This window comes from Hyalella azteca, unplaced genomic scaffold (genome assembly GCF_000764305.2).
Source record: "Hyalella azteca isolate HAZT.00-mixed unplaced genomic scaffold, Hazt_2.0.2 contig7221, whole genome shotgun sequence".
NCBI classification, from domain to species: Eukaryota; Metazoa; Arthropoda; class Malacostraca; order Amphipoda; family Hyalellidae; genus Hyalella; species Hyalella azteca.
Genome location: NW_025937349.1, coordinates 1 through 70,986, shown reverse-complemented (window position 1 = coordinate 70,986; position 70,986 = coordinate 1). Strand labels below are relative to the sequence as shown.

Sequence of the window (70,986 nt, the reverse complement as noted above, 5' to 3'; positions counted from 1 at the left end):
GGGTGAAATATTGAGTGCCAGAGACCGAAGGTAAAATAATGAGTGCCAGAGACCGAGGGTGAAATATTGAGTGCCACAGACTGAGGGTGAAATATTGAGTGCCAGAGACCGTGGGTGAAATATTGAGTGCCAGAGACTGAGGGTGAAATATTGAGTGCCAGAGACCGAGGGTGAAATATTGAGTGCCAGAGACCGAGGGTGAAATATTGAGTGCCAGAGATCGAGGGTAAAATAACGAGTGCCAGAGACCGAGGGTGAAATATTGAGCGCCAAAGATCGAGGGTAAAATAAAGAGTGCCAGAGACCGAGGGTGAAATATTGAGTGTCAGAGACCGAGGGTGAAATATTAAGTGCTAGAGACCGAGGGTGAAATATTGAGTGCCAGAGACAGGGTGAAATACTGAGTGCCAAAGTCGGAGGGTGAAATATTGAGTGTCAGAGACCGAGGGCGAAATATTGAGTGCCAGAGAACGAGGGTGAAATATTGAGTGCAAGAAACCGAAGGTGAAATATTGAGTGACAGAAACCGAGGGTGAAATATTGAGTGTTAGAGACCGAGGGTGAAATATTGAGTGTCAGAGACCGAGGGTGAGATATTGAGTGCCAGAGACCGAGGGTGAAATATTGAGTGCAAGAGACCGAGGATGAAATATTAAGTGCTAGAGACCGAGGGTGAAATATTGAGTGCCAGAGACAGGGTGAAATACTGAGTGTTAGAGACCGAGGGTGAAATATTGAGTGTCAGAGACCGAGGGTGAGATATTGAGTGCCAGAGACCGTGGGTGAAAAATTGAGTGTTAGAGACCGAGGTTGAAATATAGAGTGCCAGAGACCGTGGGTGAAATATTGAGTGTTAGAGACCGAGGGTGAAATATTGAATGCCAGAGACCGAGGGTGAAATATTGAGGGCCAGAGACCGATGGCGAAATATTGAGTGCCAGAGACCGAGCCAGCGTAGGCAGAGGTCGCCAACTCTTAGAGCGGCCACAGTGCAGGCACGGCTGGCGTCTTCATGATTGTCTTCCCAGGAGTATTTAGAGTTGGTCTTATGTGCGGCATCTCCATTATCGATGCGGCACTAAACTTAACTACTGACCAGGGGATGCCATAAAGCTTGCCCAGCTCAGTGGCGCTCGCATCACCCCAGACCCCATAAAGCCTGCATCGGCGACCTGTGCCATGCATGTGGAGCATCCAAGCCTATCCACCAAGATTCTAATAAATCCTTCAAATAATCCAGAGGAATAAAAACACTAAGTTTCTATTTCTCTTTTGTGATTCCAATGCGTCAATTCAATATATTTTATAGGATCCAGCACATGTATACAGAAAACAGCGACACTTCCTGTGTCATTTAAATGGAGGGAAAATGTAGGAAGAGAAATATCTTCTTATATTAAGAGGAAGATCTTCAAACAAGTACAGGATGTAAAATTCTTTAGCCATTATCAAGCGTAAAATTACCAGTTATCAGATTTTATTCGAAGCATTTAATATTATTCACGTGAAGAACCGCACATGTCGCATTCTACAGATCTAAAAATACAGGCAGGTAAATCGCATGTATAAATTCACTGGAGTCTAATTCCAACGATCCACTGGTCTGTAGAATTTATAGCAGGCTCGGAGGAACACAAAATATGTAGGCCATAAAAGGGCCGTGTTGCATGCAATAGTTTATCGGTAAGACAATGAGTGAGGAAGCGCAGCAATCGACGAGACGGCGTGCGCTATCGTTGCACCGCCCCTTAATTACGTTGTCCCTCTCGATCCACTCATGTAAAAAAAATTCCCAACCATGCATTTTTTAGATTTTATTTTAAAGTTTTTGATCTCCCAATTAAAGGATGAAAACTGTTTTCATAATCCAATCCTTGATCCAAATCTTCAATTAAAATCAACAACATACGCGCATCTTCCTGTAAATAATGGCACCTATTTTACAAGCAATAATAATAAGCTATGCATAACGAAGTTCGTCGTTATAACTGAAGTACCTAGGAGATAATTAATTTCTAGCGCTATGAAAAAATTAAAGAATGAGAAAGTCTAAACAACATTTTTGCGGCTTTTTGGTTATAGCTACATATAAGATCATTAGATTAATATATGGTCTAAGAATATTTTAATTTTTTTCGCCCACGTATATCGTGATTGCGGAATCGTAATGTCGCTGCAAACGCGTTCCTAATTTCACTGCATTTTTATTGCCTCAGTAATTGAGCTCTGATTTTATTTTTCATATCCAACTCATAAATAAACATCGTATAAATAAAAAATGAATTAATTTAAACAACTCAATAATAGTGAATCGAACTTGATATATTGCACACGTATATTAGTACAAACTAATTTTATATGATTATAATTTAAAAAATTTCAAGTTCAAACAATAATCACTACATCTATCAATATCAACTTGAACAAAAAACAAAGCATATTAATCTGATAAAGGCTTTAAAAATTGCGTAACAGGTGGCAAGCATAACTTTAGACTTGCATTTGACTTATTCTGGAATGGATTTCATTATATTTCATGCGGCATGTTTTGGGACGTTCTGTTCCCCTCCATGAAAAACACTTTACTGCCTAAAAAGCCATTTACCAACTTGGTTGTAACAATCACATAATAATAAGAAATTTAAAAGTAAAATATTAACTTTATTCAAACTGATAATGCACGAAAAAAGATAATTCTGTGTTCCAATTCAAGCTGCACATTATAAATTTAAGACTTATTATCTAGAAACTTTCTGGAAAGACCACTATCCTTATAGTACATCTAGCTAAAGAATGTTCATTTAAACCTAATAATTATGATTATATTACAATGGAGCAAACACACGAAAATCACTACATGACCTTAAAAATTGCCGATAATATCGCAGATCTCCCTTAATGCACCCTTCAACAGCGAGATCACCGAACACTAAAACGAATAAAGCACGCGACTAGTCGAACTCAAATCAGGAGGATTGAAAAAGAATCAAACTTCCTAAACAGAATACGAACGATTTCTTATGTGTATTGATTTAATTTACACCCATTTCGTCTATAAAACTAACTACAACGCAAGGCTTCAAGTGGCCTGCTCTCGATGTCGCCTCGATCTACAATAAACGTAAAAATTTAACTCAGTACTCACTGCAGTGAGTGACAGAGAGCGCATTTTCTCGTCGAAGAAAACTTGAGGTCACGGACGGACAGACGGACAGACAGACAGACAGACAGACAGACAGACNCCACAGTTGTAGCACAACACTCGTTGCAATGCAGTTCACAGTTGTAGCACAACGCTAGTTGCACTGCAGTCCACAGTCGTAGCACACGCTAGTTACACTGCAGTCCACAGTTGTAGCACAACACTAGTTGCACTGCAGTCCACAGTTGTAACACACGCTAGTTGCACTGCAGTCCACAGTTGTAGCACAACACTCGTTGCAATGCAGTTCACAGTTGTAGCACAACGCTAGTTGCACTGCAGTCCACAGTCGTAGCACACGCTAGTTACACTGCAGTCCACAGTTGTAGCACAACACTAGTTGCACTGCAGTCCACAGTTGTAACACACGCTAGTTGCACTGCAGTCCACAGTTGTAGCACAACACTCGTTGCAATGCAGTTCACAGTTGTAGCACAACGCTAGTTGCACTGCAGTCCACAGTCGTAGCACACGCTAGTTACACTGCAGTCCACAGTTGTAGCACAACACTAGTTGCACTGCAGTCCACAGTTGTAACACACGCTAGTTGCACTGCAGTCCACAGTTGTAGCACAACACTCGTTGCAATGCAGTTCACAGTTGTAGCACAACGCTAGTTGCACTGCAGTCCACAGTCGTAGCACACGCTAGTTACACTGCAGTCCACAGTTGTAGCACAACACTAGTTGCACTGCAGTCCACAGTTGTAACACACGCTAGTTGCACTGCAGTCCACAGTTGTAGCACAACACTCGTTGCAATGCAGTTCACAGTTGTAGCACAACGCTAGTTGCACTGCAGTCCACAGTCGTAGCACACGCTAGTTGCACTGCAGTCCACAGTTGTAGCACAACACTAGTTGCACTGCAGTCCACAGTCGTAGCACACGCTAGTTGCACTGCAGTCCACAGTTGTAGCACACGCTAGTTGCACTGCAGTCCACAGTTGTAGCACATCGCAAGTTGCACTGCAGTCCACAGTTGTAGCACAACGCTAGTTGCAATGCAGTCCACAATTGTAACACACGCTAGTTGCAATGCAGTCCACAGTTGTAGCACAGCGCTAGTTGCACTGCAGCCTAAAGTTGTATAACGACGCTGATTGCATGCAACCTACAGTCTACTGTAGCAGTGCAATAGTTTCACTGCAGCCCACAGTTGTAGCACAACGTGGTAGAGCGTCCAGTGGTATGCACCACTGTAGCGTTAGAGTTCTAGTTGTACTGCATTCCACAGTTTAGTATTATATTAAATGAAGCCATATCGTTAGCAACGTTATCAATTCAAAATTAATATTCGTTTATTGATTTTCATAAATTTTTTGTGGTCAACGGTAAAGTTTGAAAAATATACGTTGAATTATCTATTTAACACGGCACCTGGAACTCTTGAGCTTTCCTAGTCTTGAAGCCGAAGTATTCAAGTAGCAATTGCCAAGCATCGCGTATCTGAAGTGTTATCAGACTACAACGTTCATTTTATTTTCAAAAAGATGTCATCCCAATGGCAATTGCAGCCTTAACATGAATGTTATTATATGTATTATAAGTATTCAAAGACTACCTTGATCGTTAGACATGAGTGTCTGAACGTGATCTCGCCAGGCTGGTCTACGTGCAACATCTCCTACGGTCAACAAACCCCCGATGTAGAAGCAAGTGCAGAACAAAGAAATAAAGAAGTAGTGCGGTGTAGAGAACAGTAAGGTACTGTAGATAATTAATGCAGAGTAGATAAACCCGCACATTAGTCACAGCTCAATGGAGAGAACAGTGCCGAGTTCGAGAATAACACATCGCGGTGTAGAATACATGGTGCCTTTGCTGGAGAAACACACTGCGTTTCAAAGCACCGTACATTCTGGAGCAAAATAAGGGCTTTCGCACAGTGTTATGTGCACCACTGGAACTGGTAGAGCGTCCAGTGGTATGCACCACTGGAGCGTTGGAGTTCCCCAAACGTTACCTCGCTCCTCGAATTACTGTGCGATGTGCATTGTAATGTAAGAAGCAACGTAACCCGCGACAGGGCGTTGCAGTGCAATGAAAAGCACAACTCTCGCTCTGCTGTTTATTGCCAACAGTAAAGCCACATTTTCCTTGTTTTCTCTCGGGCCGAAGGTGGCGACGTCCATAATTCAGTTGTGGTTGTGCCGGCATCACCACCGGCACGCGGCGCTGCCGTCATCACTAATGCAGTAAACCGCTCCTCTTTTAAGGACTTCCTTGATTGCCTTCACCACAACCTGCAGCTCGGGAACAACACTGCGCTTCTTGTCTGCAATTTAATTATTAATTTCCTCAGAATTGATATTGTTGCAAATCGCTGGAAAGAATGTCCAGATTTCACAAAACTTTTTCACGACAATGCACATAAAATAGGTGCATAAGTTATGTTCAGATTTTGTTGACTCGATCACTCAGTGAAAACCCCTCAAATGCAACTTTGATAGTGCAATTTTTTGCTCTGTTTCTCATGTGAGACTTCACTTATAAAATTTACTGCAGAGAAACATTTCATTTACTGATCACTTGCATCGTGAATTTTAATTTGGAAGAATACTACAAACATGAAAAGGCGTGGCACACAACATCATACATACGTACATGCTGTTTCACTTCGCATACACATTCAAGTACCACATTCATATTCAAATAATCCTAGTAAACTTTGTGTAATGATAGATGTAAAGTGACGTTCAATTTACTAGCAGATATTAAGAATAAGCTCTCTATAACTTCAAATTGAACGTTTCCTACTTTTTCATGTATTAATAATTTCAGACAATATTGATATTAGAATAACAAAATTTTCAGTACACGAGAATATATGGCTTCAATCAATAAAACATGTCAGTTCCAGTTATTCATCAGAAGTATCGAGCGTTACTTTCTGGCACATCTAGCGAAATGAATCACAAAGAGTCACTGCATGATATTCATCGCCTTTTAAAAAAGCTGATCTCACCCATATTAAGTGAGTAATTATGACCAATTAGGCATGGCAACTGCCGCGGAAAGGGTCCAATTTATTAATAAATAAGTACACCAATTTTAATGTTAATAAATTTAGTCTTCGTTCATAGATGTTTAGGAATAATAATATAAAAATAATAATTTAGGAATAGTCCTAAATTGGAAATGCAAAAAACTAGCCGAATCGGATTACATGTATGTATGTTCATGTAAGAGAAACTATAGTTTATATTTAGTTTGCATTAGCTATAGTCATATAGTTTATAGTTATATAACTTTTATAACGAAACCTGCATATGCCGAAGCTTTTATCTAGCCGAGCCTCAGTTTGTTTGTCAATCAGACGACCAGGCCGTAAATGCTCAGTGGATCACTACGCTAAGCACGTCAATCCACACTGTGACACTCGCTACTTCTGATGCATTTTTAGTTATTTAAATCTTCGACAAAATGTCATCTTAGGATTTTAAGTGTAAATAATATTGATTGCTTTTCATATAGAAATCGGATTTGTAAGTTAGGCTGCTGTTGGAAAACTAGATGATGAAATAACTTTTTATTCACCAGTAAAAGATAACATTGACTCTTGGGCTCAACGAGTACTTTAGAGTGATACAAGATATGAATTTTCGATGAGCACTTGTAAACATACGCTGGCTTCCAGCAACCAGTCAAATCGAATTCTATTGATCCGAAATAGTTTACACTTATTATCAGAGGTGGGCAGTAGCGCGCTACATGTAGCGGTCGCTACATCTTCAGCGGTGAAGATGTAGCGGTCGCTACATCTTCAGTAGCGGTAGAGGTAGCGGCGCTACATTTAAGCAATTGTAGCGGTAGCGCCCGCTACATATTTAAGTAGCGATACGATGTTTTGCCGCTACAGCGCTCCCGCTACATTTATAGATAAAGCCTTTAGATTTTACTTATAATAGTATTAAAAATCATTTATAAACCAGCATGATACATACATAATATAAATTACAGAATAAAACTGTACGGAAGATTTCGGTGTAATGTTGTCAACCTCAGCCTGTTACTAGTGACAACATGTTAGTTGTTACCAGAGGTGGGCAGTAGCGCGCTACATGTAGCGGCCGCTACATTTTCAGTAACGGTAGCGGCAGCGGCGTTACATTTAAGCAATTGTAGCGGTAGTGGTAGCACCCGCTACACTTAGAGCATGCAGCGGTAGCGGTAGCGGCCGCTACATTTCAAAGTAGCGCTACCCAGCTCTGCTTATTATTTAGATTTTTATGAACGTTTTACTCAAATTCAAGATTGTATATCTTGAAAGAGTGAGTAATCTAGTTGCTTTAGTTAAAAAAAGACACACGGGAACTTCATAAGGCAAAATTATTTTTTCAGCTCAAACGAAAGACATTTTCAGCTTTTTAGGTGAGACTTTACTTGTTTCAACCTAAAATGTTATGTCTCTTTTCTATTAAATTTTACAAATCGCGTTTTATGTTCATCTGATAACGGAAGACATTCCCCTCATTTCCAGTTACGACTTTTTAGATAAAACTTTTCTTGTTTCAACATAAAATTATATGTCTCTTCTCTATCAAATTTCACAAATCGCGTTTTATGTTCATCTGATAGCGGAAGACATTCCCCTCATTTCCAGTCATGACTTTTTAGATAAAACTTTTATTGTTTCAACTGCCAGAGACCGAAGGTAAAATAATGAGTGCCAGAGACCGAGGGTGAAATATTGAGTGCCACAGACTGAGGGTGAAATATTGAGTGCCAGAGACCGTGGGTGAAATATTGAGTGCCAGAGACTGAGGGTGAAATATTGAGTGCCAGAGACCGAGGGTGAAATATTGAGTGCCAGAGACCGAGGGTGAAATATTGAGTGCCAGAGATCGAGGGTAAAATAACGAGTGCCAGAGACCGAGGGTGAAATATTGAGCGCCAAAGATCGAGGGTAAAATAAAGAGTGCCAGAGACCGAGGGTGAAATATTGAGTGTCAGAGACCGAGGGTGAAATATTAAGTGCTAGAGACCGAGGGTGAAATATTGAGTGCCAGAGACAGGGTGAAATACTGAGTGCCAAAGTCGGAGGGTGAAATATTGAGTGTCAGAGACCGAGGGCGAAATATTGAGTGCCAGAGAACGAGGGTGAAATATTGAGTGCAAGAAACCGAAGGTGAAATATTGAGTGACAGAAACCGAGGGTGAAATATTGAGTGTTAGAGACCGAGGGTGAAATATTGAGTGTCAGAGACCGAGGGTGAGATATTGAGTGCCAGAGACCGAGGGTGAAATATTGAGTGCAAGAGACCGAGGATGAAATATTAAGTGCTAGAGACCGAGGGTGAAATATTGAGTGCCAGAGACAGGGTGAAATACTGAGTGTTAGAGACCGAGGGTGAAATATTGAGTGTCAGAGACCGAGGGTGAGATATTGAGTGCCAGAGACCGTGGGTGAAAAATTGAGTGTTAGAGACCGAGGTTGAAATATAGAGTGCCAGAGACCGTGGGTGAAATATTGAGTGTTAGAGACCGAGGGTGAAATATTGAATGCCAGAGACCGAGGGTGAAATATTGAGGGCCAGAGACCGATGGCGAAATATTGAGTGCCAGAGACCGAGCCAGCGTAGGCAGAGGTCGCCAACTCTTAGAGCGGCCACAGTGCAGGCACGGCTGGCGTCTTCATGATTGTCTTCCCAGGAGTATTTAGAGTTGGTCTTATGTGCGGCATCTCCATTATCGATGCGGCACTAAACTTAACTACTGACCAGGGGATGCCATAAAGCTTGCCCAGCTCAGTGGCGCTCGCATCACCCCAGACCCCATAAAGCCTGCATCGGCGACCTGTGCCATGCATGTGGAGCATCCAAGCCTATCCACCAAGATTCTAATAAATCCTTCAAATAATCCAGAGGAATAAAAACACTAAGTTTCTATTTCTCTTTTGTGATTCCAATGCGTCAATTCAATATATTTTATAGGATCCAGCACATGTATACAGAAAACAGCGACACTTCCTGTGTCATTTAAATGGAGGGAAAATGTAGGAAGAGAAATATCTTCTTATATTAAGAGGAAGATCTTCAAACAAGTACAGGATGTAATATTCTTTAGCCATTATCAAGCGTGAAATTAGCAGTTGTCAGATTTTATTCGAAGCATTTAATATTATTCTTTTGAAGAGCCGCACCTGTTGCATTCTACAGATTTAAAAATACAGGCAGGTAAATCGCAAGTATAAATTCACTGCAGTCTAATTCCAACGATCCACTGGCCTGTAGAATTTATTGCAGGCTCGGAGGAACACAAAATATGCAGGCCATAAAAGGGCCGTGTTGCATGCAATAGTTTATCGGTAAGACAATGAGTGAGGAAGCGCAGCAAATAAACCAATAAATGCGCTACGGAGCGATCAACTTTACTGCCTGCCATGTGTCTGTGTACGTCAGAGACTCCAAGGCTGTTTGTGGCTATACACTCAGAATAATGTGTCCGAATTGTGATACGCTTTTTGCAAGCATCACTGATACGATATTATGCTGGGAAAAACTGTGTCAGGATTACCCAGGTGAGGGCATCCAGTGCTTTGCAATTTGGACAATGTATCCTTCATTATTCTGAGTGTACGGGCGCGTCTGCCGCAAAGAAATGTAGGTAGAAAAATCGGCTGTAATTATGTATTATCATAGGCTTTTATTCGTTAAGTTATTTGTTATAATTATATTACTGTATTTTAACAATTATTCTGAGCTGAAATGCCCTAGCAATGGCGTTTCAAAGAATGAGTGTCCAAAAAATTACTGTGAGAGTTATATTATCTCAATTTTTCGTAATATAATATTGAGAAGCATATATTGTAATAAAGAAGCATATATCATAGAAGCATAGAAGCATATATCGTAATATTGCATATATAATATGCAGTTTATTTATGTCAATAACTAGTGTATCTAAATTATTTTAGACGTCAACCTCAACATTAAACCTGACTAAAACTATACTAGTAGTTTTAAACCAAGAAGCAACAAATTATTTTAAGTTTTTGCAGAGGAAAACTAAGGGTCGTACGTAAAAAAAATCACCGGGATTCATGCATGCGCGGCCGACGAGACGGCGTGCGCTATCGTTGCACCGCCCCTTAATTACGTTGTCCCTCTCGATCCACTCATGTAAAAAAAATTCCCAACCATGCATTTTTTTAGATTTTATTTTAAAGTTTTTGATCTCCCAATTAAAGGATGAAAACTGTTTTCATAATCCAATCCTTGATCCAAATCTTCAATTAAAATCAACTTTAAAGTAAAATATAAACTTTATTCATACCAATAATGCATGTAAAGAAATATAATTCTGTGTTCCAATTTAAGCTGCACATTAAGAATTTGAGATTTATTGTCTGAAGCCTTTCTGGAAAGACGACTAACCTTATAGAACACCTAGCTAAAGAAAGAGCATTCAATCTTTATAATTACGATAATATTACAACGGAGAAAACACATGAAAGTCACTGACATTAAAAATTGCCGATAATATCGCAAATCTCCCTTAATGCACCCTTCAACAGCGAGATCACCGAACACTAAAACGAATAAAGCACGCGACTAGTCGAACTCAAATCAGGAGGATTGAAAAAGAATCAAACTTCCTAAACAGAATACGAACGATTTCTTATGTGTATTGATTTAATTTACACCCATTTCGTCTATAAAACTAACTACAACGCAAGGCTTCAAGTGGCCTGCTCTCGATGTCGCCTCGATCTACAATAAACGTAAAAATTTAACTCAGTACTCACTGCAGTGAGTGACAGAGAACGCATTTTCTCGTCGACGAAAACGTGAGGTCACGGACGGACAAACGGACAGACAGTCAGACAGACAGACAGACGGACATGGCGAGCACAATAGTGCATTTTTTCCATGAATGAGAAAATGCGCTAAAAACAAATGCTTTGCATCACACGAATGCTTTATTACCTCCGAATGTGTTATTATTCGGAACATTTCCTTACCTGCTACCTCGCGGTGAGGGCTCAAGCTGTCCTCGTATATCACATGCGCTTCGATGAGATGTCACCGCGACCTGCGCACAACAACACGCGTGTCCTGGGGCATGCAGGTGCGTAGCAGGCGTTCAGGAGCGCATGCAGGTGCGCAGCAGGTGTTCAGGAGTGCAGGCAGGTATCAAGTTTACTAACGTCTTGGTTTTTAGTATTAAAGCTTTTTTAATTAACAAAAAGATAAACAATCCATCTTCGATTAAAAAATCAATTTCACAAAGACGGAAAATAAAAAATTAAGGAAAAAAGTCAAGTATTCAAGAAAATTAAATCTATTACCAACCTAAACTTGCATATCTTCATAAAAAATACAAAGATTGTCACAAATCTCTTCCAGACCCCAACCAGAACTTCAGCTCGAGACTGGCGGAAGTCTACGTAACTTTCCGCCAGTGATGAGCGACCTGCGCTGAGATTCGCATCGGAGTCCAAAAGACTACAAATGAGATAGCATCGCAGTTTTGTACACTCCCGCGATGGGCTCTGAGATGGTAGCAAGAATTTTCACTGTTCCCTTTACCACGTTTTACTGATTTTTACTTTCTGAGCTGTTAAACAGTTAGGTACCAATTAAACACAGTTTAGGCAAGGGGCTTAATGGATTAGTTTCCAGTGCTCCTATAAGAATAAATAAAAAAGAAAGAAAAGATATGGTAGCAGCATTATATTTCTGTCTGGTCAGTTTATTTGACCACTGTAATGCTGATTGAACGACAAAATAAACTGTTACAATACGCTTGAATTGTGGTCACCTATTTGCCAGATTCTTCACCCTCATAACACTCTTCGTCGTAGCGACTGATTTCTTGTGAAAAAATATACTTCAATCAGTATTTACAGAACGTTATAAAAACGTTATGGCAGGATTCGTTTTGCCAAATGAACCTAAAAAACTGGAAACATCATTTCAAATCGTTCCCATCAGTTGGATAAATGCATTTAATACCTCCAGGTGACTTAAAATAAGAACAGAAAACTAAGGTTTGCGGGAACTAACGACCGCCACCGGACAAGAGGCCGCAAGATTAGCTCCATTAGATTCTGGCCGCGGCCCCGGCCGTGCCACACGTCACTTGTGGCCGTTTGTGGCGTGCAACATTCACGCCCCTGCGGCCACGATTCCAAATATAATGCACATTATGCCCTGGAGTGAGTCATCGTGACCCAGTTTGACCAGGTAAAAGAGAGTATCAGTGATACGTCCACTTTCTATTCGCGTTATGAGTAAGAAAGTGTGTCACTATTTAGACAATATGACTCATCATTTTTCTGCAGCCACGTTCCATAGTCCGATCTAAGATTTTCTTTTAAATTTCACTGGATAAACAATTAAGGTCAGGTATCACGTTAAAGTTGACTAATATTAAAAATGAAAAGGGTTAAACAACTCCTAATAAAAGTAATTGCGAGTCCTCGACAGAGAAACCAATTATTCTTGAAACCAATTATGAGAAAAGATTTTACAAGCATCTGTTATTGTAGAGTCGATTTTAATATTACTTGGAGCCAATTTGAATCTGTACAATATAATCAATACAATAAACAACATATTTTTTTGCGTTCTCAGATCTAGGAAATTCACAGTGCTTATCAAAAGGACAATCATAATGGAATGAGATTCTAATTTTATTAACCAATGTTCTAGAATCACTTATGCATATTCATCATCTTTGCAGCCATATTCGATCGAAGTCATCTTCTCTTGCTTATCTATTCCCGAGATTCAAGGGAAGATAAATGCGCCAAGTTCCATCGATAGCTCAAAAGACTTGGTCGTCGATAGATGTTTGTGAGGCTGAAAAGACCAATAAAAGTTTTCTCTCGTCAGATTCTCAGGCAAGTATTGGCACGCTCGGTGCTTGGAAAACTGATGGGATGCCCCATTAATATATGTGTTTTTCCCCTATGAACGCGTAAATTTCAGAGACATATATTAATATAAGAGAGCATTAGTTAATCACAGTAATGCTCATGGCAAAGCTCTCTGAGATCGCAGTAATCGATGAAACGTTTAAATTAACTAATTGGCTAACTACATTCTAATACTAGTGTACTAATTAACCAACTACGAAAACAGCTAGAGTCTAGTTGGTGATTAATCGCATGCTCTAGTGGTTTATACTTTAAAACTTTAATATCAAATAATGGTTTCAATACTTATGCGTGATGAGGTCATTATGCGCCTGTGCGCCGCAGCTGCAGTGCGCGGACACAGCGGCGTGCGCAGCACAGCGTGCGTGATGAGGTCATTATGACCCGCAGATTCACGCAGCAAATATCAGACATTTTGAAGATTATTTTGATTTAAAAATAAATTTTCACTACTTACATTAACTTTAACCATTTTTGGTTACATTTTAAATTAAATGTTTTACCGTGTCTTTTCATATTATAAGTTTAAATTTACAATGGCAAGCATGGAATTTGAAGGAACTATCAACTGTATATCGATATATATTTAAATGTAACTTCAAATAATAACAGCAATACCGTCACGCACAGCAATAACGTCGCGTACAGCAATAATCACAAAATTAAGATCACCGCAACGATCACACTGCACGGGCAGCAATCAATAAATAACAGTGCCGCAAGGCAAGCATTACAATAACAGCACAGCATGTATAAACACTACCACAAAAACATCATCACATCAACAGCAGTGCAGGTAAATACACTACCACAAATGCAGCAGCACAATAACAGCACTGCAATGAAAGGATCACAATAAAAGCACTGCAGGATATAAGCGCAGAAATAAGAGCAGCTGGTTAGCAGGGCAGAAGCGCGGGAGAGGCCACGACAAGTGAGGACATTTGCGTGAGGCGCAGTGGCCGCGATGAGGCTCTCTTTCTCGGCCTGGTTTTAGGCAAATCAACTTGCGTCCTCAGGGACGTGGCAGCTTGCCTCATCTTCTGGTATTCTCTGCACCTCTGCAGGTAAAACAGCGGCACCAGACTCGACCTCTCAGCCAACACTCACATGAATGAATGGCTCATATTGTCTAAATAGTGGCACACTTTCTGCATTGGCATGTCCTTTTTGACGGGCGCAACTAGGTCCGGATGACTCATACAAGAGTAGAGAAGTGCATCGCATTTCGTAGAGCCAAATAATCGAGTGCTTAGTCATTTTTATCCGTTCTTATCCATTCTCGTGTTTATTTATTTTTCACTTACTCTAAAACTTGAGTGTAACGTGCCCTCATAGTTATTTGGACCAGACGCCACGATAACTGCTTCTTATAATAATAATAATTGATATAATTACTAATTGGACAACGCCTCTCAATTCCTCTGAATGTTAAGCTTTTTGGCTTCATTGCCTTGCCGCTGAAGCTTGCACCGGAATCTCGGCGGCGCGCTCTCTACCATAAAAAAGTACAAAAAAGACGATGTACAAAATAGACGATGCTTTGCAATCCTAAAATTACATGGAATTACGTGAATGCTCCATGGAAACTCATTATTGCGGATGTGTGTCGCCGTTTCTGAATTTCAAATGGATAATACTGAGTCTTTAAATTATCGTTCCATGTTCCGAAAATTCAACGTTCAACGGTTAGTCTGAATTGGAAGCACGGCTACTGAGTTGCATGCCTGATACATGAAAATAAGTACGACGAGCTTCTTCATCAACGTAATCGTTTTTTAAGGAAGGTTAAAGATTTTTCAAATAGATTAATAATTTTTGCATGAAAATCAACGCAGACGCTCTGCAGTGGCCGTCGAAAGTCAGTCAGCAAAAGCCTTTTTTGGTTCATTAAAGACTCACGATTTCCCCCTCAGCAGGCCAGTCTCCCTGCTTCTTCAATCCTTCGTGGCCAAGACAATTGTCGGTTCCCAATACCTCTTCTCGACGTCTCGTAGGAATAGCATTGCGAGACTACCTAAGTTGAGGCACCCCAGGACTGACGTCAAGGGCGATCACTTAATTAGATTTGGTTCTCAGGAATCTGCAGACCCGGATGTCCATTATGAGACCTGAAAGAAATGGAGACCAAGAAATCAAGTTAGCGATTACACTCTTATGTCAAATTTATTCTATTCTGAGTTCATATGCAAGGCTTAGTTGTTCATGAGTGCCAGGGCGAAAAATTGGAATTCGACAAAAAATGAGAAAATTTTCCCAACATGGATTTAGTGCGAAAAAAATCCGGCATAATTTTATTGATGCATGAACTAACCTCATATTATACTTCTTTTATGAACAAAAAATAAAACTTTTGTGAACTTGAGTCAGAAGCAGGTAGAACGTTGAAGATTTATTTTCTGTGAGATTTTATTAAATAACTAAACGCATTTGAGTGTCGTGTGAACCGTTTAGTTCGATAATACCAGTTAGACATGTAAAGCATCGTTGTTTAGCCGCGCCACGTCCAGGTGTAATTTGACTGAGCTTGATCTCTTAAATACAGAGTTACCTAGAACTATCGGAGAGCTTGATCTAGACACAGAGTTACCTAGAAGTCTCGAAGAGCTTGATAATCTAGACACAGTTACCTAGATGTCTTGTAGAGCTTGATCTTCAAGAACAGAGTTACCTGGAAGTCACGTGGAGCTTAATCTTCTAGACACATAGTTACCTATAGGAGTCTCATAGAGCTTAATCTTCTAGAGTCTAGACATTTAGTTACCTAGGAGTCTTGTAGAGCTTAATCTTCTAGACACATAGTTACCTAGGAGTCTCGTAGAGCTTAATCTTCTAGACACTTAGTTACCTAGGAGTCTCGTAGAGCTGATTTAGATACATAGTTACTTAGAAGCCTTACAGAGATTGGTCTTCTATACACGGAGTTGCCTAAACGTCACGTGGAGCTTGGTCTTCTAGACCCAAAGTTACCTAGACGTCACATGAAGCTTGGTCTCCTAGATACAAAGCTACCTAGAAGTATTGTGGTGTTATATCGCCTAGACACAGGATTTCCTAGAAAGCTTAGAATACTCTATTTCCTATGTACAGAATTACCCAGGTGTCTAGTTGAACTTGACCTCCTAAACACAAGACGCTGCTGCGTGCTTTATATACTCGATGCAGATTTTAGGCTGCCCGAAGTTCCGGGGAATAAGTTGCCGCGTATGTTTTGGGCTCAAGTTTATGCAGTTTCTAAATTCAGGTCAACTTTGGGCTAGGAGCGATGACTTGCAGCTTTGAAACTGCTGCGACTTCCATCTTCTGCGAACACAGCAACAGGAAATAAACTACTGTGATGCTCGGCCATTCAGAATATTTATAGTCGTCGAATATTTGTTGCTATTCGTAATTCAGAGTACGGCCATGACATTGAGCTGGTTGAATTTATCCGTGATGCCAAAAATTTAGAAGACATTTTCATTTAAATAATCAGTTCTTTGTTTTCTCTTATCGTCAAGTGTTTTACTTGCTTGGTTTAGTTATTGAATAATATTTAAACTGATAAGTTTAGAATATAACGCGCGATCAAGAAATCTATTCTATTTTCCCTGAGGAGATATCGTATAGGCAGCGTCAGCAGCAATGCGTTAAATTTTTTCAACAAACAATTAATCGAAAAAAATAAGAACATTAACAACTATAGTCATAATGTTTGCCTGGTGAGAATTTTCATAGGTTTTCCGATTGTATTTTCCACACATACCCTCCGTTGTTTGTTTAAAAAGTCCAAGATAAGCGCCATATTTAGCATATATCCAGTTAAGGCTCCAAGGCACAAATCCTCTCGGGTGACACGACAATTTCCAGGGAGTGGTGGGAAGCTCACCAGCAGTTGTGACAGCCGTCGAGGTTAGGCGCACCAAAACAATTAGAGATCCCCGACTGAGTGGGAAGAGTCGGTGCTGCTTTGGTGCACAGGATGTAAAAGATTCAAGTTGGAATGAGGGGATACTAAGCAAATGAGTGGTTTGTGGTATCCAGCCCTTATGTTGCCATGAAACCCATTGCACACATCACATTTTTGAGGCATTTGTGTTAATCATTTATTTGTGACAATTCTCGTTCGACATTGCATTGCTCATGATATAACGCTGGTGTATAATTCCATTTAAATTGTATAGATTGAGTTCATGTATTCTCACTCTTACTCCTAGCGTTTGAATACCAAAAGCATGTTCACACAAAATTAATATAACAACTGTCCACAGTGCAGCACCGACTAGTGAGTGGTGACCATGAGTCCATGACCATGAATGACGTCGCGATGCCACTCATGCACGAGTTAACACCTACCTACCTAGTTCACTTCAAGCCCGACTCGTATCAAGTATTAGCACGCTTAGGGAGGGGAAGCATTTAGTGATTTACACTTGACAAGAAATTGAGAGCTACGATTTCACATTCACTGAAGTGCACTATGTATTGTTATATCAATATATGTATACTGCCATAATGGCAACGGCCGCCAACGGCTTTACAGTATATCTGGTTTATATTAGATATTACCATATGTAGTATTATAAAGGAATTCGATGGCTGATAAAATTTCAAGTTTAACGAGAATATTTAATGTTATTGACAAGAGATGAACTAATTTGATGGCTTGAGAATTTAAGTTCGATCGTTTCATCTCCATAGTGTCTTCATATCTATCTGTATATAAACAATTACAATGCTAATTGACCATCAAAATCAATAATTAGGGTTTATTTTAGTTAAGGAGTACAAATTTCTTACTGCTCAATAATATCAACTCTCACAGAGAATTCCTCGCCTGTAATCAACTAATCGCAAAACCTAATAAATCTTGTGGCTTCTAACCATAAGACGTTTACATTACGAGAAACGCGTGCCCACTGAGTCTGCCGTAAAGTAAAGTGATCATTACAATAATTCGTTGGTATTTTTAATATAATTGAAAGCGTTGAAGGACGTACTAGAAACCTATGGATTGCAATACACAAATTAGTGTAATGATTAGGGCCCGGTGGCTGCCGTCGAGGAGGCGAGTGTGCAGCATCCCATTACGCTCGTAGTTTTTTTTCGTTATAATTGTGATTAATTTTTATGATTTCGATATAATTGGATGATGCAGGCCTTTAGCTCACTAGATTTCGACAAATGTAAACAAAGAAAGAGGAGGAAAAACAGTGCCATCATTAGGGGGAGAATTTTTCTTTTGTTTCATAAATAAAAAGACATAAATCAAATGAATACCAAATATTTCAAGAATTCGCGTCACTTTTCAATCCTAAGTATCCTCAAATTTGAAAACTAGATTGAATAGCAGATTTTTTAAGAATGCACATTATTCTTCGAATTTCAAAATTGTATAGATGAGCGCGATTGATCCAAGACCCGCGCCACATTAGCCGGATATTTGAAACAAGAACCAACACCAGGGACGGCTATCAACTAAAAAAAACTGTGGTGCAACTCATCCATGCGACAGCATTTCTTCCCGCTTCGAATCACCGACAGGTGGAACAGCCTCCCCGATTACATCGTTGGCGCTCCGAGTATGAACGCGTTCAGGAACAGACTAGATAAAGGTTTGGAGAAATATATCTTCATACGTGAAACGCATAGCACCATATCGAACCCGGTGGAAGTTTAGTAGCTATTTCAAACTATTGTCAGTTTGGAAAATATCAGGTCAAAGGATATGTTTTTAGATCTTCTGTTAACAACTGGCCTGTTCTTCAGCGTCGCCATAACTGTGATATGATATGATACTAGAGTGCAAGCTGCACTATGCATGCATATTGCATAAACGGGTAAGACCAAATTTCACTTTCAGGGGAAGTAAATACATCTTCATTTTTATTATAAACTGTTATTTCCTGCGTCTGCGTATAACCACAACTTTGAACTTAATAGTAAAAGAAATTTATAATACAATGACAATGCCAATTCCCCAACACTAATCGCCTCGGGTAAACACGCAGTATCTGTATATACCCTTTTGTAATCTTGAATTTATACTGGTTGGAGTTTCTTCCTACCAACATTTATAACCGATTTTTTTCATAAGGTAAGTTTAATCACATTATTATTTCTAAAACTTTCATTTTCCCTCGTTTTTCCGATAGCACAAATTCCAAATGAGTACCCTACATATAATATGGAAAAGTTTCCCGATGGCTCAAATTAAAAATGAATACCGTACTTATAATATGAAAAAGAATGCGAGCTAAAAGTGAAAAAGCAATATTTCGAAGACACGTGCATACAACGCTATTATTTATTAGTTAGCGAACAGTCTACACAAATAGGTTCGAAGTGTTGCTTACAAACAGCTTTGTGGCACATCTTGCACGCAGTCGTAACTCGGCTCATCGCTGCTTGCTTCTTCTTTCTTTCCTCAGCTACCATGATGCGACATTTCTCCTCGACGCATTTGAAACATCGCTTCCTTGTAACCGGTGTAGTCACGTTCGTAGCGGGAGAGTCGGAGAAGGTTGCGTCGGTAGCAGCGATGGAGTTTCCAGGCTCTACTCCTCTGCTGAGCGATGCTGCTGTTAATGCTTCTGTCTCTGACAGTTCTGAAGTATGGCTTTCGCTGTGAACACTCAAGTATGCTGCAATTTTTTGTGTTATTGAGGTGAGGTAATTTTTGTTTTGTTTGCTGATATGATCATGGACGAGATCAGTTGCCAATTGGAATAAAAATTTGAATGAGTTGGTGCTATTAGGGCTTTTGTGTTCATTCCGTTCCCACAAAACCTGGGCATTAGCTCGAGCTGTGTCGAGCATGTATGAAAGCACTGATAAGGTCCATCGTTTGGGTTTAGTGTTTGTTGAGTAGGATCTAATTCTTGTACCTACAATTTCTACATCTTTTTTCCTATCCTGATCATCGGCTGTAGCTGATTCCAGGCGGCAAGGCGTAGATGGAAGCTGCTCACCTTGATCGTTCCATGCTTTTACGCTAGCAACCTGCGAGTGGAATGAGGGTTTCTTGTTGGTTTTCAAAGTGATCAAGTTGTAGGAAAACCCTTCCCTCTTCTGAAGAAATGTCGTTTTATTATTTTTGTGGTTGGGCAACGTGGTTTTAAGAACATTGATTTTCTTATTTAGAAGCCATTCACAAAGTTCCACATTAGGGTTCAGCCCGTAAATAATAATATTTACACTTTCTAAATTAGAATATTTTCCCAAGTCATCAATTAATCTTTTTGCAATCGCCACAGAACCCTGGGTGTGATAGGGCGCCGGAGTTTTTTCAGGTTTACCACAAGGCACAAAAGTTTGATAAGTATATGGAAATTTCGCCGAGTTTATAGACTGAAAATGGAGGCAAGGTTGAGCAGGCTTGCTTGGAGTTTCTTGCCCGAGAACCGTACGGCATGGGTAGACGGTTTCATTTAAAGAAAGATAATCGCAGAGATCAAGCGCAGATCCGCAATTCCTGTTGAACATTTCGAAGACATCTCTCATCGCAGCAAATTTGTCAAAGGGCAGTCGATCGGCCCTGGTGTTAATGTCGTCAAAGCAGATATTATCTAGAAGAAATCCAAATCGGTTAGCAGACATGGTAGTAACAAATATTGGCGGGCCAACAACTTCGCTGAATAATAATTGGGCGTTTAGATGAGTTATACCAAGTGCTCCCCTCATGTAGCAGAGCCCAATGAAGGCTTTGATTTCTTCTGAGTCAGTATATCTTATGTAATAAAGTTCCTTCTTGTTTACAGTTTCAATTATCTTAGGTTTGATCTTTATATTTGTTGCATCGACAATAGCGGTAACCATATCATCGCTAATGAATGCATTCCAAGCCGATACGTGACTTGAAGTTGATGGAGCTTCTAGCTTCATATTTGATTCAACAGTTTTGTGAGGCAATGAGATGGGTTTCTCTGGTTGGTGTTTGGTTCTTTCGTTGATTCGTCTGCAGCATTTCTTTTTAACAGGTAATGGACCAACATTAGAAGTATTGGAATTAAATGCAGCTTTTCGTTTCCGTGTAGATATTCTGGATGATTTTGGGGGAGAAGCTTTTACTGAATGCCTTTTGCCTTCGGTAGATGGTGCATCAATGAGCAAATTTTGATGCATTATTGATGCAGCTTTTCTTTTCCGTGTAGATATTCTGGATGATTTTGGGGGAGAAGCTTTTACTGAATGCCAGCTATCTTTGGTAGAGAGTCCATCAATGAGCGAATTTTCATGCATTATTGATTCTAGTCCAGTTCCAACACACTCAGATCTATTTTTTATTAATTTGTCAGCATCAAGAGTTAGCTTTGTTAATGAGGAATCATTGTATTGCTCTGAGCATTGATGGGCGTCCTGAGTTGGAAGTTGAGGTTCCGTCTTGCAAGGCACACTAGGTAATGGAAAGGGTGCTGTCTGGCCACTGCTATCATGACTGGTAGATTCACTTAATGGAAGCTATGGGAATGAAAAAAACAACAGAATGAGGAGTCTGGATAAATTTTTCATCAAGAAAATTTTATATGTGGTCAAGTACGTATTGGTCAACATATGCTTGACTAGGTAAATACACGTTCATTGACGTTGTTACAGATATGATCTTTACATAGTAATTTTATTCAACTTCTAAGCCTGAGCAACATTTCAGGACAATGAAGTGACATGCATATAGGCATACGTATATGGGCAAAAAATCAAACCAAATTATCACAATGGAAAAGGAAAGTCTGTTGCCTGAACATTTTGAAACCAAATGCCTACAATTTCAGTGTTGAGTGAAAATTCATTCTCAAAGGAGGAATTGACAAATTTTTTTTAATTGAGGTTCCTCAAGATAGAACATGAATTTATTAATATTATATAATATTTGTGTATCGCATTGTATTAATATTATATAACATTTGTGTACCTCATAACCATACAAGAAGGGTTCTTCCTTCACAGATATGACTTCCATCTCATCGCTAGGCTCCTCCTTGACGTAAACAGCCGGAATTTCAAAGACTGGAGATGAAGCATCAGTCACCAATGCTGAAAAATAAAAACATAAGTAAGGAAAGGAACAACTCAGGTTATTTGAAATTACGAGTTAAATCCTGTAAGTTATTTTCAGAAAATACAATTCTGAAAGGAATGAAATGACTCCTGAAAAAATGTTTATAGCCATTGTTCAGTTGTAGTGAATGAAAGTATGAAATATTGGTTTACTGATACCAAAGAGGAGGAATTCTAGTTACATATCTCTCTCATTCTTCCACATAGCTCGTTAGAGTAAGATAAAGAGTTCTTCCAATACAGGGCTTTTGGCACAAATATTCTGCTCAAGGATGATTTCACATCCATCAGCCACAGTGCATGAGAATTTCTATATTATGAGAATAATGATAGTAAATTTGTTAATATGGAGGTAATAAACTACCGTATACATTCATTCTAGTTTCCCATGAATGTAAATTCTAATCATTTGAACATTATCCTGACAAAAGCCCAACAGCAGGTAGTGGGTGCAGATTATAGACACACCTCACCTCTGTACTTCTTACCTGAACTTGCAGATACTCCAGTGCAGTGGCCTGACTTATCACACAAGAGTGTGCAGACTCTCAGGTCAGAGAGTTTGCACATTTTAACACTGTCCTCTTGGGGGTAGCTAGCCATCACAACATTAGGAGCCTGTTGATGCCTGAAACTGAGGATAGTCTAACATTATTGACAAGATGAAATGACAATAGGAGATACACAACATTGTCCCAGTGTCCACCTAGATGAAACTTAAAAATATAAATTTGTGAAAGTGATGCTGTTGCTGGAAAGCATTATTGCCGTTTTTACAAACATACTACGTGGTATATATTTCTCCCAGTTATAGTTAAGGGTTGGTGGGTCTGTTTGCAGGAGATGGATGATCAGGGCAATCAGCATGAAATTTCCAGCTCTACACAATTCAACACCCATGTCTACTCCCAATTCAACATAACATTCAGCTTTGTACAGATTGTGAGAAAATGGCCTAACCACACTCCAAACACAAATGCTGATGGCAGGAACAATGACAAGTAGACATGATCACAGCAGTAATAAAAGAAGAAGAGATAGAAAAAGATTACAAAGAAATTGCTTGTTTGTCATGAACCCCTATTGCAAAAATGAAGCCTAAGAAAAAACAAATTATACCAAGCAATTAAGGAGATAGGTTACCATAGCTCTGATTGTGATGATTGTATGAGAGTTTCTTTACTGAAGAGGATCTTTCTGAGGAGTCAGATGGAAATGATGACATAATGGATATTGCTGGGGTGTAAGTAACAGAAGCCTATAAGAATCGCTGGAACATTCAACAAAATTAATGAATTTGGACAATTGAAAAGAACAAATAAATGACAAATTCTTCATTGTTCAAATTGATAAACCAAAAAATTTATTTTGGTAATTTTGATGTGTCTGTGCAGAATGAAAATGGATTGGTGAAATTTGGGTCCTTTTGGTTCTTAGGACGTTGTAGGGAAGCTAAATTGATGTTTAGAAATGGCAAAAACATCAAAACCATGACATTGCACAACATTTTCTATGACCTAATGGCTGCAGAAGTTGACTCTGGGAAAATGTTGGTGATTTATGAAAAGGAAATAGCTAACATCCAATGCTACTGGAGGACATTTGGTGCAAATTTTGAGCAAGTAGCAGCAATTATTGCTGCAATCAAATTTGAGCAAATGGCAGCAATCAAATTTAAGCAAATATATACACCAGTAGGAGTCATGTGGTTTGTTACAAACTTCACAGTGCCAAGTGCAATTCTTCAAAAGATATGGGAAAGAATTAAAAAATTTCTTTTGGAGTCATGCATCACATTCATCAATTCATCAGCATTTTCCAATATTTATAATTTACAAGTACAGCGGTACTTTGGTACTTGACCATAATCCGTTCTGAGGTGGTGGTCAACGTCAACCATGGTTGAACTATATAAGGTTGACCCATGAGAAGTTCTGTCTTTCAGTTCAGCTTTCTTGTTACATCACTTATGTCGAGAAACATAAACAAACCCGTCATTCTCTTGACGGATTGGTCGACTGGTTTGAACGCATTTTGGTGATTGGTTAATGCCCATGATGTCACTGAGATAAGTGACGTCACAAGCGAACAACAAACTACATCCGCAAAATGGGCTTGTGATGGGTCAACCTTATACTAGTTCAACCATGGTGGTCAACAACCAATTTATTCAAAAACCGAAACCAATTTTCCCATAGCTAATAATGGGAAGTTTTATAATCCTTTCTTACCATTAAGAAAAATACCTAAAATATCACAAGAACGTGTATCTTAACAACAATGAAGGCATAAATGTGCACAAGTAGTACATGATAAAGATGAATAAAGCAGCATAAACCATTTCATATCATTTACCAACATTTTGGAGAGTGGTTGATGGCATACAGGAATTGTTGTGGAGAGGATTGGAGGGGGTTACTGCTTGGAAGGGGAATCCCCATTCATGATGATGGTAGGTGACGCACCTTCAGGTGTTTTTTCCCTTCGCTCTCTCTTTGGTGGAGGTGAATTCCTGTTCTATGTCTAAATTTGTCAAACCATCCCTTTCTTGCCTTGAAAGTAAATGAACTAGCACTTTCACCTCCAAAAGTTCTCAATAGATCTCCATAAATTTGAAAAGCCTTTTTTCAGATGAGAGCTTCACTAATGCTGTCTCCTGCCAACATTTTTTTCCTTGATGAAGATAAGTAACTTATCCAATTTTCCATTATCTGAGGCCTTTGCTTAATAATTGCTGTCACTCCCATTGCAACATCAGCTTTCCTCAACACTTTCTCATGCTTCAAGATAGTGGAAATGGTTGACTTTGCCAGTTTGTACTGCAATGCAAGGTCAGACACTCATACACTACTTTCATATTTTACTATAATTTCCTTCTTCAGTTAAGTAATGATCTGTACTGTTTTCCTCTCTGTCTTCCTCTTATCACTGTCAATCTTTGGACCCATTATTGAGGGCTAGAGCAACACAAAAAAGTTTAAACCTGAAAAGAAATGCTCAAACAAACTACATACATCTTACTCCCCTGGTGCCTGATGGTCTGAGTCAAACTGACACTTATGAACTGGCCAAGAAGGGCCAAGGATCACATTCGGGTCTACTCGGCTGGTGCGAGTACCAAAAATCTGTTTGAGGTCCAAAAATCTGTCAATGTATTTTCTACTCAATATTTTTGTTTCAGCAACGATTTGGGCAAGTCTAGAGGCAGACAGGCAGTCAAGTACCTATCAAGGTACCACTGTACAGGCAAACAATACCTACACTGTAGTTAGAGAATTCAACAAATCAGTTGACTATGCCAAGTATATTTGAATTTGATACTATTCAAACTGAATTTAAATATGCAATTAGAAAGAGAAGGTAACTCAACGTTTTTGTGACTTGTGAACAAGGAATTGATTACATCAAATCAGACAAATATGCACCCTAAAAAAAGATTCATTGCAGCTCCATTCCCCATTTTGTTTTTCTGTGGTAAATTCATCATATACAACTTCATCCAAGTTAAATTAACTTGACGCTGGATAGTTTATAGTTACCCTGCAGCCTGCCTTAAAGTTAACCCTTTAAGTTTAGCAACTACACTTTCTGGTTGCTTGAATATTTCACATTTGAATAAAACTTGTACATTTTTAATGTAGTGACTAGTGACCATATCAAACAAATTTTTAAGCTCAAGTCTTCTCGAGTTCTTATAGAAATTCTGATAGTTAACATATTCAAATAATTTATATGAAATCATCGTAAAAAACATAGGAATTACCGAATTAAAATGGATAATTTCCAAAAATCTTAGAATTGTTTGTCAACTCCTCACTCCTGTAGGTAATTCTAATTTTATACCTAGGTACTAGTCTAGTACTACTTGCAGTAAATTCTTGCACATGAGTTGCACTGATGTTAAAAAATTAAAATGCTGTAAATTTCTTTGCTTGCCAAGTTGCCAGTCCACAAAAGTGAAAAGGCTAAACCGCTAAAGGGTTTAGGTAGGTACTTCAAACTTCAAAGTTCAAATTTCAGTGACATTCAATTATCATCCTAGCTATTTTCTACTGTCCTACATTGTGTATTTGAGGAATCAAGTTAGGTACAATTTTAACTTACCAGTACCACTACCGCACTAATACTCAAATATGTAGTACCACTCACACTCAGTACTAGTACTATCATATCAATTGCAGATGAAATATTCTACCCGACCAAAGTACAACAGATGCCATGTAGATAAGATAAACAAGAGATGAAGTCTGAAAAGAGCGTTTACTTGTCAGATCCATTCTAAAACACAAAAATGCTCAGCAAAAAAGGGAAAAACAGTACCTCGGAGCCTCAGTCCTTGAACGCAGCGGCTGCACACAAAAATTAGAACTGGTTCTAGACTCTAGTGTATGAGCTATATAATAATAATTAGGTGCCATGATAGCACACTATTTATTTAGCATGATACTCACCACAAACTCTATTTACGAAAAAGGACAATACTTGCACATTTGCATGGTTATTCCGGATCCGGAGGATCGGAGGTAATGTAATGCTTCCTTCCAAGTTCCAACATAAACATAAACTACCTAGAATGAAAGGAACTTAATAATTGCTTTAACTACTTACAAAGTACTAGTAGCAGCACATATTACACAATCACACAGTGAAATAGTATACACTGTAATGCGTAGTTTCACTGTAGAACATAGTGAAACGTACAACTGAGTTCTTTGACATTCTCAAGATGAAAACACACGAAAGTTTCAAAAAAAAAATAATTTCTAAATTGACTGAATTAAATTTCTTTCAAACCTTTGAAAATAATGCTGGACAATCTAAAAGTTATATATAATTCGATACAAAGAACTCAGTTGTAGTTTAAATATTCATAAAAATTATAAAATGTACACATTCCTTGCTGAAGAATACTAATTAGATTATTGCCATATTGCCATCCTAATGATTGATACGACGTAAAATTGTTCAATCAAATTATCAATTTAGGAATAATAAAAATCCTTCTACTCTAGTACACCTTTCGTCCGATAACACAATGTTTGTTAAATTGTAAACTGTAAATTTAACTTCAATTGTGACATATATTGCGTTTTTAAGGACAGGAGTAAGTGATGTGTACATATTACAGTCCTACAATGGTGCATTGTTTGTCTACCGGTACAACATTACAATGCCAAGATGTTACGTAAACTGCCGAGGCGTTTGCTCCCTAACGTTATTAAACTTTGCCGCTTCAAAGTCAAAACGTAACGCTAAAACGTTGGGACATAACGCTATAACGTCAGGTGTTGGGCTTCTACGTCAGGACGTAACACAGCAGGTTACTCACACAAGTAGGTCAACTACCTACCTACCTCGTCGCAAAAAAACTGTGGGACTAGTAACTAGAACTGTGAGACTAGTAACTAGAACCGCGGGACTAGTAAATAGAACTGCGGGACTAGTAAGTAGAACTGCTGGACTAGTAACTAGAACTGCGGAACTAGTAACTAGAACTTGGTGCTGTGCAGCTCCATGTCTCCGGGGGGTTGGGGTTCTTGGGGCGAAGGCGCCTGGGTGGTGGAGGAGTGAATGTCGGAGGGTGGGGGGCTTGAGGGGGGCGGGTCTTCTGCTGAGGAAAGATAAATATATTGAGACTAAATTGCGGTTTAAGATTTATGATGTCCCAATTTAGAATTGTGCCAATTGAAATAAAAATTAATTATCAGCTCTACTAATAATAACATTCAATAACGAATACAATGTACTCGCACATTGTTACTATGCAATGTAGCGTGATTTATTGGTAGATGAAACGAAATACATTGTTCAGGATTCAAAAATACAAATTTGACGAATAACGGGTCTATCCAGAATGGTTAGATTTGCAATTTTAATTTGCTAAAGCAATATGCATTGAAATAATTTCCTCATCATTTAATATTCATATACGATTAAGTGTCGTCAAGCCTAGTACTATGTACATTTAGGGTTAGGATGTTCTGAAATAATTTTCTTTTAGAATTTAACTAATGTTAATTTCTAATTGATAATAACTTCCAATAAACTTATAATTGATTCTTTTATTTTTTACCGTGATCGAGCGGTGCTACTGAGTTATCGGGCGTGAGCTGAGACGAGCGTTGCTTCAGTAACCGGACGGGCGAGCCTGGAGATAAAAATGTAATATTTAACATGTATTGAAAAATAATTTCGCTTCATTGAAGTAAATTAAATGAGTCACTACCGTACAAGAAAAAATAAGAGCATCTTTCAAATGTAACTAATGTTCAGGAAAATTCACTAATATTTTTTAATTTTAATAAAGACAAATACAATGTATTAATCATAAAGCCAAATTGGAAATTAAAAATCGCGTTCCAGTTAGCTTAATCGCAAGTTTTTTTTTTTTTTTTGTCAAAGAAAAAAATTTGTAGTCAAAGAAAAGTCCGCAAAATTATCATGAAGAAAAAGAGTCTTAGAAAATCCTTCGGCCAGCAAACATTTCCTTCCATTATTCCTCCAAATAATTTGGATCGGGTCCATCATTTCATTCATTTGTCATGCTGATGCACCGTTTTGTTGTTGTAATTTTCCATCCTAAAAGTGGCAGCTAGAGAGGGGGGCGATAGGTCAGTTTTTCAGTGCCACGACCATCGCTGGCTCGCTGACTCACCATAATCATTTAGTTTGCAAACCTTGACAAACCATGCACTCATTTAACAACAAGAGTTGAATGAGTGGCTGAGTTGGCCATGAGCTCAGCGTCCAGAATAAAAAAAAACTTGTCCTCCGTGCTGATTTTAGGGAGGCAGAGGCAAACGATCAGGAATTGCGCCTAGGAACTAGTTGCATCTTCTGGTGAGGTCTCGATGATGATTTCAAGTCCACAGCTCTGTTATTCAAAGTTGTATTCCGCACACCGCACAGTCTTTCCATCATCCTCTCTCAGCCACCCACCTCATTCTATTACAACACACCTAACTCAATTACAACCCACTTAATTCTGATACAACCCACCCAACTCTACCACAACCCACCTCACTCTATTACAACCTACCCAACTCTATTACAACCCACCTAACTTAACTACACCCCACCTAACTTAACTACGTACAACCCCATCTCACCTCCTCACTCGACCTAGATAACTCACTGAACAGTGACACAAATTACTCACTCGTTAGGATAGCGTTGACGTTGTCATAAAAACTTTGACGTTTGGCGGTGTCGCCAGGGCTGGAAAGTTTGCCAATAGTAACGTCAGCCTTTCGGCTGCCATTAGTAACGTCAGCCTTTCGGCTGCCATTAGTCACGCCTGACTTTCGGCTGCCATTTTTGAGGCCAAGCTGACGTCGGCTGACGCTATTGCGGTCCTTTAAAGGGAACGGAGAAGCTGCGGTGTTTGCTGACGAGACGAAGCCATCGTTCTGCTGCGCCGTCAGTTGTCGGAACACCTGGAGGCTTGAGACGCTATAAAACCCTTCATTTACGTGAGAAATGCAATGATTTCAACAATAGAATTTTCGTCTCTATTAAACTTGCATCGTCTGGCAGCAAATAAAAAGTGTGTTCACGAAGCAATGAAAAATACACGAACAACGGAAACATTACTTCATTTTAATTCCTCTATTTAACGTGTGCTGAACGGTTCTATTGTAAGGGGTGCTATTGTTTGATTCCATTGCACGAGGTGCTATTGTCACTATTATTAGACAGATAGAGAAACTAAATTCAAAATAAGTTTCAAATAAAAATGTAGCCAATTCTCTAACAAGACACTACGGTTACGAGGTTAACTGAATACTACCACCTAAAATACTTCATTACAAGAGATTCACGGATCTGTTATTCCTTACAATATCCCGAACACCAGCAGTGCAAGTAGCGGCCTAAGTGCAAATAGCGGCCTAAGTAGCGACCAAAGTACAAGTAGCGGCCTATAAGTGCAAGAAGCGGCCTATAAGTGCAAGTAGCGGCCGAAGTACAAGTAAAGGCCTAAATACACGTAGCGGCTGATATCTTGTTTGTAATTGGTTGATTTAGCTTGTAGGCCGTCAATTATAGGCTGAATGAGTAACGAACTGGTAAATATTCTCGCTAGTACGGCGCCTAGGACCACCGCGCCTGACCTCCTCGAATGAGGCGTTGGTGAAGGAGTAGTCGACCACCAGGCGCCGCTCCCGCGCCTCCTCCAGCGCCCTCACCACCACCGAGAGCACCACGGGCCCACCGCCCCCCAACACCAGCGTGCTACCGCAGCCCCCCTACAGGAGAATATATAGTTATACTGTGGCATATATTTAATATAGTTATACTGCAGCATCTATACATGCAATATACAGGGAAGTACTCAAGTAGTGTGAGAAAAAATCACAAGCGTTACCGGTACTTAATGTTAGTGCACAGCACCACAGCACAGCACACAAGACAGTACTAGTGCACAGCACCACAGTACACAACCCCATAGCAACACAGGACAGTAGTACACAGCACCACAAGACAGCACTAGTGCACAGCACCACAGCACACAACCCCACAGCAACACAGGACAATAGTGCACAGCACCACAGCACAACACACAAGACAGCACTAGTGCACAGCACCACAGCACACAACCCCACAGCAACACAGGACAATAGTGCACAGCACAACACACAAGACAGCACTAGTGCACAGCACCACATCACACAACCCCACAGCAACACAGGACAATAGTGCACAGCACCACAGCACCTGCAAGTGCAGGCAGGGCACAGCATCGTGCAGCAGCTGCAGCACAGCAGCCCTGACGTCGGCGTCAGCGCTGCAGCAGCGCAGCGTCAGCGTCAGCAAGCGGCCGTGCCTACGGGGGGAGGGAGAAGGAGGGTGGGGGGTTGCTATCTTTGTTTTCTTTAGTACGAATTACTATCTTTCAACTATTAAGCTCGCTATACTATCTTTATCACATTGTCCTCGATATGCTACCTTTATACCATTGTACTCGATGCACTATCTCTATATCATTGTACTCCATGTACTATCTTTATCACATTGCACCCCATGTACAATCTTTAGCACACTGCACTACATATGATTCCCATCAAATTGCGATACAAAATATAAGCAAATTCATAATAAAATTAGTCAATTATAATAGATTTGTCCGCTCATTGCGATACAAAAATATGCAAATTTATACCTAATACAAATTAATCAATCATAATAGATTTGTCCTCAAATAAGTTGGCACCTGGAGGCGACGTCGCACGTGGTGCCCGTGGCGACGGGCCGCCCGTTGCGGAGGACGAGGACGCGGTCGCAGAGGACGTCGATGTCATCGAGGCTGTGGGAGGACACGACCACCGACCGCTGGCCGCCGACCACCGCCGCCCTCATGGCCGCCAGCAGCGCCAGGCGGGAGGTCGCATCCAGGCCGCTGGTGGACAAAAAATTAACGTACCAAATGTAGTAAAAATATAAAAAGTAAAAAATGTAGTAAAAATATANGGTGGCCGAGGGTAGGGTGGGCGAGGGTAGGGTGGCCGAGGGTAGGGTGGACGAGGGTAGGGTGGCCGAGGGTAGGGTAATGTAGCATAAATATAAAAAAGTACCAAATGTAAAAAAATAGGAGGGCAGGGTGGGTGAGGGTAGAAGGGTAGGGTGTTATGGTAGAACGCATCAGAACTCGCCTCAATAAAAGTAATAATAACAGCGGTTATAAGGCCGTAGGCCTGTCACCTGTACTCATAGCATCGCAGAACATTCTCAGCTTGTTGCGGGCTCGAACACGCAACTCACTGCTCCAATTCTACACTTCTTAACCGCCCGGCCTCCTCGCCGATTCTGACCAGAATCAACTCACTGCATCAATCCTGATACTCTGAACTTTTAACAGGGGGCCACCCACATTAGATTTGGATAGGTTCTGATTGGGTGAGAACTGCTAAAAAAAATTTATGTGAATGGTGACGTAATTAAAGTTTCAACTTAATACTTACGGTACTTTAATACTTCAACTAAAAAAGGCATATCAGTGCTACGTCCTCTCTATTCGGACAACATGAACCACTATTTGGACAACATGAACCACTATTTGGACAACACGAACCACTATTTGGACAACATGAACCACTATTTGGACGACATGAACCACTATTTGGACGACATGACCCACTATTTGGACAACATGAACCACTATTTGGACGACATGACCCACTATTTGGACAACATGAACCACTATTTGCACAACACGAACCACTATTTGGACAACATGAACCACTATTTGGACAACAAGAACCACTATTTGGACAACATGAACCACTATTTGGACAACATGAACCACTATTTGACACACTTTCTGCATTAGTGACACACTTTCTGCATTAGTGACACTTTCTGCATTAGCGACACACTTTCTGCATTAGTGACACACTTTCTGCATTAGTGACACACTTTCTGCATTAGTGACACACTTTCTGCATTAGTGACACACTTTCTGCATTGATACATCATTTTTGCAGGAAAAAATTGCGTCAGGTTGACCTACTTATGGGCAAGACGTGCATCGCTAACTGGATAGTCTCTCAATTTCTCTGAATTAAATCAATAAAAGAAAGCATATTTTTGTTAACCAGATAATAGGTATGTATCAATAAATTAAATATTATTTCTTGAAGTTAGGTCTCAGGGACCCAGGCGCTTACCTGACGATGGGGGACTGCCGTCCCCGACGAGTAGCTTGAAAAGAGTGGACTTGCCAGCGCCGTTGGCACCCACCACACCCACTACCTGCACACACAGTCCACGCAAATACAGTCTACACAGGACGGCAGGGAGAAGATGAAACTCTCCCTGCGACGCAACCAGGGGATAAATTAAAATATTTTATTCTCCTAAAATATGTCTGCCATTCTGACACAAATACCGGCTGTAGAGCTATAAAGAATAATTGTAAAATCAATCACCGCACGCACGAGTACGAAACGGCAACACAGGATCGAAAGAGAGCGAGGTCAAGCTTGCACTCGGGGAGACGGGACTCGCACACATGAAACGAGAAGCTCCCGGCAATAAGCACGACCATGCCGGGGCACTCGAACATTTAAAGTTTGAGAATAGTGCGAGGTGTTTTGCATCCCCTGACGTTTATCAAAAAAATGACGTTTATCCTCCAATGCAATTTGGTTATAATAAATCGGTTAGTAAAGCAGTGAGTTTTGCCGCTAAATTCCCAGAGAGGTGAATTGAAACGTAATTTGTGTCAGCATTTGCAAGAGACGATATAAGGATTAAGTAATATATGTATATCCTGGCCTTGACAGAGCACCAGCCCTGCAAAGACTAACCTCTGCAAAAGCCGAAACGCATCAAAAGCCTAACCACTCTACCAGCCTTACATCTAACCTAGCCTTACCGCTAAACCAGCCTTACCTCTAAACCAGCGCTACCTCTAAACCAGCCCTACCTCTAAACCAGCCTTACCTCAGCACCAGCCTTACCTCTAAACCAGCCTTTCATCTGCACCAGTCCTGCCTCTAAACCAGCCCTATCTCATACTCAGCGTTACCTCTGCACCAGCCTTACCTCTAAACCTGCCTTTCATCTGCACCAGTCCTGCCTCTAAACCAGCCCTATCTCATACTCAGCGTTACCTCTGCACCAGCCTTACCTCTAAACCTGCCTTGCCTCTAACCTAGCCTAACCTCTTAACCGGCCCTACCTCTGCACCAGCCTTACCTCGCCCTTAGTGACCGCCAGGTTAAGGTCCTCCAGAGCCAGCCGGTCAGCCATGCGGCTGGCGTGCTGCTGGCTGAGACCCACTACCCGTAAAGCCAAATCCTCGTCACCAGCTTCCGCTCTGTAAAACAAGAGTTGCTACTGGCTTGGGTGGGCCTTTTTATACATATTAAACGACCACATTACCTTAAATAAATCACTCTAAATACAAAATAATCAGAAAGTTCCTTTAGTGTAACCAGCTTGTAATACACCAGCTACTATACTATATACTATATACCAGCTTGTAACACACCTTTTCCTCTCGCGTTCAACTCCTGCATCTTCTGGATCGGTGTCGGTGTCTGATTGATCGGTTAAGTCTTCACTTGGCAACATCGGGCAACCGTTGCTAGCGTCTGGTTGAACCTTATTGGTTGAACGCCGGCAAATCACATGCGTCCATCGCCTGAAACTAAAATTGAGAATCACGAATGATGACGTTGTGCCAAATTTGAGCTAACGTGAAACTTGTAAACCTCATGAAAAACATGAGGTTTACGTTGTATGTGGTAATATACGTATGCACGCCAAGATACCAGGACCGTACAATAGTTTAGAGTTCGTAACTCCGACAGCCAATTATCAACTGTTTTTCAAGCTTAACCCTCAAATTACAGACGAGAAATTGGCCACTACGTTTACTTGGGCCGCTACGTGTACTTGGGCCGCTACGTGTAATTTTGCCGCTACGTACGTGTACTTAGGCCGCCATGTGTGCTTAGGCCGGCATATGTACTTAGGCTGTTGTGTGTACTTGGGCCGCTACGTGTACTTGGGCCGCTACGTGTACTTGGGCCGCTACGTGTACTTGGGCCGCTACGTGTACTTGGGCCGCTACGTGTACTTGGGNGGCGCCACGTACCCTGGTGTGGGCGCCACGTACCCTGGTGTGGGCGCCACGTACCCTGGTGTGGGCGCCACGTACCCTGGTGTGGGCGCCACGTACCCTGGTGTGGGCGCCACGTACCCTGGTGTGGGCGCCACGTACCCTGGTGTGGGCGCCACGTACCCTGGTGTGGGCGCCACGTACCCTGGTGTGGGCGCCACGTACCCTGGTGTGGGCGCCACGTACCCTGGTGTGGGCGCCACGTACCCTGGTGTGGGCGCCACGTACCCTGGTGTGGGCGCCACGTACCCTGGTGTGGGCGCCACGTACCCTGGTGTGGGCGCCACGTACCCTGGTGTGGGCGCCACGTACCCTGGTGTGGGCGCCACGTACCCTGGTGTGGGCGCCACGTACCCTGGTGTGGGCGCCACGTACCCTGGTGTGGGCGAGGGCGAGGTCGGTGAGGGCGGCGCAGAAGGCGTAGGGCGGCAGGGCGAGGCAGGTCCGCTGCAGCAGCTCCCCCAGCGACCGCAGCGCCTGGCGAGGGGATTAGCTCAGGGGACTGGTGGGGAGGGAAGGGACTGGTGGGGAGGAATGGGACTGGTGGGGAGGAATGGGACTGGTGGGGAGGAATGGGACTGGTGGGGAGGAATGGGACTGGTGGGGAGGAATGAGACTGGTGTGGAGGAATGGGACTGTTGGGGAGGGGACTGTTGGGGAGGAATGGGACTGGTGGGGAGGAATGAGACTGGTGGGGAGGAATGAGACTGGTGGGGAGGAATGGGACTGTTGGGGAGGGGACTGGTGGGGAGGAATGGGACTGGTGGGGAGGAATGAGACTGGTGGGGAGGAATGAGACGGTGATAGGCTGCTGAGGAGACTGCTGGGGAGGAAGGGGACTGGTGGGGAGTGATTGGACTGTGATTGGCAGGTGAGGGGACTGTTGGGGAGAGAGGGGACTGGTGGGGAGGAAGGAGACTGTTGGAGAAGAATGAGACTGGTATAGGGCAAGGGGACTGGTGCAGGTAGGGGACTGACAGAAGGAAGGCTGGCAAAGAGGTTCACCATTTGACGCTAACTCAGTTTAGCGGAATTGCGAGTGCAGTATAACATTCAAAACTCATCATGCATTTCGTTATGCAGCAAAAGCCTAAAATTATAAATCCAAGGAAAGGATAAAAAAGTGTTTTTATCTAGAAGTAAAATATTGAACGCTTTAAAACCAATTACGTTACTGCGACAAATACACCCTGTTCAAGTGTAATACATGCGTGAACGCGGGTAAAGCGTGGTAGTGAAGTATTAAAATCACGTGATTGCTTAAACCGCAAGTTTATCGAGAATTAAAAAGCAAAACAAACAGCCAAAAAATACAGAATTTTTCAAGAATGAAAACGTTTCGGAGTCTAGCTCAATCGTCAGTTGAAAAGTTCAATATCTTATCAATTTAAATAAAATAATAATAAAATAAATAAAATACGGTAATAATAAATAAAAATTCAATAAAACAAGCAGAATCAATTAAAGAACTAAAATTCACATAGAAGATAAAATCCTATATTGACAATGAATTTTGTTTTTTCTTTTTTTTTCAATTCAGGATTTTATCTTCAATGTGAATTTTAGTTTTCTAATTGATTCTGCTTGTCTTATAAGTATTGAACTTTTCAACTGAGGATGGAGCTATAGACTCCGAAACGTTTTCATTCTTGAGAAAAGTGAATTTTTGGCTGTTTTCTTTGCTTTTAATTTCTTCAGGTAGTGAAGACGATGATGAAAATTAGCGAAGAATAATTAATGGATCTCAATTTATCAAAACTCTCTATAAGTAGGCCATTAGAAACCATCAAAAATAGGGTAAATAATAAAAATTAAAGTAAAATTCGAACACATTCTACTTTTCTAGATGCATTCAACGCCACCGTACAGCTCTTAAGTGCTATCTTCAGCGAAAGCAATCAATATTTGATATCTAAATTTCAAATATTTTAAAATGTCCATTAAGTTTTATTCTTCCAATTTTCGTGGAAATTCAAAACATTGTTTTGGGATGCGCAAAATTCACATCACGAGATACGAAAAAGTAAAGCATGTATTTAACTGCAAATAATTAGCTGTCAGGTAACATTTATCTATTAGTAAATTGATTAACAAATGATTACTGTTAAAGGTGAAAAAAAACATTAGGTAAGTATAGCATGTGCAGAGCATGACGCAGCTGTAGGAGACGCTGCTGGTGCGGTACTCACGAACAGGATGCCCAGAGCCTGGTAAGATGGATGCTGGCAACATAGAAACAATATAAGATTGATTATGAATTTAGAATATACGTGCAATCGCAGTTAGAAGATTTAGAAAGACACCCAATAGAACTTATGGATATAGACATTTTCACCTCTAGAACTTGTGAATTTAGACTTATACTCATTAAAATTTGTAGATTTTAGACAGATACCCATAAGAACTTGTAGATTTAGACAGATATGTACTCATAAGAACTTGTAGATTTAGACAGATAGGTACCCATCAGAACTTATAGATTTAGACAGATTTCTATTAGAACTTGTGGATTTAGACTGAATCCCATGAGAACTTATGGATAGAGATAGATTCCCACTAGAACTTGTGCATATGTGGATGTAAACAAATAAACGCGAACCTAGGCGAAAATATATAATAAATATTAGCATACTATAGACGAACGGTGACAAGGCGCAGTTTACTGTATTCTTGAATTGAAATAAAACAATGATGTTGATCATATATTAACTAATTTCATTAAGGTAATGGTACCCTTCAGAAAGATATATATTAAATAGCCACGAACGTTGCAGTCAAGTTGATGCAATAATAACCGCATACCGCTCTTACTTACAGCTCGATTTTAACGACATTATCACCGTGCAATATGCATCGTGTCATTTTTGTGCAATAAGCGTCATCGATAATAAGGCATAGTCAACATCATTGTCGATGATTTAACGCCAGACTGCTATTGTTTTTTAATCAGAAAATGTCCAGAGGGAAACACGGCAGAGAAAATATCCAGAGGGAAACACGGCAGAGAAAATATCCAGAGGGAAATACGACAGAGAAAATATCCAGAGGGAAACACGGCAGAGAAAATATCCAGAGGCAAACACGACAGAGAAAATATCCAGAGGGAAATACGGCAGAGGAAATATCCAGAGGGAAACACGGCAGAGAAAATATCCAGAGGGAAACACAGCAGAGAAAATATCCAGAGGGAAACACAGCAGAGAAAATATCCAGAGGGAAACACAGCAGAGAAAATGGCAGCATCATCACAGTTCATTAAAGAACTTATCTCGAACAAAAAGGAGAACTTTTCGTTTATTAGTGAGCTTTTTTCAAATTCAGGTCATGGCTTGACCTTTCATATTGCTGTAACCCGGATTATTTCCGGGTTACAGCCATGGGCATGCGACCGTGTGGTGGGTTACACCTCTTTCCGGGTTACAGCCATATTTACCCAGCCATGTCTTGTACTGTAAGAATTTTCGCTTATTTCTGAGAGTGCACCCAGGGATAGGCCTACCTGGACCCAGGAGTAGGCCTGGCAGGCCATGACCACGACCGAGGCGAGGAAGCCCATAGGGAAACATTAAGAAGGTGCAAGATCAAACCCAAGCAGAAAAATTTAATGGTAAAAAACAAAATATTGGATGCTTCATGGCAACCTAGAGACACTTTGCCGCTCTGTGGCAAAGTGTCTGTGGCAAAGTGTTTTCATATTAACACGCTGCCGCGGTTAATATGAAAAAAAATTCATAAGAACCGTTTATGATCGTGAAGTTTTTATCTCTTGAAAAAATAAATAGAAGGCAAGTGATTCGTGACCAAAAATTCAGACATTACACTATAGGGATAGTATACATAAATTGAATCCCCCGTGTCGACTACCTATGTCATATCCTTACGAAACTTATTTCTCGCCAGAACCATTTTCTTAGTTCATAAGTATGACTCCTAATTAAGAGAAAAATAATTTTAAACAAATTAGAAAATTGAAGATGAGCTAAGAAAATTCAGGGAAGCACAGAAAAATACGGACTCAAATAAAGAAGTAATTATAATATTGAATGGCGTTCATAACTGCTCTACTCGACCTATGCAGAGACCGAAATTCATAAATAATGTTTGAGGTGAAGCTTAAGATCAACGCAACCCCACCACCACACAATCGCGGCGAATCACCACTACGAAGAAACTAGGGTTTAACACCACACACGGAAATATTCGTGGGTAATATTGTCCAAATCGTGACACTCTCACGAACAGAAAAACAACGTGGCACTGATACGTCTTTTCGACACACCAAATTAGGTTAGGAAAATATGCTTCTCTATTTGGACAAAATTTCGCTTATTTAATAATAATAATAATTATTTAAGCAAAAGACTAGTAAATGATATTAAAAAATTAAAAATAACAAACAGGCATAGGCCTACCTGGACCCAGGAGTAGGCCTGGCAGGCCATGACGACGACCGAGGCGAGGAAGCCCACGCCCACGGCCGTGAAGAAGAAGCTGACGGTGGCTGACGTGCGGCAGCAGAAGAAACGCCCCAGCAGGTAAAACAGGGGGAGCATGGAGCACCTGGAGGAGAGGGGGAGTTAGGGGAGCATGGAGCACCTGGGGGAGATAGGGGACTGAATGCATTGAGAAGACTGAGACGATCCACGCGAATGAGAGCAGCAGCTGTATCGCTCACTCACCCAGATAAGAGCCGTGGCCACGACTCACCCGTAGAGCAGGCAGATGAGCAGGAAGGCAGGCAGGTTGTCACCACCCACGAAGTGTGGTTGCCCGAATATCAGGAGCACCACAACCAGCAGCAGCACCGTCACCACCAGCATCTGCATTTTGTATCATTCCCATTAGCACATTTTCCAATATGCAGCAAATTTCGATAGTTTGACGACCTGAAGCAGATTATAACTACTATGTTGCATCGAGCATCTGCATTGTGTATCATTCTTTTTAAGAGTATTTGCACTAGCACAAAATTTCGCTAGTTTGAAGACCTGAAGCAGATTATAACTGCTATGTTACGTCGAATTCCCTGAAGTGTGTTGGTGAACAATGACGTTCAGGCACTACCATCACAAGGCGTTTGTGATGCCAAAAATTGGATGCGGCCGAGCAAACAAGCTTAGAGGGCACTAAGCGGCACAAACTTCGTAAACGCAATGTTCATTATAATATAAACGTTATCATTCTCTGGAGGTCGAATGTTGGAAGATAGGGAAGCAAATTGCTACCAAGCATCTCAACATTCAGCATTTATGTCGAGTATCGCAACATTCACCATTGTTGCTATTATTGCTAAATCATTTTTACTAGGATTACTCATTGCTACTACATCACAATGTCGGTAAATATGATCATATTGAATAATAAGTAAAGTAATTTCAAAAGCATACCGATGGTATAGCGAAAAGGGGTTAACATTTTTCTTCAAAATTCACCGTACGCTGGGATCCTTGGCACTTATCTACTTAAATTCACATGCGAATAGGTTAATTAATGCGTCGTTTCAGCAGCAAATATATCATTTTCTCAGGGATTATATATGATTTTATCAGAGAAGATATTTTATCTAGAAAAATATCTTCTAAGAAGATATTTTAATATCTTCTAGAGAAGATATTTCAACTATATACGACTTTAGTTGCTACAAAAAGCAGTTTTCCTCGCTTAATTAAGGCAACATGCATACAATTGGCAACGAAAAGGAAATAAATGTGGCAAGAAATGGCCCCAAACATAGATGTGGCAGGTCCCATTGGCCAGGGGCCGTAATATCAAAAACAGTTTCGAGTTCTTAACTCCGTCAGCTAATTACTGATTGCTTTTCAAGCTAAACACAGAAATCAGAGATTATACAACGGCCGCTACGTGTACTTAGCGTGTATGTGCTACGTGTATGTGTACTTAGCGAGATTTGAAAATACGGTCGCCGAGGTGTAGGTATGGCATGTGAGGGAAGAGAGGGTAGATGAGGGAAAATACCAAGAGGCAGATTAGTGAGGTAAATGTAATCAGCAGACATTAGCAATGTAGTGCATTTGGTGGACACAAGTGTAGGTGACAACAAAGTACCTGCAATCAAATAAATAAGTAAGACTTTGTGAACTTTTTGCCCTAGTGATGGGTAATCCTGACCCAGTTTGGTCCAACAAGAGAGTGTCTCAGTGCTACGTCCACTCTATGCTCGTGCTGTGAGTAAGAAAGTGTGTCACAATTTGAACAATAAAATCCATTAATTTGAATGAGTGTACCATGCCGTCCCAGAGAAGGGCAGAAATCCAGTAGAGGCGCAGTGGCAGGCCGAGTGTGCAGTACAGACGCAGTGCAGACGAGGAGCTGTCGTGCACTGCACGGCCGGAGCAGTAACTGCACAGCGCACTCAGCGCCACGAGCAGCAGGAGAGACACGACCACTGCACCCACATACTCCCCACTGCACACGCCACAACTTCATGATTATCACAAAAATAAAACAATGTTAAAAAAATAACGAACAATTTTATAATAAAAATTCTAATTTGGTAGCTCCAAGAGCTCATGTTGTCGTACACATTGGAACACTCACTATGCTTTTTAGCAGCCCCAGAGCTCATGTTGTCGTACACATTGGAACACTCTCAATGCTTTTTGGCAGCCCCAGAGCTCATGTTGTCGTACACATTGGAACACTCACAATGCTTTTTGGCAGCCCCAGAGCTCATGTTGTCGTACACATTGGAACACTCACAATGCCTTTTGGCAGACCCAGAGCTCATGTTGTCGTACACATTGGAACACTCTCAATGCCTTTTGACAGCCACAGAGCTCATGTTGTCGTACACATTGGAAAACTCACAATGCCTTTTGGCAGCCCCAGAGCTCATGTTGTCGTACACATTGGAACACTCACAATGCTTTTTGGCAGCCACAGAGCTCATATTGTCGTACACATTAGAACACTCACAAGGCTACTGCAGCAATCAGTCAACCACTTCACAGAGGTAAGGCGTTGAGGTGCTTTCTGACACCACAAACCTTCATCACAATTATAAAAATCAGAAAGCTCTTGTTTTGCATATAGGACTCACAATGCTATTTTTGCAGCAGGGCTAGACTTGAAGGCTATCGGTTGGCTGGCAGCGGTGATAGAGGCCTGTGCGCTGCCGAGTAGGCGCTGCAATCTGGCGTTGTTAAGCACATTGAGAGCTGCCGGCAAGGTGTGGTAGCCCGAGTTATCGTACCACACCGTTACTACGACAGGCATATTACCAGCACCACCATCAGTGATGGTTGTGATGGTTGCGTTCAGCTCACTGACTGCAAAATTGGCATCCGTTGAAGAGCCATCTGTTGCGGTTTCAGGCGCAACGCCAGCTGTCGTATCAGAGAAGCCAGTTGTTGTTCCGAAGGTGAACCCATAGCGTCTGTACAGGACAACCCAAGACATAAAACCATGTCAGAAAGATGATGGAACTTTTGCACTAACAGCGCCTAGTGTTAATATTTTTTGCAGAAAAGCTCATGATTACAAAATTTTCCCCAACTAAATTTAATTCGGAAGATAATTATTAATAGAAACTGAACTGAACTACCCATCATCTCCCTTTACGTTGAACCATGGAATTCACATTATTCAAAGTGACAGTAATGTAAGTGATGTGGACTAAGGTGTAATTATAGGACTGAATCAAGCAAAATAAAGTAATGTTTTTAATGCGAATAAATGGAAATTATACGGAATATGAACGCAAAAATAACGATAAATGCAAAAGAACTTGCTTGAAGTTGGAAGTCTCCCTGCGGGTGGCCATTATCCAGGGAGCGAGGGGGAGGGGAGAGGGGACCTCGAAGGCACAGCGGGGGAGGGACTCGTTGATCCTCACACAGAGACAGCTGGTGCCCTCACCCTGGTGGGGGAATAAAGGAGTTACTTGGGCCCTCACCCTGGTGGGGGAATGAGGGTGTTACTTGGGCCCTCACCCTGGTGGGGGAATGAGGGTGTTACTTGGGCCCTCACCCTGGTGGGGGAATGAGGGAGTTACTTGGGCCCTCACCCTGGTGGGGGAATGAGGGAGTTACTTGGGCCCTCACCCTGGTGGGGGAATGAGGGTGTTACTTGGGCCCTCACCCTGGTGGGGGAATGAGGGTGTTACTTGGGCCCTCACCCTGGTGGGGGAATGAGGGTGTTACTTGGGCCCTCACCCTGGTGGGGGAATGAGGGTGTTACTTGGGCCCTCACCCTGGTGGGGGAATGAGGGTGTTACTTGGGCCCTCACCCTGGTGGGGGAATGAGGGTGTTACTTGGGCCCTCACCCTGGTGGGGGAATGAGGGTGTTACTTGGGCCCTCACCCTGGTGGGGGAATGAGGGTGTTACTTGGGCCCTCACCCTGGTGGGGGAATGAGGGTGTTACTTGGGCCCTCACCCTGGTGGGGGAATGAGGGTGTTACTTGGGCCCTCACCCTGGTGGGGGAATGAGGGTGTTACTTGGGCCCTCACCCTGGTGGGGGAATGAGGGTGTTACTTGGGCCCTCACCCTGGTGGGGGAATGAGGGTGTTACTTGGGCCCTCACCCTGGTGGGGGAATGAGGGTGTTACTTGGGCCCTCACCCTGGTGGGGGAATGAGGGTGTTACTTGGGCCCTCACCCTGGTGGGGGAATGAGGGTGTTACTTGGGCCCTCACCCTGGTGGGGGAATGAGGGNGCAGCCTTCCCCAGCACGAGGGTGAGAGGGGAGGAGGAGAGGCGTCTACGGCCTCTCTCTGCCAGCGCTGACCGTCAACTGTGGGAGGAAGAGGAATTCAGGAGAAATAAGTGGGAAAAGGATGGGGGCGTAATCAAGCGGTGAAGAGTTAAAAAATAAATTGAAAAAAAAAAAGAAATGTGGCTCCAATCTACAAATTTATCAAAATCAAGTTGATAATGGATGATATAGAGGCTGATTGTGATAAATACTAGTCTAAGCGAGGGTCAGGGAACATCTATACTCACTGTACTCAGCGTGAGCCACGGCCCGACTGTACTCACTGTACTCAGCGTGGGCCACGGCCCGACTGTACTCACTGTACTCAGCGTGGGCCAGGGCCCGGCTGTACTCACTGTACTCAGCGTGGGCCAGGGCCCGACTGTACTCCTGAGGCCTCTCCGGTCGCAGGCTGTGTAAACTGTGTTTGTAGATCATCCCCAGCAGCCTTCCCCAGCACGAGGGTGAGAGGGGAGGAGGAGAGGCGTCTACGGCCTCTCTCTGCCAGCGCTGACCGTCAACTGTGGGAGGAAGAGGAATTCAGGAGAAATATGAGGGAAAGGATGGGGGCGTAATCAAGCGGTGAAGAGTTAAAAAATAAATTGAAAAAAAAAAAGAAATGTGGCTCCAATTTCTTGTTCCCGAATACTTCGATGCTTCCTGGAAATAAACGATAAATGTTTATCCTAATATTGACACACTTTCTGCATTAGTGACACACTTTCTGCCTTGATACATCATTTTTGCATGACAAACTTGCGTCAAGTTGACCCACACAAGAATAAGACGTGCATCGCTAACTTGACAAAGTCTCTCAATTTCTCTGAATTCAATCTATAAAAGAAAACTTATTTTTCTTAAAGGGACAATATATATATAAACAAATTAAATATTATTTCTCGAAGTAGATGCTGAGGAACCCAAACGCTCACCTGACGATGGAGGACTGCCGTCCCCGACGAGCAGCTTGAAAAGAGTGGACTTGCCGGCGCCGTTGGCACCCACCACACCCACTACCTGCACACACAGTCCACGCAACTACAGTCCACACAGGACGGCAGGGAGAGGAAGAAACTCTCCCTGTGACGTTATCAAGGGAAAAACTAAAATCTTTGCTTTTTCTAAAATATTTAGGGCAGCAGGCAGAGTGGCGAGTGAGACAGCCAATCAGAGCGCTTGAATAGTGCCGCCCTAATTAGGTGTCCATGCCATCCTAACACAAATACCGGCTGTTAAGTTAAAATGAATACTTTGTAAAATCCATATTTACGACCTTTACAATAAACAACTTGATTACATCATCATCAACAACTTGATTACTTTACATCAATATAACTTGATAATGAAAAACCGGTTCAGCTAACATGGTATTGGTGCAATACTGCAAGACATTGAAAAGACCGCAGGTGAGGAGTTCCTGCTCGGAAAAAGTAGTGAGTTTTGTCACTAAATTGCCACAGAGGTTATTTTAAACGAAATTTATGCCAGCACTCACATGAGACAATAGGGGTTAAGTAACATATATCCTGGTCTGGATAGAGCACCAGCCTTACCTCTGCAAAAGCCAAATCTCTGCAAAAAGCCTAACCTCTGAAAAAACCTAATCTCTGCATTAACCTGACCTCTACAAAAGCCTAACCTCTGAGAAAGCCTAACCTCTAAAAAAACCTAACCTCAAAGAAAGCCTAACCTCTGCACCAACCTCGCATCTAAAGCAGCCTTTCCATTAAACTATAGCCCCTACTTCTGAACCAGCCTAATCGCTGCACCAGCTTAACCTCTAAAACAGCCCTACCTCTACACCAGCCTTACCTCGCCCTTAGTGACCGCCAGGTTTAGGTCCTCCAGAGCAAGCCGGTCAGCCATGCGGCTGGCGTGCTGCTGGCTGAGACCCATCGAGGGTAGTCACCTACACGAGGGTACACCTACATGAGGGTACACCTACACGAGGGTACACCTACATGAGGGTACACCTACACGAGGGTACACCTACACGAGGGTAGTCACCTACACGAGGGTAGTCACCTACGCGAGGGTAGTCACCTACGCGAGGGTAGTCACCTACAGGAGAGTACACCTACATGAGGGTACACCTACACGAGGGTACACCTACACGACGGTAGTCACCTACACGACGGTGGTCACCTACACGACGGTGGTCACCTACACGACGGTAGTCACCTACACGAGGGTAGTAACCTATACGAGGGTACACCTACATGAGGGCCTGCGCGGTGTTTCTGACCCACGAATTTTTGAATCATTATATATTTTCAAACAGAAACCCAGTTTAAATGCTGCATTCAGTTCCTATCCTTAACAAATTGTAAATAGATAGTACTTTCTCTACATGTTATCTAATTTTTAGTTCTGTTTTCTGCGATTTTAGTGCTAAAGTCCTCAAGTTTAGGTGAATTGTTTGAATGTAAATTTTAGGCTACTAATTGTTTGTACCTGTGTTCTAGGTTTTGAACTGACGATGGAGCTGGACTCCGAAACATTTTCTCTTATAAGAAATGGTGAACTTTTTGGCTATTTTCTTTACTTTTAAATTCCTGGTAAATTTGCGAATTAAACAGCCAAGTGATTTTGATACTTACATGAGGGTAGTCTTGCCGGCGCCGTTGTGCCCCAGGAGGGCCGTGACGTGCCCCTGCTTGAGGTCGAGCGTGATGCCCTCCAGCAGCGTCCTGCCGCCCCGGCCTGCGCGCCCCTGCACCGCGTACCTCACTTGCGACAACCGCACGCACCCCTGCGGCAGTAGTGACAAACTGGAGATATTTACTTGATATTTTAATTCCATTTATTGATCTAAAATACAAGACTTTATCTGATTAAATTGTCAAATATTGACAAACGAAGAGATTTTTATTTTCCATTTATTGATCACAAGACTTTACACAAGACCACAATTGACAAGACTTTATCTGATTAAATTGTACCAATATTGACAAACAAGAGAATTTTTAGTTGATAAATATTCTCCAATTCTGGATCTACAAAAACATTTTATTTAATATCCAATTTAATGGTAATGACGATAACTAAGATTGTTTCTGGTCTACTTATAGGACTTAATAAGGAAAACCACACTTAACCCCAACATCCTCAGGTGGAGCAGGAAAAAATGGTTTAGTAATTCGGGATGATCGGGAGGGAGGGTTAGGTGGTCGCGAGGGTCGGGTGAGTTAAGTGAGTAGTCGGAAGGGTCGGGTGAGTTAGATAAGTCGGGAGGGTTGGGTGAGTTAGATAAGTCGGGAGGGTCGGGTGAGTTAGATAAGTCGGGAGGGTCGGGTGAGTTAGATAAGTCGGGAGGGTCGGGTGAGTTAGATAAGTCGGGAGGGTCGGGTGAGTTAGATAAGTCGGGAGGGTCGGGTGAGTTAGATAAGTCGGGAGGGTCGGGTGAGTTAGATAAGTCGGGAGGGTCGGGTGAGTTAGATAAGTCGGGAGGGTCGGGTGAGTTAGATAAGTCGGGAGGGTCGGGTGAGTTAGATAAGTCGGGAGGGTCGGGTGAGTTAGATAAGTCGGGAGGGTCGGGTGAGTTAGATAAGTCGGGAGGGTCGGGTGAGTTAGATAAGTCGGGAGGGTCGGGTGAGTTAGATAAGTCGGGAGGGTCGGGTGAGTTAGATAAGTCGGGAGGGTCGGGTGAGTTAGATAAGTCGGGAGGGTCGGGTGAGTTAGATAAGTCGGGAGGGTCGGGTGAGTTAGATAAGTCGGGAGGGTCGGGTGAGTTAGATAAGTCGGGAGGGTCGGGTGAGTTAGATAAGTCGGGAGGGTCGGGTGAGTTAGATAAGTCGGGAGGGTCGGGTGAGTTAGATAAGTCGGGAGGGTCGGGTGAGTTAGATAAGTCGGGAGGGTCGGGTGAGTTAGATAAGTCGGGAGGGTCGGGTGAGTNTGCTTAACCGCCCGGCCTTCTTGCCGATTCTGACCAGAAACTGGCGCACAGAGCTGGGATCGAACCCGCGCCTCTCTGCTCCAATCTTGGTACTCTGAACTGTTACCACAGGGCAACCACAATATCCTTTAACCACTGGGCCACTCTGTCCATCACCACTAGGTCACTCACTATTCCATCATATGTGTTCAACGGCTCTTTCCCTACAGTGGGAAGACAACAGCCGTTACACATTGTTTTTAACAACGTAAATCTGGGGCGCAACAAACGTACAGACATATGAGGTACAATAGACGTAATAACAATTATTATCATGACAGACGTACCGACAGTGGGAGGCACGAAGAGATTCAGGAACGTGGCCGACGTCGCCGCCATTTCGTACTGGCATAAAACGCGGAAACCGAAGCCAAACCCGGACGGCGCAAGTAGACCTGTCTCTTATACACATCTAGATGTGTATAAGAGACAGATGTAGAGGTGCAGAGGGAGGTACACCCACCAGGATGATGTAGAGGTGCAGAGGGAGGTACACCCACCAGGATGATGTAGAGGTGCAGAGGGAGGTGGGTGGAGGAGAGCGATACCATGACGAAAGGGACGTTGCCCAGCACAGTCATGGTCACTCCCACCAGCAGCGCCAGCAGAGAAGACTCCATCAGCTCCCCCAGAAAGTAACTGTTGTAGTGTTTATTATGTGAATATTATTATGGGAATAAATGGAGAACTCGCCTGCCTGTTAAATTACCCAGCACCAACCAAGAAGCCACTAAAGTACACGAATCGGCATCAGGCCGTGACCCTGTTTCTTCAGTGCCGACACTTCTATTCTATTCTATCTCTTGCATCGGCCAGAATGCCACGACGGTTCTATCAGAACTTAGCAGGACGCCCCTATAATTCACCAGGAGCCACGATGCCCCTGCACCCACCAGTAACCCACGATGCTCCTACACCCACCAGTAGCCCACGATGCTCCTACACCCACCAGTAGCCCACGATGCCCCTGCACCCACCAGTAACCCACAATGCCCCTGCACCCACCAGTAACCCACAATGCCTGCAGAGTCCTACATAGTCTACAGAGTCCTACATAGTCTGCAGAGTCCTACATAGTCTGCAGAGTCCTACGTGGTCTGCAGAGTCCTACACAGTCTGCAGACCACATTAATCTAACTACTCACTCTCTGCTACAAACTCTCCAATGTCTGCAGAGTCTTTCACAGTCTGCAGAGTCCTTCACAGTCTCCAGAGTCCTTCACAGTCTGCCGAGTCCTACATAGTCTGCAGAGCACATTAATATAACTACTCACTCTCTGCTACAAACTCTCCAAGGTCTGCAGAGTCCTTCAGTCTGCAGAGTCCTACACAGTCTGCAGAGTCCTACATAGTCTGCAGAATCCTACACAGTCTGCAAAGTCCCACATAGTCTGCAGAGTCCTACACAGTCTGCAGAGTCCTACATAGTCTGCAGAGTCCTATCCTGCACCCACCAGTAGCCCATGATGCCCCTGCACCCACCAGTAACCCACGATGCCCCTGCACCCTCCAGTGGATCAGGACGCCCTAAGAATCCACCAGCAGCCCATGATGCCCGCAGAACCCACCAGTAACCCACGATGCCCCTGCACCCACCACAGAGCCACGATGTTGAGGCCGTAGAAGAGGAGCAGGAGGAAGACCAGGACGGGGTGGGTCAGAGGGAGGAGTGGGGTGAGCACCAGCACACCCGTCATCGCCAGCACGAGCCCACAGAGCAGCAGTACCGCATGCACCCACCACGACGCCGCCGTCACCCACCACCGCACACCCACAGCCACGTCCATCTGGAGAACGATTGACACGCATACGTGTGCGAGGAATGGGTGTTTTGTTTGACATTCAGGTGGCGTATGGCAGGTGGCGCTTGGCAGGTGGCGTTTAGCAGGTGGCGTTTGGCAGGTGGCGTTTGGCAGGTAGCGTTTGGCAGGTGGCGTTTGGCAAGAGGCATTTGGCAGGTGGAGTTTGGCAAGTGGAGTTTGGCAGGTGGAGTTTGGCAGGTGGAGTTTGGCAGGTGGCGTTTGGCACTAGAAGTTTGTCAGGTGGTATTTGACAGGTGATGTAAGTCAGGTGGTGTCAGGCAGATAGTGGTTGGCAGTGTTGTGTGCAGTATGACTATTTTAGTATATCTTATTCTAATTGAACAACTTTCTTTAATAACCTGCATCCTATCGCCCCGTAACCGTCCACACTCGTATTAATCCCAAGATGCTTTCGACGTAGCTTTCTGAAAACATGCTTAAGAGTCTGTTTTAGGCTGTGCACTGTGCAGCACCTGTCTCTTATACACATCTAGATGTGTATAAGAGACAGCTGTAGGAATCTGCAGACCAAACAAAAACCTGCAGACCAACACTCAACAGCTTTCTAATTTCTGAATAAATTTCTTGGCAGGCTATCTAAAATTATGGGATAAAACTCTCTTCAGGCCTTCTGTAATTTTTGTATGAAACTCCTGAGAAAGCATCTATATTGGTTAGATGCAAGAGCTGTTAACACTTTAGTAACTTCTCAGTCACTCAGTAATTGCTAAGTGAAACGTTCGTAAGTCAGGAGTTACACGATTCAAGGCTAAACCCTTAAGCTGAAATACAATAATAGCAAACTATTTAGATGATAGATGGCATTACGAATAGTAATAGAGACATGAGAATTCTAAAAAAAAATAAGACGTACGGTAAGGTGGGGCTTTCAGCATGGCCATGGGTTGGTGTCCCTAAAGGAACTCTAGGTACTAGTTAGCCTAGGTGCCGAGGAAGATCTTGAAGTACAAGAGAATAAATTGAAAAAGTAAAAAACCAATCAGAAGCATGAGCAACGTCAACTCCCTGCGGCAGCTTAAACACTGGAACACAAGTTTGGCTTATCATCGCATGGCTCTGAGGACCAAGGGGACTGACAAACTGAACCATGTACTAAATACTATACCATGTAATAAATACTAAACTATTTACTAAATACTATACCATGTAATAAATACTAAACTATTTACTAAATACTATACCATGTAATAAATACTAAACCATTTACTAAATACTGAAAGCCCCAGAAGCTGAGCCTGCACAGCCTTACACGTCGCGGCTGTAGCAGGGATACGGCATCTGCGCGGTGGACACGACCATGTTCAGGAGGCTGTCCACCTCTGCGCTGCGGTTGACGATGGACACGTTGAACGCGGCCTCTTGACCTCCCGAGACGTCGCGACGACGACGAAATGACGAGTTCCCTAATGAGTGAGCGTCTCTGCCGTCTCCATATGAGTGAGAGTCTCTTGCGTCTCCATATGAGAAGGTGTCTCTGGAGTCTCCAAATGAGCGGAGGTCTCTGCCTTCCCCATTTGAGTGGGAGTCTCTGGAGTCTCCATATGAGTGGGGGTCTCTGCCATCCCCATATGAGCGGGGGTCTCTGACGTCTCCATATGAATTGGGGTCTCTGACATCTCCATATGAGTGTGGGTCTCTGCCGTCTCCATATTTGTCAGAGGCGTTATACGAGTCACTGCCACTCTCTGTAGCCCTCCCCTTCCTAGATGTTACCGCCTCTTTAGCTAGCGGGGAAGAACGGGGTGCAGTCGGAGTCTGCTCCCCAGTGAGCCAAGCTTCACGGACTCCCCTCATGTCTCTGCCTTCCCCATTTGAGTGGGAGTCTCTGGAGTCTCCGTATGAGAGGAGGTCTCTGGCGTCTCCGTATGAGTGGAGGTCTCTGGAGCCTCTATATGTGTGAGAGGCTTTATATAAGTCACTGCCACTCCCAGCAGCTCTCACCTTCCTAGATGTTACCGCCTCTTTAGTTAGCGGGGAAGAACGGGGTGCAGTCGGAATCTGCTCCCCAGTGAGAAAAGCTTCACGGACTCCCCTCAACTGGGTGAGGACGTCCATCCAGGCCTCCAACTGCCTGTCGTCTTCAAAAGGATCCTTCACAATATGGCTGTTCATCCTGGAAATCGTGTCGTCGAAAATTGTCTCTACGTCTTCCACGGCAGATTGATCGAAATGCAGACCCACTGCAGCGCTTGCAGACCGGGTGGTGGTTGAAGAGGTCTGCTGGTAGAGGGTCTTCATGATCGCCTCGTCCAGCGCGTTCTGTAGGATAACAAAGCCCTGGTGGTACAACAGCTGGTCCCCGTAGTCGGCGTAGGGTCCAGGCCTCCAGAACCTGAACAACCGCAATCACCGGTGCAAATTATTGATGAGCCTTTGCAACTATATATGATTCTTGCTCAGGGCCCATACTTTCAAGAAAAGTTAAGAGATCGTAAGCTCATCAGCCAATCATTGACGGCCTTTCAAGCAAAATCAGCGCCAATCGCAAACAAGAAAATAGAGCGTAAGTACTTCCGTTAACTTAGCGAATTTTGAAAGTATGGCCCCAGGAATGTAACTTGTCCATAAACAAAACTTGCTCTGGAGATCAAAACTATCATCTCAGAGGCGGTCTAATAAGAAAATCTTATAACAGTATTATTAAAATTTGCTTGACAAAGAATATTTTTCACGGGTCAACACATCAAAATTTCAGGTATGACAATTACAATACATAGAAACTGTGTGAACTTTTAAAAATCCGTATTTCCTCACAGCAACTATCATAACAATCCCGCATTTATTTAGTATTTAATAATAATATCGTATTCGGCAGTGAAATATCTGACGCACGTTGGGCCAGCCTGGCGGGACGACGGCAGCCTGGCGGCGTCACCGCGGATGACGTAGGAGACGTGCGGCGGAAGACGTGACGAGTTGTCCGCAGATCCTCCTACGCCCCCAAACACCACTCCTGCGGGGGGAGGGATGAGGAAGCAGTACATGAGCAACTTGTACACAAGCCGCAGTATCTACAGGTTATGCTAAAGTACTGGCAAGGAATGCCCCAGCAGTCATGGAAGGCTGAAGAACCTACTATAGAAGGAAGATGTCGCTGCCAAGAACACTGAAGTACCTGCAAGGACTTCCTTAGTGCATTCCTTATAGGCTGTGAATGCTCAAATTCTGCATTGAAGGGCAACAAGGAGGTCCATTGCCTATGTCAAAAAATTAACAGTACTACAGGGAGTTCCCAATACCTACCTTAAATATCACAGTACTGCCCATCAATGCTTGCCAAACTCGAAGGCAAGTCTGTATGTTCAGTACATATGTGCATGGCAGTTCCCAGTTCCTTCAAGGAAGATCCTATTACCAATTAGGAATCACCGGTTAGAAAGGATACCGGTTTCTGCTATAAAGGATGTAGCAGCAAAAGAGGCTGCAGAATTTGTAAAAAAATATAACTCAGTACTCACTGCAGTGAGTGACAGTTAGCGCATTTTCTCGTCGACGACAACGTGCATGAAGTCACGGACGGACGGACAGAGGGACGGACATGACTAGCACAATAAGGCATTTTTTCCACAAATGAAAAAATGCGCTAAAAAGACCTATAGTTCGTACCCGGAATGCCAACGTACTTTTTAGGAATGTCACGTTACCTGCCAGGAAGGCTTCATCGTTGTGTGCTCGCTGTGCCATCTCCAGCAGCTGTTGTTCGTCCTCAGCTGGCACAAAGCGGTCCAGCTCAATGCACTCAGCCAGCTGCAGCAGCGGTGAGGCCTCGTCCAGCAGCGCCTGCTCGGGCAACTACTGGTCACTTATACCTATTTGTGACGTGTAACTAGCGGTGACGTGAAACTAGTGCTCGCGTGTATCTAGTATTCACGTGTTTCTAGTGTTCACGTGTATCCAGTGTTCACGTGTATCTGGTGTTCACGTGAAACTAGTTGTAACGTGTATCTAGGGTTCAAGTGTAACTAGTGGTGGCGTATAGCACCTAACTAAAGGGGATTATATTCGTTGCACATACAACGCAACTGATATTCAGGAGAGGCGTTTACCTGAATATGAATATGGCTAATTGCATTAGTTAATCAGATCAAAATTCAAGTGCGTATAAAATCTACGAACAAAAGTAAAGACGTACAGGTTATGACATGAGTTGGAACACAAACATATACAGGGTTACAAGTAAACGAGAAGTGCGAACACTGTTGACAGTCCTGACTGTGTTCGATACGAAAAGCCTGTGTTCTCCGCGAAAAGCCTGTGTTCTTTACGAAAAGCCTGTGTTCTCTACGAAAAGCCTGTGTTCTCTACCAAGCCTGGTGTGTTCGGAGAACCAGAGTCGTATCCAAGGTGGAGATGTCCACATTTATGCACGTAGCAGCTGACCACGTCCATGGCAGTTGACGAGAGATGAGCTAGATTAACAGGGAGATTTTACGCAAAGAAGCGATGAAATTAAATACCTTGACACACAAGCACACTCTAAAATTGACTAGAAGAAAGTTCTATCCTCAGCTAGCAATGCTAGCCAGCTGACACCAAAGGACTAATAGCAGGTGCTACGGAAAGCCAGCTAGACTAACCAGCTAGACCAGGCAGCTGATAACGGCTTCAGAAGCATGGACTATACTAATCTAACTAGACCAGCCAGCTGACAACCAGAGCATATGAAGCAGTAGGCAACACTAGGCTTGCTAGGTCTAAAAAGCATGAGTATTCACTAGCTTCTTCAAACAGCCACAGTAACGCCACCTTCAGGCGCTCCACCGCAGACGGTGGAATCGCAGCTGGCGGGCTAGATGAAGTCGTCGTGACAGGAGAAGTTGAATCTTCTGCGACAGAACCTCCGGTTGACGGTAAAGTAGTTGAGCACGTGGAGGTAGGCGAAGATGTACAACCAAGGTCCGGTGGAATGGTTGCAGAGGTGGTGGTTGAGCTCGTGGTTGTTGAGGTTGTACCACCAACGCCTGGTAGTAAGGTTGCATCTGTGTTCGGTACGTTGCTGGTGGAGGCGATACAGTTGGTAATAACTGCTGAGAGTGTCAGAAAAGTCACGAGAGTTGGAGCAGCCTTGACAGGTGAAGTCATAAGGGCCGTGACCATCAATCCTAGAACCATCGCAAGAACCGCCAGGTTAGGTAAAGTAGCTGAGGAGGAATCTGGTTCTGTGGTATTAGAATCAGCAGGTATGATGGTTGTTTTTGTGGTTGGTTCCGCCGTTGTGATTGGTTCCACCGTTGTGGTTGGTTCCACCGTTGTGGTTGGTTTCTCAGTTGTGGTTGGTTCCGCCGTTGTGGGTGGTTCCGCCGTTGTGGTTGGTTCCGCCGTTGTGGTTGGTTCCGCCGTTGTGGTTGGTTCCTCAGTTATGGTTGCTTCAGCAGTTGCGGTGGCAGCATCGGTATTCGTGACGTAGCTCGATTCTGTCGTCTATCGTTTACGAGATAATTTTATATTAATTACACAATCATGAATAGTGCACCAGTACATCCATTTTTTCGGAAATTGATCAAGAAATCAGAAAGTATATCTGCAATAATTAAGGTTGCTGCATAACGCTAGTTATCACTGAATCTCGCCATCCACATGGTCCCAGCAGAGGACGCTGAGACTGAGTGGGCAGCTGTGAAGGATCGATTAAAATTTATTGTACGAGTTTGGCAATTAATATTTTTGCGAAGCATAAAATTGTCAAATAAAAATCCGTCATGAAAACTATTGTGCTCGCGGACCATTGGAAGATTACCATTGAGTAGCACTTCTGGCACGCGCACAATAGTTTGGGTATTGCGGCCTCATAGGAATTTTTATGTCGCAAAACTTCAAAACAACTCTCGGGGAATCAAATTCAATTACCGAACTGAAATTTTACGATAAAACCATACACACAGAAAATGATAATGTAAAGAAAAGTAATAGTGAACAACCCCAACTACCCCAAGGTGGTTTTAGTAGTAACATATAGCCCCTCGACATGCGGGAATTTAGTTATAAGCATTTTCCGGTTAATGTTTTTTTTATATTAGCGTAAGGGGCCGTCGGCCATGTCGATATACTAGAAATAGTGCTAGAGTTTTCAAGACATGAAGCGTAGGTTAGAGTTTTCTAATAATGCGTTCTCGTAAAATGCAAGAATTCGAAATATATATATACGGTACTAAGCTGGAGCATTAAAGATAAATAGAGTGGGCTAGAATATAAAATATTAGAGCAGACCAGAGTTCACAATACACAAAAACTAGGATAGGGATACCAAAAATATAAAGAACAAGCGAAGATGAATAAGTAACAGGTAATATAAACAACGAACATGAAAAACATTGCACCTAACCTGCACCATCACAGCTCCACTGCCTTGCTGCCGTTGGAGAGCTTCTAGGAGCTGTAGGATCTGAGGAGCCTCCTGCGGCAGGAGTTGCAGGAGGGTGGAGGACACGAGGGGCTGGGACAGGACCCAGGTCATCTCCTGCAGCGCTGAGGACACTTCGCTGCTGAAGAAGAGCTGCGACACCAGCAGGTGGAGCAGAGAGAACACCTCGCGCTGAACTGCCCACCTCTGCAGCGTCGTGTTCATCTGTACAGTGCGAACCAGTATGTGAACCATTAGGCACCATCGCATGCATGGTGACGCGAACCAAGGCATAAATCATCATGAACCAAGCATGGACCAATATGCAAAGTATTACGTGAACCAGCAAGAACCGTCTCATGAGCCATCATGAACCAAGCATGAACTAATGCGAACCAATATGTCGTTCAGCAAGAACCGTCGCAAGAACCATGGTGAACCAAAACAGCAACGCACAAAATCCAAAGGCGCGTCATCACAACACACAACATTACGACGCTCGCAATCACACGGCACGTGTTCACGACACACGTACTTACAGCGTTCTCCATCGCACGGCACGTTAACACGACAAACGCAATCATACAACACGACACACGTCTTTACGACGTTCTCCATCACACGGCAGGTTAACACGACACACGTCTTTATGACAGACGCAATCATACGACTCGTGACCACGACACACGTCTTTATGACGCACGCAATCACACGGCAGGTGACCACGACACACGTCTTTATGACGCACGCAATCACACGGCAGGTTACCACGACACACGTCTTTATGACACGCAATCATACGACTCGTGACTAACTCTTTACGACGTACGCAATCATACGTCAGGTGACCACGACACACGTCTTTAAGACGCATGTTACAAGACTGACGTTGCTGACGATGGCGTCAGTGACGGCGTTGCGTGGCGTGTAGACGACGCGTCCAGTGAGCAGCGGCGCGACGAAGCGACGAAGGAGCGACGAGCTCACGTCGTCAGCGGGACCCAGACGCAGCCCCCGCATCAGGGCGGGGCACCAGGCGGGGGGAGGGGGTGTGGCAGCTGGGGAGATGGGGAGGGGGATACGCTATCAGTAACTGGGACATCAATGATAACAGCTGTTCCGATGGCAGCAGCTCTGATAACGACACCAACATCAGCTCTGATGACGATAACAACAGTTGTTCTGATAACGATAATAACAGCTCTGTTAACGACAACAACAACAGCACTGATAACGAGAATAAAAGCTCTGATAACGATAACAACAGCTTTGATAACGACAGCAACAACAGCTCTGATAACGATAACAACAGCTCTGATAACGATAACAATAAAAGCTCTGATAACGACACCTACAACAGGTCTGATAACGATAACAACAGTTTTGATAACGACACCAACAAAAGCTCTGATAACATAATTATATTTCCTAAAACGATGAATGTAAAAATCTGTTCTAAAATATATTTCAGAAATTAAGTAAATAGAGGAACGACAAGAAATTATAATACACAACAATACTGACAAATAACAGAAAGAAAAAATCAAAAGCAGTCAGAAGATAAACTTCAATAAACGAAGAAGGAAGCCCAGTCGATCCTTTAGTACGACCATCTTTCCCCCTCATCCTAATGCTCCTCCTCCCAAGACACTCACAAGTTGGGGAGGACTTGGCTGGCAGGTTGGCCAGAAGACGCAGCGCCTGTTGAGGAAGCCCCACGTCTTCCCCACACAGCGCAGACCCCAGCCGCTGGGTCACCGATCCTGGGGAGGATTGCTCAGTTCATATGGATCATTGCGCCAGAGGGGGAAACGATGCACATGTCGTACGTCAGACATGAACCTGTCGTACGTCAGCCATGAACGTGTCGTACGTCAGCCTTACATGTATCGTACGTCAGCTATGAGAGTGTCGTACGTCAGCCATGAACGTGTCGTACGTCAGCCGTGAACGTATCGTACGTCAGCTATGAATTTGTCGTACGTCAGTCATGAACGTGTCGTACGTCAGCTATGAATGTGTCGTACGTCAGCCATGAACGTGTCGTACGTCAGCTATGAATGTGTCGTACGTCAGCCATGAACGTGTCGTACGTCAGCCATGAACGTGTCGACGTCAGCCAAGAGTCCGACAAGATCGAGAGTCGTACGTCAGTCATGAACGTGTCGTACGTCAGCCAAGAAAGTGTCGTCCGACAAGAACGAGAGTCGTACGTCAGTCATCATCGACATTATTTGACAGATTTACTGCAAATTTCTTCCTTCCTTTCCCTTACATGTCTACTTAAGTAGCAATGCGAGTTTGAACTGATATGATCACTATGATGTTACTCGTCTGGACTAACATAATTACAACGTTGATGCATGTCTGAAATGTCGTGACGATACTCGTCTGGAATAATCCTGCCTGCACCAGCAAGGTCACCAGCAGCGGTATCTACACGCACCTGCATCGTCAGCAGCACCTGCACCATCGTCAGCTGCTCGTCGCCGACGTCGCGATGCTGACGTCATAGCCGGGTCTGTCAGCAGCGTCAAGTGGTATAGGCTTAGTACGCGTTAAAAATTCCCTGATATTATTCCCCTGTTCCCTTCCTTGCATTAATTCCCTTGATATTTCCTTTGCTCTACATTTCAATTTTTCATTCCCACAAAATCAACGTAATTGGGTTTTCCATGGAAATTTCGAGAATTTTCGAAAATTTCTGATACAAATTTCAAACATGTAGGCCAGAGCAGCAGCCCCTAATCTGTCACGGTGATATATTTACGACGTCTTAACCTCCAAGACGCCCGCCACCTGCCACGACATCCCCCACCTGCCACGACATCTCCCACCTGCCACGACACTCCCCACCTGCCACGACATCCCCCACCTGCCACGACATCCCCCACCTGCCACGACATCAGCCAGCTGCGCTGCCACCTGCTGCAGGTGGGGCAGCATGGGCAGGAGGTCGCGCCTCAGCCACAGCAGCACAGCATCGAACTCGGACGTGCTGAGAAGGTGCTCATACAGCACTGCGTCCGCAGCACCGCGCAGCAACTGCAGCACAATGATAAATTATAATCAATTATTCTGTGACATGCAGACCTTAAGTTAATATTGACGTACGTCTTGTCACGTGCAGACGTCTTGTTACCATTAACGTACGTCTTGTCATGCGTCTTGTCATTCACAGACGTCTCATTACCATTGACGTACGTCTCTTGTCACGTGCAGACGTCTTGTTACCATTAACGTACGTCTTGTCATGCGTCTTGTCATTCACAGACGTCTCATTACCATTGACGTACGTCTTGTCATGCGTCTTGTCACGTGAAGACGTCTCGTTACCATTGACGTACGTCTTGCCACCAGCAGGCGCCTTGTTACCGTTGAGGTACGGCTGGCACTTGCAGACGTCTCATTATTGCCATTGACGTACGTCTTGTCACCAGCAGACGTCTTGTTACCGTTGACGTACGTCTTGTCACTAGCAGACGTCTCTGTTACCATTGACGCACGTCTTGTAACTAGCACACGTCCTGCTACCATTGACGCGAAGTTTGCCTCGTCCATAAAATCGTTGAGCGGAGGGATATTCACAAAGACGCTTCAGACGCCCGGTCAGTTCGCACTCATCCATCATGGTTGATAACCTGGTAATTCTTTAATGAAGCTGGTGCTGAATTCCCACTCAAACTTCACTGTGATCTTTTAGCGGTTCACCATGACGTTCAAGGAGCTGTGGTGACAATCGTCCATCATGGATCACTAGGTAATTTTTTTCACCTTGACACTCGATCAGACGCTGAGTTAGCGGAAAACTTCATTGAGAAATCTGACTTCAGGTATATGGGTACGCACACAGTGAAAGCAGGTTTGCCGCGCGCGGGCAACCTGCTCCAACCTGCCACAAGAATGAACATAGGATAATAATGTATAAGTGTTCACAGTGAAAACCTGTACGAATAGGCTTCTGCCGACAACCTGCATATACCTATTTACCGGAATGTACTGCACATTCTTATCTGCTCAACCTGCTTGGCATATGGTCATTTTTTAAGTAGTTGTACCTTTAAACCCTCCATTTCGAAAAATTGACACGAACAAAAAAGTCTTATAATTCTGTTTTACATAGGTGTACCAAGTCTCAAAGTGATCTGTCCGTAAATAAAAAAGTTTTTTCACCACATAGACGTTCCTCTCAAAGGTTAGCATTTTTGCCTGAAGAACGGCAGTAATCATAAACCCTTTCAATTTCAGCTGTTTTCCTGCTTCCTCTGTGAACACCCTCTCGCGCTTGTTTCAGGCGCCAGCCTCAGCAGGTAACCAGCACGCTGGGAACCTGCTTTCACTGTGTACGTACCCTAAGTGTATATCAAGGTCATGATAACTGTATACTGGAATTGTGATGAGTGCACTACAATAGTGTATATGCGGCTAATCATATTAGAGTATCCTCTTATTGTCTCTATGAATGTTCATACTATAATTCAGGCAGCGATGAATAGGATTTGGAAGCCTGTAATCGATTCAATCCACCTGTAAAGGCTACCATTAGGGTACGCACAAAGTGAAAGCAGGTTGCCAGCGTGCTGGTTACCTGCTCAGGCTGGCGCCTGAAACCATAGAATATATACAGAAGCCTATTCGTACAGGTTTTCACTGTGAACTAAGAAGTTTGTTGGATGTGTTAGCTTGCGTTTCAACATGCTTAGAAAATTTCAGCTCCTTGTCGACATAAACTTCGAGATCTTTTTCCACACTAGGCTTTTCAATCATTCATACTATAATTCAGGCCACAATGGATAGGATTTGGAAGCCTGTAATCGATTCGATCCACCTATAAAGGCTACCATATAACTCTGTCTAATTTCTAGTTGCTTGTCATTAGTGCATGGTTTGACGATGAACTCGTTCGTACCACAAATTAATGATTTTGAATATTGGTGTATATCTGTTCCACAGCAGGTGACATCAACTGGTTCTTGCCTTATTCATTTTGGGTTGATTGGAAGCATTTTTTGCAGATACATTATTGGTGAGTTTTCTACTTTGATCGCATGCTCACTCTACTCACTAAGTTTTTCCAACGAGCATATAAAATCAGTAGCGTTGGTATTTAACTCCTTTCTCTACCCCCATACTTGAAAGGGGAGAATTCTTTCCAACTCTTTTTGCAAGATTCGACCACATCGGGGAAACTGGAACGGTTCAAAGAGTCTAATTACTTACGCTCTATTTTCTTGTCTATGATAGGTGGATTTTGCTTGAAAGGTCGTCAATGATTGGCTGATGAACTCACGATCTCCTAAGTTTTTTTTTTAAAGTATAGGCCTAGGCTGTCGTAGCTGCCTGACTTAGGTCATAAATTAGAAACTAAAGGGGACACAAAACGACTGACTTGACATTTTCTAGAGTCCTTGACGGCGCTTATGGCATGAGATAGCCAGCATCAAAATTTTGTTGTCTCCCCTAGGCCGCAGACGCTGATTTAACACTGAGCTGAGATCAAGACCTGCACTTGTGTAATATCGATGAAAGAACCTATGATTTCTCCAAAGTACTAGCCTATAGCCTATTTAACATGGGTAAATAGTCAACAGCTGGTAAGTTCGACGGAAAATGTGGTGCTAGAGAAACTACTTTGCCAAACAGGAGATGAAACAGATTGTGAATCCACTCAGATACTTAAATCAGTATATCTTTGTTTTAGTTATTGGATATATTGTACGAATAGTGACACTTTCTGCACGTAGCAGTAACACGCTTTTTTGGGGTGTAATAAACAGTGTCAGTTTGACCCACACAAGAGCAAGAAGTGCATTGCAATTTGTACAACAACCTTTTATTTTTCTGAATGTATTTATCGAGATACGTACCATTCACAAGCCCTGACACATTCATGCAAGTGAGTACTGAGTCGTTCAGTGTAGTAGGTATACATTTTAGTATGTGGTATGTGTAGTTCATTGCAGTCTGTAGTCTCACATTATTTGCATAGTGCGTTATTTATAGGATGCAGATTTCAATATAGTGTGTAAACTCAACACTGTCTGCAGAGTCCTTTGACTCAGCAGCAGCGCCTGCAGCCCCAGGAATGACACGACCGTCACCAGCAGGTTCAGCGCCGGCGACTCGTTCACAGACTGTAGGAATCTGCAAAGAAAATAAATTTCAATTTATAATGCATTTTATCAATACGAAACTAATTCTTAATCGATTCTTTAGAGTCGATAGCTCTGAGACCAAACACTCAACAGCATCTTTCTAATTTCTGAATAAATCTCTTGGCAGTCTAGCTAAAATTATGAGATAAATTTCTCTTCGGTCCTTCAGTAGTTTTCAAATGAAAGTCCTGAGAAAGCATCTACTGTATATTGGCTAGATGCAACAACTGTTAACACTTCAGTAAATTCTCAGTAACTCAGTAATTGCTAAGTGAAACGGTCGTTAGTCAGGAGTTACATGATTCAAGGTTAAAAACCTTTAAACTGAAATACAAAAACAAGAGTACTACTTAGATGATAGAAGGGATTACGAATAGAGAAAAATATGATATTTCGAAAAATAAGACGTACGGTACCAGGGTGGGGCATCCAGCATGGTCTTGGGTTGATGTCCCTAAACAAACTCTAGGTACTAGTTACCTGGTACAAGGTACCAGGTAACTAGTTATAAAGGTATTATAACGTTGGAACCAGGTAACGTTGGAACACAAGTTCGGCTTGTCATTGCATGGCTTTGAGGACCAAGAGGACTGACAAACTGAACCACGTGCTAAATACTATACCATGTAATACATAATAAACCATTCACTAAATACTGAACCATTTACTAAATACTAAACCATTTACAAAATACTAAAAGCTCCAGAAGCTAAGCCTACAGCACAGTCTTACACGTCGCGGCTGTAGCAGGGATACGGCATCTGCGCGGTGGACACGACCATGTTCAGGAGGCTGTCCACTTCTGCGCTGCGGTTGACGATGTTCGCACCTGCACAGCGCTGCCACAGAGCGGGTCCAGGTGCACAGAGCAATTGGGCCAGCCCAGCTCCCCGCCTGGGACGTCGCCCCCGCTGGGGACCAGCTGGTCCAGCACCAGAGCGTCCCGCAGTGGCAGAAAGTTGGGATCCAGCGTCCTGGGGGACCACAGCATGTTGAAGGAGGGAAAATGGATTGTTGAAATAGTTAAAAAAAATATCGGTTGTTAAAACACTGACACTGATGATAAGAATTAATGGCCATGACGTTTGATTTGTACAATTATAGTTGTAAGAGCAATGTCAACAACACTGCGACTAAATTGCTGGTAGGAAATAATTTCTTAACCACACACAACCTCAGAACCCGCAGCACCCACCGGGTGAAGATGGAGCGTGGTGGGGGATAGGCCTCGTGGAACTGCAGGATGACGTCCCTGTGTGGAGGCACCCGCGTCCTGGTAACCACCACCGCCACCACCACCATCAACAGCGGCACCACCAATGCCTGTGACGATAAATAAATTCAGTGAGTATAAAATGAANCTCTCCCAGCCTGCACAGTCACGGCCAACACTGACTGTACCTCCGCCAACATGCACAGTCATGAGCATCACTGACTGTACCTCCGCCAGCCTGCACAGCCACTAACATCACTGACTGTACCTCCGCCAGCATGCACAGTCACGGCCAAAACTGACTGTACCTCCGCCAGCCTGCACAGCCACTAACATCACTGACTGTACCTCCGACAGCCTGCACAGCCACTAACATCACTGACTGTACCTCCACTGACTGTTCGCATTTTTTCAAATTTCCGCATCAATTTTTCGAACAAGATTCTCCGGTTCACCCCCAGCCACCAAGACCCCCAGTAACCACCTGGACTCCCCCAGCGCGGGGTGGGGGAGGGTGAGGGTGAGTCTCTCAGCCGTGTCCCGCAGGATGCTGCACTCCGGCACCACCTGCTGCACCAGCTGCAGCACGCGATCGCTCGCCCCATCTGCCACAAAAAATATAAACGAATAAGTTTTTAGGCGAGAAAAAGCTATTTGAACGACCCTGAAACTTGCTTACAAGCCGCGGAACACATTTTGTAGGCCCGCAACCCATATTAAGGACCCTTAACCCATATTAGAGACCTAGAACATATATTACAGACCTGGAGCCCATTTTACAGACATGAAACATATTACAGACCCGTAATCCATATTCCAGACCCATAAGCCATATTAGACTCATAAGCCATATTACAGACCCGTAAGCCATATTACAGACCCGTAATCCATATTGCAGACCTGGAACTCACATTACAGACCCGTAACCCATATTCCAGACCCATAAGCCATATTAGACTCATAAGCCATATTACAGACCCGTAAGCCATATTACAGACCCGTAATCCATATTGCAGACCTGGAACTCACATTACAGACCCGTAACCCATATTCCAGACCCATAAGCCATATTAGACTCATAAGCCATATTACAGACCCGTAAGCCATATTACAGACCCGTAAGCCATATTACAGACCTGGAACCCATATTACAGACCTGGAAACCATATTACAGACCTGGAATACATATTACAGGCCTGGAACCCTTGCTACACACTGCAACCCGTATTACAGACCTGGAACCCATATTTCAGACCTTGGAACTCATATTACAGACCTTAGAACCCATATTACAGAACATGATCCCATACTACAGACCTAAAACCCATAGTAGACCTGGAATCCGCATTTCAGACCTGAAACCCACATTATATAGACCTGGAACCCATATTACAGACCTGGAGTCCATATTACAGGCCTGGAACCCATATTACAGACCTGGAGTCCATATTACAGGCCTGGAACCCATTTTACAAACATGGAACCCATATTACAGACCCGTAACCTATATTGCAGACTTGAAACTCAAATTACACACCCATAACCAGTCCCACTAACAACATCCCCATCCCAACATTTTTTCTTACCTTCAACTGATATCTGGCTTCTCTGACAGAACTCTTCAGAACTTCACATCGCTGTAACTTCCTACCGAACCTACATTGTCAACAAGTTTGAACCCCAAGAACCCTGAGAGCACCGCACCTTGGTGCTGCTGGGCGAGGCGGTGACTGCGGTCCATAAACTCGGTTCTCGGGAGCCCAGCACGAGCCACTGAGGGTTCACCGCGAACCAGGTTCACGCGTAGCCCTGGCCCCAGCTGCCTCTTGAGCTCCCAAGGGGACCCTTGCCCCACCACGCGACCCTACATAGGAAAAGGGTGTGGGCACTTGATTATAATTATATTATTATCATTATTTCGATGTACATGGTATTATTAGTTCAATGTATATTGTATTATTATTTCAACGCAGATGGTATTATTGGTTCACACGCAGATGGTATCATTGGTTCACACGCAGATGGTATCATTGGTTCACACGCAGATGGCATCATTGGTTCACACGCAGATGGTATTATTGGTTCACACGCAGATGGTCACTGAGGGTTCACCGCGAACCAGGTTCACGCGTAGCCCTGGTCCCAGCTGCCTCTTGAGCTCCCAGGGTGGGCCTTGCCCCACCACGCGACCCTGCAGAGGAAAGGGGTGTGGGCACTTGATTATTATAATATTATTATTATTTCGATGTACATGGTATTATTAGTTCAATGTATATTGTATTATTATTTCAACGCAGATGGTATTATAGGTGACGACACTCGCAGGTTCACACGCACATGGTCAACGACGATGACGACGTCAGCAAGCATCTCGGCCTCGTCCAGGAAATGCGTCGCAACGACCACCACACGCGACGTCTTCTCCAGCTGCACCAGCTGCGGGAGAAATGATACGTTACCATCTACCTGCCATATGGCTCGTCGGGCTGTGGGGTCTACACCGGCTGTAGTATAAGACCCTGTTGCACTAGTGTACCTGCCAGATGGCTCGTCTGGCTGTAGGGTCTACACCAGCTGTAGTATTAGACCCTGTTGCACTAGTGTACCTGCCAGATGGCTCGTCGGGCGGTGGGGTCTACACCAGCTGTGGGCTCATCCAGCAGCACCAGCTGACTGGAGCCCAGGAAGGCTACCGCAACAGCCAGCTGCTGACAGAGTCCTTCTGACAGGTGACAGCACAGCTGGTCTCCGTGGTCACCGAAACCCAGCTTCCCGAGCCATCTGGGAGATCAGAACAATAGTTCTCTGTTAGTAAAGCGTCGTCTGTTGGTGAAGAGTCTTCTGTTGGTGAAGCGTCGTCTTATAGTGAAGCGTCGTCTTTTAGTAAAGCGTCCCAGATTATGAAAAAGCCTTTCCCTCGATATCCCCAAATTGTTCACTGATTCCTTCGATAGTCGTTGCCTCTGAGGATAGTTGCAGGATATACCAGTCTCACTAGTTGCAGGATATACCAGTCTTAATAGTGTCACTACCCTCAACACTCACGATTTGACCTCGCTCCCGACGAGGGCGCGAGGGACGCCCTTGAGGGCGGCGTAGNCCAGGTACTCATTTATCAACCAGAGTTGGATGAATGGCTGAGTTGACCATGAGCTGAGCTTCCCGGTAGAACTTGTCCTCAGTGGGACTCGAACCCGGGTGCTGGGTGCGAGAGACAGTCTCTCACCACTGCACCACCACAGCTCCCCCTACACGAGAGTAGTCACCCACACGAGGGTACACCTACACGAGGGTTGTCACCGACACAAGGGTACACCTACATGCGGGTACACCTACACGAGGGTACACCTACACGAGGGTACACCTACACGCGGGTACACCTACACGAGGGTAGTCACCGACACAAGGGTACACCTACATGCGGGTACACCTACATGAGGGTAGTAACCTACATGAGGGTAGTCTTGCCGGCGCCGTTGTGCCCCAGGAGGGCCGTGACGTGCCCCTGCTTGAGGTCGAGCGTGACGCCCTCCAGCAGCGTCCTGCCGCCTCGGCCTGCGCGCCCCTGCACCGCGTACCTCACTTGCGACAACCGCACGCACCCCTGTCATAATAGGGACAAACTGGAGATATTTTGCTTGATATTTATTTTCCATTTATTGATCTACTACAAGACTTTTAGTGACAAACGAGATATTTTACTTGATAAATATTTTCCATTTATTGATCCACTACCAGACTTTATCTGATTAAATTGTACCAATAGTGACAAACAGGAGATATTTACTTGATAAATATTTTCCATTTATTGATCCACTACAAGACTTTATCTGATTAAATTGTACCAATAGTGACAAAGACAGAGATATTTTACTTTATATTTTGTTTCCCATTTATTGATCTAATACAAGACTTCATCTGATTAAATCATACCAATAGTGACCAAAAATAGATATTTTAGTTTATATTTTAATTTCCATTTCCTGATTTAATACAATATTTTATTAATACCTAATTTAATGGGAATGATGATTCCTATGATTGTTTCTGGTCTACTTATCGGACTCAATAAGGATAACCATACTTAACCCTAACATCCTCAGGTGTAGCGGGGGAAAAATGGTTTAGTAAAGAACAAAGCGTAGGTACGCAAGTAAATAATGTATACTCGATAATCCGGCCTCCTTAAAGGCTTGTCAACTTCCTCGTTAAAATGCATGATTTACGTGTATTCATTTTAATTATAAAAAACTGTTAGATGCCAGTCTCGTGTAAACTATGAGGTTGCAGTCGCCCATAACAATGGAGCTAGCATCACAATGTATGGCAGTTCCCACGAAAACTTATTATTTATCGTTTATTTATTCAAAATTTATATAATACCACAAGGATGGACTGTGCAGGAAGCCTTCACTAAAATGTATCTAAACAACTCGTCGCCAAAGTTCAAGTAACGTTTTGAGAAGTGACGTACTACAAGCAACGTATTACGTCCAAGAAACGTAAAGATGAGTTGGGTGGATTGGGTGAATCGGGAGGGTCATGATTTAGTGAGTTTGATAAGTCGGTAGGGTCTTGTGGGTCAGGTGAGTCTGGTGGGTTAACGTACTTGCTGGTGCTGAATATTCTTGACGGCGGTGACATCAGGAGCGTTCAACCATGAACCTGCAACACCGAAAACCTCGTGACAAGGCTGGTCTACATCGTTTTGAAGGGGCGGTATAATTTGCTTCGCTACTCCATTCCACAATTATATATTGGTTTCAGCGTTGAATATCAGGCCAAGTTTGGCTTATCGCCCATTATAGACATGGCAGATTTAGAACAACAAGGTGCGGGCCACCTCTGAACCCAGCCATCTCGCCGATTTCAATATGATTTTTACAAATAGATCCGGGTTTTGAACCCGCAACTCGCTGTCAGATCTCGGTGATCTCAACACCTATCCAGCATGACGTTGCTCCAATCAGGGTTGCCAGATGGGCCTTTTTCCGGCCCAATTCGCTGATTTATGCCTTTTTTACAATTCAGTTAACTGTTTAAAACACATGCTGGTCTCAAGCATTGTGCAATTTTAAAATGCTATAAACAAAAAAAAATAGAGTTTTGCACCCCAAGTCATAACGTTGCTGATTTATATCAAATCAAGGACTATTTTGCTCTTTTGTGAGCTCATTTGGGCGTTTTCTTTCACTCTTAACTGGCAAATTTAGTGCCACTCAGAGGGCAGAAATAGGCAGGCCACGCCACGATACCGAAAGAGTCGCAAGAAAATCATTCAACTATGATATCTATCATTCAACTATGATATCAATCATTCAACTATGATATCAATTATTCAACCATGATATCTATCATTCAACTATGATATCTATCATTCAACTATGATATCTTAACTGGCAAATTTAGTGCCACTCAGAGGGCAGAAATAGGCAGGCCACGCCACGATACCGAAAGAGTCGCAAGACTATCATTCAACTATGATATCTATCATTCAACTATGATATCTATCATTCAACTATGATATCAATCATTCAACTATGATATCAATCATTCAACTATGATATCAATTATTCAACCATGATACCAATCATTTAACTATGATAACATTGCAAGAGGCAGCAGAAGTTAAATATATTGTCAGTTGTTACAAATGTTTACCTTTGCCACAGAGTCGCTCCGAAGAGCCGGAGTGAACCTTGGGGGAAAAGCAGCGTCTGTATCCTGCAAGTGCAATGAAATGTGAGCAAGAGGATAACAACATATAACAGAGGATAACAACGTATAACAGAAGATAACCACATTTAACACAGTATAATAACGTATAACAGATGATAACAACGTATAACAGAGGATAATAACATATAACAGAGGATAACAACATAAAACAGAGGATAATGGCGTATAACAGAGGATTACAACATATAACAGAGTATCAACATATTTAAACGATCTAGATAAAATGCAGCTTGTCTAAAACAGAACATTTTCTTTAAGCTTAATCAGGGCAACAGACCAACTCTGCAGAGCTGCAGTAGCAGCGTCAGCACCAGCAGCAGACATGCGTCCAGCAGCAGCATCAGCAGCGCGTAGCCTGACGTCATTTCGCTGTCTGTACAGCGAGGAAAGAATTACACGAATACGAGATAATGAGGTATGATTTATAATAATAATAAAAATAGCGGCTTCAGCTTTTATTAGGCCGTAGGCCTGTCGCCAATTCTTAACATTGCAGAACATTCATAGCTTGTTGAGGGCTTGAACTCGCAACTCACTGCTACAAAATTTCTTTGCTTAACTGCCCGGCCTCCTTGCTGATTCTGACCAGAATATGGCGCACAGAGCTGGGATCGAACCCGCGCCTCTCTGCTCCAACCTTGGTACTCAGAACTTTAACCACTGGGCCACTCGAACTTCCATTACATGTGTTAAACGGCTCTTTCCTTACACTGGGAAGACAACAGCCGTTGAACAGTGTTTTTAACAACATAAATCTAGGGCGCAACAGACGTATACAGACATATGAGGTACAATAGACGTAATAACAACTATTGTCATAACAGACGTACCGACAGTGGGAGGCACGAAGAGGTTCTGGAACGTGGCCGACGTCGCCGCCATTTCGTACTGGCATAAAACGCGGAAACCGAAGCCAAACCCAGACGGCGCAAGTAGACTCTGCAGAAGAGAGACATGTCAACAGAGGTGCTGCCTCAAATATATCAACAGGACGAAGTCTGCACTATTAATCCGGTTTCCGAAGTGCATCGAAGGAAGAACACAGCTGAGATTCCCTTACATCCTACACCATTATTATTATTATTTTACGAAGCAATTGTCGGGGCGTCTGGTTCAACGGAACTTTGAGGGTACGTTACATTTATCTTTGATAGTTAGCATATAAAAGACACAAGAAATGATACCTGTAGAAACGAAATGAAGTTATGCACAACATTCAAAATGTCTGAGAAAAAGTTCCGGTGCACTATGTGCCCCGGAGACGAGCTACGCATTNCCTGTCTCTTATACACATCTAGATGTGTATAAGAGACTGATGTAGAGGTGCAGAGGGAGGTACACCCACCAGGATGATGTAGAGGTGCAGAGGGAGGTGGGTGTAGGAGAGCGATACCATGACGAATGGGACGTTGCCCAGCACAGTCATGGTCACTCCCACCAGCAGCGCCAGCAGGGACGACTCCATCAGCTCCCCCAGAAGGTAACTGATGTAGTGTTGTGATTATTATGTGAATAAATGGAGAACGGCACTCGCCTGCCTGTTTAATTTCCCAGCACCAACCAAAAAGCCACTAAAGTACAAGAATCGGCAACAGGCCACGGGCCTATTTCTTCAGTGCCAACAGTTCTATTCTCCCTGCATCGGCCAAAATGCCACAACGGTTCTGTCAGAACTTATCTTGCAAGATCAGTCGCTATATTTCCAATAGCGGGGCCGCAATCAGTGACGTAGCTTGTCTCTCCCTAAGAGTATCGTTTAGACTGGAATCTAACAAACGGACTTTGGATTTCGTCGAGTATTATTAAGGTTATGGCTGTCCATCACTGAACATTACATCGAAACATCACTTTCTATTCTTGCTAGCAGCCGTTGAATAAAACTGATCCCTACTCAGGCACGGATTTCTACGGATATCAGTCAGAACTGATCCCTACTATGACGGATTTCACGTTATAAGATCAATCGCCAAAGCCCCAATGACAACGACCCTAGCACCCACCAGAGGGCTGCAACATCCCAGCACCCACTGAAGACCCGCGACGACACCAGCCTCTCCAGAGGGCAACAACGCAGTAAACACACACCAGGGGGCCACAAAGCGCCTAGCAACTATGCGATTAAGACGACGACCTTAGCTCCTTCACCCCACAGACGCCGTCCTTAGTACTCTCCACAGAGCAACAATCTCCAAATAGCATCCATCAGAGAGCCTCGATGCCTACAGTACCACCACATAGTCGCGATGACCCAGTTACCCAACAGTAGCCCGAGCCGCCCTCTGCACCCATCAAAGGACGAGGACGCGCTATAAGAACCCACC

At 43.2% G+C, this 70,986-nt stretch overlaps 6 protein-coding genes and 2 long non-coding RNA genes across 11 annotated transcripts; all 8 read right to left on the bottom strand.

The window, feature by feature from the left end:
* Positions 1 to 18,628: 18,628 nt before the first annotated feature.
* Positions 18,629 to 26,636, bottom strand: LOC108676889. Of its 4 annotated transcripts, none has more exons than XM_018165044.2 (4): positions 26,574 to 26,636; positions 22,611 to 22,756; positions 21,977 to 22,098; positions 18,629 to 21,525 (listed from the first exon to the last, which is right to left on the bottom strand). In XM_018165044.2, exons 2-4 carry the CDS (start codon positions 22,723 to 22,725, stop codon positions 19,369 to 19,371), a joined length of 2,394 nt encoding a protein of 797 aa, XP_018020533.1. In that variant the 5' UTR covers positions 22,726 to 22,756; positions 26,574 to 26,636; the 3' UTR covers positions 18,629 to 19,368. The 4 variants fall into 4 exon arrangements, with proteins under 4 accessions (XP_018020533.1, XP_018020532.1, XP_047737122.1 ...); XM_018165043.2 differs by lacking the exon at positions 26,574 to 26,636 and adding an exon at positions 24,478 to 25,345; XM_047881166.1 differs by lacking the exon at positions 26,574 to 26,636 and adding an exon at positions 24,482 to 24,498.
* LOC108676880 (ATP-binding cassette sub-family A member 7) lies at positions 26,364 to 31,525 on the bottom strand. The gene is made up of 7 exons (XM_047881169.1): positions 31,334 to 31,525; positions 30,838 to 30,946; positions 30,234 to 30,368; positions 29,425 to 29,558; positions 29,282 to 29,370; positions 28,196 to 28,270; positions 26,364 to 27,733 (listed from the first exon to the last, which is right to left on the bottom strand). The coding sequence occupies exons 1-7, from the start codon at positions 31,477 to 31,479 to the stop codon at positions 27,612 to 27,614; spliced, it is 810 nt and encodes a 269-aa protein (XP_047737125.1). The 5' UTR covers positions 31,480 to 31,525; the 3' UTR covers positions 26,364 to 27,611.
* Positions 31,526 to 32,766: 1,241 nt separating this feature from the next.
* LOC125178118 (energy-dependent translational throttle protein EttA-like) lies at positions 32,767 to 34,269 on the bottom strand. Its single transcript, XM_047881163.1, has 3 exons — positions 34,115 to 34,269; positions 33,820 to 33,940; positions 32,767 to 32,871 (listed from the first exon to the last, which is right to left on the bottom strand). Exons 1-3 carry the CDS (start codon positions 34,195 to 34,197, stop codon positions 32,767 to 32,769), a joined length of 309 nt encoding a protein of 102 aa, XP_047737119.1. The 5' UTR covers positions 34,198 to 34,269.
* Positions 34,270 to 34,695: 426 nt separating this feature from the next.
* Positions 34,696 to 42,620, bottom strand: LOC125178117. Its single transcript, XM_047881162.1, has 8 exons — positions 42,499 to 42,620; positions 41,808 to 42,143; positions 40,993 to 41,173; positions 39,455 to 39,567; positions 39,160 to 39,307; positions 38,247 to 38,407; positions 36,937 to 36,969; positions 34,696 to 35,224 (listed from the first exon to the last, which is right to left on the bottom strand). The coding sequence occupies exons 1-8, from the start codon at positions 42,528 to 42,530 to the stop codon at positions 34,696 to 34,698; spliced, it is 1,533 nt and encodes a 510-aa protein (XP_047737118.1). The 5' UTR covers positions 42,531 to 42,620.
* Positions 42,621 to 44,094: 1,474 nt separating this feature from the next.
* Positions 44,095 to 45,349, bottom strand: LOC108676886. Its single transcript, XR_001931197.2, has 3 exons — positions 45,274 to 45,349; positions 44,394 to 44,478; positions 44,095 to 44,121 (listed from the first exon to the last, which is right to left on the bottom strand). It is a non-coding gene; the product is annotated as an uncharacterized LOC108676886 (long non-coding RNA).
* A 5,114-nt stretch (positions 45,350 to 50,463) lies between these two features.
* Positions 50,464 to 59,056, bottom strand: LOC125178116. Its single transcript, XM_047881161.1, has 9 exons — positions 58,934 to 59,056; positions 58,396 to 58,603; positions 58,005 to 58,079; positions 57,214 to 57,321; positions 56,447 to 56,616; positions 55,541 to 55,783; positions 52,863 to 52,998; positions 52,051 to 52,171; positions 50,464 to 51,550 (listed from the first exon to the last, which is right to left on the bottom strand). Exons 1-9 carry the CDS (start codon positions 59,054 to 59,056, stop codon positions 50,464 to 50,466), a joined length of 2,271 nt encoding a protein of 756 aa, XP_047737117.1.
* A 4,281-nt stretch (positions 59,057 to 63,337) lies between these two features.
* LOC108676878 (ATP-binding cassette sub-family A member 10) lies at positions 63,338 to 70,149 on the bottom strand (the record flags this gene model as incomplete). The annotated part of the gene is given in 11 exon segments (XM_018165032.2): positions 63,338 to 63,531; positions 64,631 to 64,790; positions 65,016 to 65,117; positions 65,264 to 65,362; positions 65,533 to 65,707; positions 66,379 to 66,530; positions 67,536 to 67,591; positions 68,588 to 68,650; positions 68,943 to 69,038; positions 69,496 to 69,604; positions 70,011 to 70,149. Coding segments are annotated over 11 exon segments (1,345 nt in total), but the record flags the coding sequence as incomplete, so codon positions are not given.
* Positions 66,385 to 68,998, bottom strand: LOC125178115. The gene is made up of 4 exons (XR_007156797.1): positions 68,943 to 68,998; positions 68,588 to 68,650; positions 67,536 to 67,591; positions 66,385 to 66,530 (listed from the first exon to the last, which is right to left on the bottom strand). It is a non-coding gene; the product is annotated as an uncharacterized LOC125178115 (long non-coding RNA).
* Positions 70,150 to 70,986: the final 837 nt, after the last annotated feature.

Excerpts from the sequence above, each read along its gene's own strand:
- LOC108676880 (XM_047881169.1), bottom strand. The coding sequence starts at position 31,479 with ATGAGGGCGGCGGTGGTCGGCGGCCAGCGGTCGGTGGTCGTGTCCTCC. Across the intron at positions 30,947-31,333 it reads ACGTGCGACGTCGCCTCCAG|GCACGGCCGCTTGCTGACGC; the intron begins GTGCCAACTTAT and ends CTCCCCCCGTAG. Across the intron at positions 29,371-29,424 it reads CTCAAAAATGGCAGCCGAAA|GGCTGACGTTACTATTGGCA; the intron begins GTCAGGCGTGAC and ends TGGCAGCCGAAA.
- LOC125178118 (XM_047881163.1), bottom strand. The coding sequence starts at position 34,197 with ATGTTGCCAAGTGAAGACTTAACCGATCAATCAGACACCGACACCGAT. Across the intron at positions 33,941-34,114 it reads GTTGAACGCGAGAGGAAAAG|AGCGGAAGCTGGTGACGAGG; the intron begins GTGTGTTACAAG and ends CTTGTTTTACAG. Across the intron at positions 32,872-33,819 it reads TGGCGGTCACTAAGGGCGAG|GTAGTGGGTGTGGTGGGTGC; the intron begins GTAAGGCTGGTG and ends CTGTGTGTGCAG.
- LOC108676889 (XM_018165043.2), bottom strand. The coding sequence starts at position 24,563 with ATGGGGATTCCCCTTCCAAGCAGTAACCCCCTCCAATCCTCTCCACAA. Across the intron at positions 22,757-24,477 it reads AACCACTCTCCAAAATGTTG|TTTCAGGCATCAACAGGCTC; the intron begins GTAAATGATATG and ends GACTATCCTCAG. Across the intron at positions 22,099-22,610 it reads TGGAGTATCTGCAAGTTCAG|CATTGGTGACTGATGCTTCA; the intron begins GTAAGAAGTACA and ends TTTATTTTTCAG.
- LOC125178116 (XM_047881161.1), bottom strand. The coding sequence starts at position 59,056 with ATGGTAACAGAGACGTCTGCTAGTGACAAGACGTACGTCAACGGTAAC. Across the intron at positions 58,080-58,395 it reads GGTGGGGAGTGTCGTGGCAG|ACCCGGCTATGACGTCAGCA; the intron begins GTGGGAGATGTC and ends CGCTGCTGACAG. Across the intron at positions 56,617-57,213 it reads AGCCAAGTCCTCCCCAACTT|CTGCCACACCCCCTCCCCCC; the intron begins GTGAGTGTCTTG and ends CCATCTCCCCAG.